The 72089-nt window shown below is 43.6% G+C and overlaps 2 protein-coding genes and 2 long non-coding RNA genes across 4 annotated transcripts in view; 2 read left to right on the top strand and 2 right to left on the bottom strand.

Annotated features, from left to right (window-relative positions):
• Positions 1 to 710: 710 nt before the first annotated feature.
• LOC125634513 (uncharacterized) lies at positions 711 to 5306 on the bottom strand. Its single transcript, XM_048845366.2, has 2 exons — positions 3263 to 5306; positions 711 to 1830 (listed from the first exon to the last, which is right to left on the bottom strand). Exon 1 carries the CDS (start codon positions 5273 to 5275, stop codon positions 3785 to 3787), a length of 1491 nt encoding a protein of 496 aa, XP_048701323.2. The 5' UTR covers positions 5276 to 5306; the 3' UTR covers positions 711 to 1830; positions 3263 to 3784.
• On the bottom strand, positions 711 to 5390 carry LOC125634514 (uncharacterized). The gene is made up of 2 exons (XR_007355948.2): positions 5301 to 5390; positions 711 to 3311 (listed from the first exon to the last, which is right to left on the bottom strand). It is a non-coding gene; the product is annotated as an uncharacterized LOC125634514 (long non-coding RNA).
• Positions 5391 to 24323: 18933 nt separating this feature from the next.
• Positions 24324 to 50760, top strand: FAM110C (family with sequence similarity 110 member C). Its single transcript, XM_075126448.1, has 4 exons — positions 24324 to 25715; positions 32309 to 32591; positions 48037 to 48694; positions 50209 to 50760. Exon 1 carries the CDS (start codon positions 24584 to 24586, stop codon positions 25670 to 25672), a length of 1089 nt encoding a protein of 362 aa, XP_074982549.1. The 5' UTR covers positions 24324 to 24583; the 3' UTR covers positions 25673 to 25715; positions 32309 to 32591; positions 48037 to 48694; positions 50209 to 50760.
• Positions 50761 to 69906: 19146 nt separating this feature from the next.
• The window catches only part of LOC125634512 (uncharacterized), a 12649-nt gene continuing 10466 nt past the window's right edge, over positions 69907 to 72089 (top strand). The window contains exons 1-2 of the long non-coding RNA XR_007355947.2: positions 69907 to 69984; positions 71176 to 71363. This is a non-coding gene — a long non-coding RNA (uncharacterized LOC125634512). The remainder of the gene's footprint in view (positions 69985 to 71175; positions 71364 to 72089) is intronic.

Here is a 72089-nt window from a genome sequence, read left to right on the forward strand (position 1 = left end):
CAGGGGCCATGTACTGCCGTTTGCACAGCTAACTGCAGTAACGGGTGTGCAGAGCGGTAATGGAGTATTCCCTGAGCGGGTGCATAGGCAAGACACAATCTGGCACTAATTACAGCTGGATATATCTCTTTAGATTTCATAAGCTTTATGATAAAGACAAGGTACATCAAGTCAGTGTGTATAAATAAATAAATAACAACTGATCACTTAAAATACATTTATCAAAGGGGTTCAAACCATGCTACTTTAAAGCTCTTCAGTGCACATTACAGACTTTGATACAATTAATTTGATACAATTAACTTAGGCTTGAATAGAGACTGGGAGTGGCTAAGTCATTATGCAAGGTAACCTATTTCCCCTTGTTTTTTCCTACCCCTCCCACCTCCTCAGACATTCTTGTTAAACCCTGGATTTGTGCTGGAAATGGCCCACCTTGATCATCATACACATTGTAAGGAGAGTGATCACTTTAGATAAGCTATTACAAGCAGGAGAGTGGGTTTGTGTGTGTGTGGGGGGGTGAGAAAACCTGGATTTGTGCTGGAAATGGCCCAACTTGATTATCATACACATTGTAATGAGAGTGATCACTTTAGATAAGCTATTAGCAGCAGGAGAGTGGGGTGGGAGGAGGTATTTTTTCATGCTTTGTGTGTATATAAAAAGATCTTCTACTGTGGCGGTTCAATGACAAGACAGAACAGAGCTTTAAGCAAGCAAGCGAGCTGGTCTGCTAACGGGCTTCTGCCTGTCAGCTTTCCACCTTCCCCCTTTATTCTTTCTCTCCCCCCGCGCATTACATTCTCCAACAGATAAAAGGAATACACTGGCTTTGTTTAACATTCTTATTTACCAGTTTCTATCTACCACATTCCTTGCTCTCGGGCCTTGAGCCCAGTCCTGGGAGGCTTCCCACGGTTCATGTCATCTGGGCGAGATTCCAAGGTTGATGCCCTTGAAAGGAGCTGTGTGTGCACAGGTCCAGCACAACACTCCGGGTGTGCCCTGAATGTTGCCAAGCGCATAAACCTTGTATGAATCCTACATCCCCTCCTTTTTTGTTTATTTGTGCTCGGCCATCTCATGGTAGCCACCAATTTGCTTTTGCAAGCCAATTAACTCCCGGACAGACAAGGTCATAACTCGTGGAGCCTGCCAGGGCGGTTCTCGACAAAGCCTTAACAAAAAGGAAATACATTGCACACAGCAACAGCAAAAAATAAGCTCAAGAAGGTAAAGTGTAATTGGCCAGGCCCCAATTAGCCATGCTAGAGTTCTGGGAAGAGAGGTTCGCGTAAGCAGCGAGCATCATCTCATTTCCGATTTCCTCAGGGTGATGACATACTGGAATAAGGCACGTACCTAACAATTCTTCAGCTGTTACAAAATCAAATAAACAAAAGTGGGTAACATTTGCTATTGAAGCCAATCTTTCCCATAGGTTATATGTCATTCGGGCTCGTAACGGAGAAAGCGCTCCTGAGACAACCCCTACGGGAAATAGCAGGCACAAAAGGCATACAATCAATACAGAATTAGCAGTAATTTGGGCAAGAATTGCCACAAAGTCTCAGAAGTCTCTGGCGGTTGGTTTGCTGCCAGTCTTCGTTGAGCCGCGGCGACCAATGCTTTTACTGCTCCCCATGTCACGGGCTGGCTTGGGACGCTACACCTCCTCCGTTTCCATCCTGCCGTTGTCGACCCGGGAGGCACCGCGTTCTCCTCCAAGGTCAGCTGAAACTCCGGTATGGGGTTTGACAGCCCCTGGTGCCACGCCATGCTGTTTCAGTGCCGGTCGCACACACCGGGCCAGAACCCACAACGGTCCTGCAGGGAGAGACACAGCAGCATATCCCCGACCCCAAGTAATTAGAGGCACTGGGCCCAACCATTGCGGATCGGGCAGCTGATGGTAATAGACACATGGTCTTTCCAGTACCTCGGATTCGTGAAAATGCCGATCCGTGGGGGTCTGCTGATCTGCGTTCAGCGTTAAATTATTTAAAGTGAACAAAAGGATATGCAATTGTTGCTGAATGTCTCCTAAGGTTCGGAGACGCAGCTCCCCTTGTTTTAATTGTTTGTCGAGCAAGGTTTTTAGCGTGCGATTTGCACGTTCAACAATGGCTTGGCCCATGGAATTATAAGGGATCCTGTGTGTGAGACGGACGTTGGACGCAAAAGGTGGAAAGGTCTGTGGAGCAGTAGGCTGGGGCATTATCTATTTTTATCTGGCTCGGGCGACCCATAACAGCAAAACAGGCTAGCAAATGGTGAACAACTTTGGGAGTGGCTTCCCCACGCTGTGGGGTTGCCCAGAGGAATCCTGAATAGGTATCAATGGAAACATGTAAAAACGAATAGGGGCAGAATTGTGGCACGTGGGTGATATCCATTTGCCACAGCTGATTCGCTGCGGTACCTCTGGGGTTAACGGCATAAAAAAAGGTAGGGGCAGCAGCGGCACGGTGGGGGCAAGAACGAACAATAGAACGTGCATGATCAGCAGGAATATGAAACTGTCGGGCCAAAACAGAGGCAGACTGATGAAAAAAGGAATGGCTTTCAATGGGGTCAGAAAAAAGGGAATTTACTTGACCACGTAACGCGCGATCGGCGCGCGCATTGCCTTCAGTAAGTAGCCCAGGCAGAGGGGTATGACTGCGAATATGAGCAACAAAATAAGGGAAATTACGAGTGGTGAGGAGATACTGTAAGGACAAAAACAGGCAAAGAAGGTCCGCATCGACCTGAGGGGTAATAAGGGCAAGGGGTAAATGATCAATTACCTGATAAACATAATGCGTGTCCACGATCACATTAAAGGGACAATCAGCAAAAAGTTGAAAGGCCAAAATAACAGCAGCTAATTCCAAGGACAAGTAAAGCTCTCCAAGCACTGTGCATGCAAATATTATTGTACAAGTGAATGAAGCGCTTTCAGCTTTTCTAGGGGGAGGGGCCACTGGTCAATCCATACGGGCTCTAAGGATTGCCATACTAATGGTAATGCGGATGGCAAGGTGGGTGAGGGAGGATTTCGGGCCATTATATATTAATATCGAGGGTGGTGTCCAGCTTTGTAAGTAAGTCACGGCCCCAAATATTGAGCTGGACAGGGAGTACAAAAAGGCGGATTGTAGCAAGGGCACGGCCTCCTGGTTTGGAGACCGTGACCCAAGACAAACTTTGGCGCCCGGGTTTGCTACCCCCGATCCCCCACAACTCTTTAGAAGGAACTGTTGGCCAACCGACCCACCACTCCAAATCACGAATCACCGTAACGTCAGCTCCAGTGTCCACCAGCCCTGTAAAAGGAACATTATTTAAGAGAAGTGTTAACTGAGGTTTCGAGGGGCGGACCGACATTGTTAGAGCAACAAGTGGAGAGGACGTGTTGTGAGATGGCGACTGAGCCAGAGTCGATCAAAACCGCCTCCGCCCCGGGCTCGATCCTCTGCGGCTGGCACCTGATAGGGGACTAAAATCAATTGTGCAATTGACCGTCCACGCGGGAGCAACCGTGGAAGATGGGTCCATACCTGAACCTTAATTATGCCGTTGTAATCGGCGTCAATGACCCCTGGGATGACAAAAAAGCCCTGTTTCCCAGCATGTGAGCAAGGGAGAACCAGACCCACAAATCCGGCAGGGAGAGGTCCCGTCACCTGGGTAGGTATGGCGCAAACCTCCCCCGGCAACTGAAAATCAGCGTCCTCCTGCATAATCAAATCAAGCCCTGCACTTCCGGCAGTCGCCGCCTTCATGGAGTCTATGGGTTTTAAAGCAGAGGAACAGTTGTCTGAGTGGGAAACACCCCTGTTTGGCCCTGGGTTCGGCGGGGACCCGTCGTGCGGTTTCCCGACCCGCTACGACACTGATTAGCCCAGTGATAGCCCTTCCGACACTTGGGGCACTTCTTTGAGGGGCGGGCGGGCGCCGTCGATGAGTGGCACTCCCGCTGAAAGTGACCCTCCTTACCACAGTGGTAACAACGCTTCCCCTCCTTCCCGCTTTTCCGCAGGGCGGCAGCCAGAACTCCAGCTTTATGTGCTTGAGTTCCGATGTTTTGGCACGCCCGCAGCATGTCCGACAGCTCTAGAACTCCAGCAGTTTGTGCCGCCTGGAGAGCACGGCGGCAATCCTCGTTCGCATTTTCAACCGCCATTTTTAACAGGATCTCCTGAGCTGCTGCAGGGCTATCCACCTGTCGGAGGATAGCCTCCTGCAATCTGTTGGTAAAATCCATAAAGGACTCTGATGCACCCTGACGGATACTGGCAAAGCTTTTGGTAGGCTTGCCTGAATCCGGAACCTTCCGGAAAGCATGCTGGGCGCAGGTGGAAATAATGGAGAAGACGGCCTGAGGGAGTTGAGACTGCATCTGAACAGTAGCAAACAGGCCCTCCCCTGCCAAATGCTCATAAATGACACCTTGCTCTCTATACACCTGGGCTTGACGTTCCGCCATCTGCCGATACTCACTAAGCCAAATAACATACTGACTGGGCGTCAGCATCATGCGCAACAGCGCCTTCCAATCTTCAGGGATTAGGGTGTACCCAGTACCTAGCCCTTCAATGAGACCACGTACATACGTGCTAGTGAGGCCGAACTCACGAATCGCTTTCTTTACGTCTCTGATCACCGAGTAGGGCAAACTGACCCAGTTTGCAACCTGGTTGCCCTGGCCAGCATCCTGCCAGGTCACCGGACAAACTGAGACCAGATCAGCAAGCTCCTCTGCTGTAAGATCTGAGCGAGTCTTCGCTGCGTGAACCATTTGTTGCACCAGCGAAAGCCGCTGAGCAGACGCGGACGACCCTCCGGGGGGCCCCGGAACATGGGGCACCACGGGGGGAGGGTGATCACACACCGGCTCCGGTGGGGAAGGCCAGGGAGGCGGTGGTAATAGAGGCACTGGGGGCAAAGCAGGGGGAGGGATGGCTGCAGGAGAGGACGGGCGTGGCGAGATCACCAGCCTCGCGAGGGAGGGCCTGTCCGAGGCGACACGCTGTATCGCGTCGCGGCAGAGGTGCCAGGCATGTAGAGCCTGCACGGGCGCCTGAGGCTCTTTGTGCAATGTCTGGCCCAACCGCTCCCAGTCCGCTAGCTTAAGGGTTCCAGCTTCAGGATACCACGGGCACTGGGCACGCACCTCCTGTAGCAGGAGAGTGAGTTCTCGAGTGGGGCAGTCATGCTGAGCCTTACGCAGCAAATACTGTAGCTCACTGCGGTGTTGCACTTGCAAAGCAGAGAGGGAGCTTCCCATACTTACCACAATGAAAAATACTCACCGGGATCCATGAAGCGGATGAGTGACGCATCTGAAACCCTTGCCGGGCGAGGTGAGTGCTGAGGGCCCCACGTTTGGGCGCCAGTTGTGGCGGTTCAATGACAAGACAGAACAGAGCTTTAAGCAAGCAAGCGAGCTGGTCTGCTAACGGGCTTCTGCCTGTCAGCTTTCCACCTTCCCCCTTTATTCTTTCTCTCCCCCCGCGCATTACATTCTCCAACAGATAAAAGGAATACACTGGCTTTGTTTAACATTCTTATTTACCAGTTTCTATCTACCACATTCCTTGCTCTCGGGCCTTGAGCCCAGTCCTGGGAGGCTTCCCACGGTTCATGTCATCTGGGCGAGATTCCAAGGTTGATGCCCTTGAAAGGAGCTGTGTGTGCACAGGTCCAGCACAACACTCCGGGTGTGCCCTGAATGTTGCCAAGCGCATAAACCTTGTATGAATCCTACACTTCTACACTTTCCACAGTATGCATCCGATGAAGTGAGCTGTAGCTCACGAAAGCTTATGCTCAAATAAATTGGTTAGTCTCTAAGGTGCCACAAATACTCCTTTTCTCATTACAGACTTGTGACTGAGGCACAAAGCTAACATTTTCCCCTTTCTGTTTAAATGCCAGGTTTGGGAGACTTAAGATTAAGTGCACAGCCCTTATTAAGAAAGATCTAGTTTAGGGTTCGTGCTTGACATCATAATATCCTTAAGTGGTCATTGTACAAGGCCATGAGATATTATGTCTACTGGTTGTGTTCCAGTGAGTGCTGCAGGATTAACTCAAAGCAAGCATCGTTCAAAAGTTGTGGTCAGAATGTTCTGCTAAAATGTGTTGCTTTAATATAGTTAAGCAATTAACCAATTAAACCTGGGTGATATATTTGACATTTAAAACTGAACTACATCAGGGTTTTCTCCCTTTCACCCTGATCTCCTTCCAAACTGCATCCATGGAATGCCTAATTTTTCTTGACAGAAGTGTGTCACTTCTTTAGATTTGGTGGGAAGTTGTGATGAGGACACTATTAACCCCAAGGGTTGTTACAGAGCCTGACATACTTGTGTTTATTGATCACAGATCCTATGGCCACAGTCTGCTTGATAAGCAGGAGACAGGCTGAAGATGCTGGATTTTAAATCTCACACAATTGCAAGGAAATATTTGAGCCTTCCTACAGTTAAAATTAGTTTTCCAAAATCATAAGTATTTAAACTAGATCTGTCCTCAAGAGTGGATAATCGAAGGACGTTACAAAATAGTGCTAAAAATATACAAACAAATGGGTATACGGATAAAGGATTTTGCAGCTGTATAGCCCCAGCAGAAGCTCCTGGAGGCATGGTCCTTCTAGGAACAGAGATATAGCACACCTGCTACACTACCCTTCAGATACATGCAGCTGCACACATCAGACTGGTTGAACTCCTGGGTCATGAAGTCCAGTCCCCTGCCATTGCAGACAGCCCTGTCATATAATCCCATTCATAAACTCATCAAGATTCATCTTAAATCCAGTTAGGTTGTCCCCCCTTCCCACTCCACCCCCTTCCCCACACACCCCCACACACTGGAAGTCTGTTCCAGGGCCTCCATTGTTTTACACACACACACACACACACACACAGTGTGTGTGTGGAGCCAGCTCTGCTGGGCAGCATGGAATTTGAGATTGGAGCCCTGGTCCTGTCCCTCCAGTTCCTCTCTGCCATCTCTAGGAAGTTTGAGCCAACAGCAGTGCTGATCAGAAGTAGTTCTCTTGGTCCTTGCAGTGCGAAGATTGCCATTGTAAGAGGCCTCTCTTTAGGGAGTACGAAGGGAAGGGGATGTTTTCCATGCTTGTCTTCCCCAGTCACAATCTCGGCCGTATGGTATATACACATTTTTCTTCAGAATCCATACTATTGGTTGTGCTTATAACAAAATGAAAAAAAGTCAGTTTTAGCCCAAATATTGGCTCTCTATAATGTGGCAGGTTGATCTTCAGCAGCACAATTATTAGAAATTATATTTAGAGTGCCTTCTTTTAACTGTCATTAACGACTGAAATCTCACTGGAGGTAAACCTGGACATTCTAGCTTCAGCAGAAAATCATATTTTTTACTAGAGCGCAAGATTCTCCCAGGAGAAAGGGAACTGCCCACAGCCCTGGAGTTGAGACTCAGAGGTGGCACAGAACACAAGTGACTGCTCTATATTGCAGTGGCAGCTGCCAGCTGTTCTCAGTGGGTGAGCAGAAGTGACATCTGTTGCCCTGCTGAAAACAACTGGGAGGCACAAAAAGCACCGGCTGAATCCCAGCTGGGAGGCCCTGGGTGGCAGGAGAGTGGAAAGGGGCTGACAAATGGCTCTCATCAGGCCACAATTAGCACAGGTGGGATAGGGGAGGGTGCGTCTTTTCATTCCATTAAGGTCCTGGCAAAAGAAACAAGGAAGAGACAGCTGCGTAAGAGGGGAAAGAATAGTTGTGTGTGAGAGGGAGGAGGCAGAAAAAGGAAGGGAATGGAAAAGAAGGACAATGGAGGAATGTGATCTGACTGGGAAAAAATCACTGGGTGCTGACGAAATCATCACAGCATCCTACAATCTCAGGGCTTGTCTACATGAGAAAACTGGCCAGCATAGCTATAGCGGAATAAGCTAATCTCCAGAATTAAACTCACCTTCATTCCAGAATAGAGTTTCCACATAGGGAGTTATTCTGATATAGCTACTGCAGAACTGATTTCCCCCCTGTATATTCCTCTGTAACTATACTGGTCAATTTCCCCATGTAGACAAGCCCTCATTGTCTCCCCCTGGGTGCTGTCGCATGGTTTCATCAGCGTAGTTTCATTGGCAATAAGCCAATTTCCACATCTGAATCAAAACTACAGGTGTCCTGGAGATTATTACCTCAACACATGCAAGTATGAAAATAGGATTAATATACATGTCTTGCAGTGTGGCAAGAAAGTGGTGTCAGCCACAACGCTAGCGGGCCCATTCTCCCTTCTCACTTGGTTTAATTTGTCTCCTTTTTCCATGCTGAATCCCAAAGAAATAACTATGATAAATAGTGGTCATGGGGCAGGTTCCGAAAACATACTGTACATGCCAGATTAGGAATCAGCTTCTAGCACATGTTTCAATTAGATAATCAACACCAGCCGTCAAGAGAGAAATTTGGTTTGATTATAAAGATAAAAACGGAGCCTGGTTTAAGAGAAAATGAGAAGCAGATTCACCCCTGTGCAAAGGCTTTCACAGGCTTAGGTACCACTTTTCCCCATTTGGAAAGATAAATCAGATTTATGTGATTCATAGACCTTGTCCTTGCCATAGGGGTGAATTTCACCTACACAGTGAAATCCGTTGCTACCAGAAAAAGGAGGACAAAAACTGATCACAAAGCTTAGCAGCTGCCACTATACCATATGGGCCATGGGAGAAGAGGAGACCATTTTACCCATTTCAGGGGAAATTAAATATAAGATGATATATATGTTAATAAAAAAAATGTTATCTGCTCCCTGCTGTGTTTCATCTCGGGAAGAGGAGATAAAATTCTTGTTTGCCATATGCTACTGTGTGAAAAATTAAAAGTTGATTTTAACAATCGTTCAATAGCATTGATAGCCCTAATTCAATCACACAATACATTAAAAAGATATTAGAGCAACATATTACAGCTCATGCAATCTCAACCTGTCAAAGGAACACTATAGAAGTAACACGGCTGACATTAGTTAGTCAGAAATGGAACACGCCTCTTTGGTTTAATGTAGCTGTTTGCAAAGTCAAAAATAGAAATGTTTAAATAATACAGTATTTTCCAGACAAAAAGGACTCCCAGGCAATCCCATGACAGACCGGTTTGTACACACTGTGGGGACAGACAGTTTTAAGTATGTAAGGGGTTATTTAAAAGAAAAGTTAATTAGAAATATATTTAAATTATTAAATACCTGCTGCGTGTCCCTATAAAAGGCACCATAATGCACCCATGTATTTGATTGCTTGGCTGCTTGCATATTCCCACCCACAGCATAGCTAGATCACTGATGGGTTTTCTTTGTTTTTTGTTTTGGACTGGATATATCTATTAAGTGACCAGACTTGTGTGGTGCTGAGTGCCCTCATCTCCCATTGAAGCCAGTGCTATGGAAGGTACTTACCACCTTCCAGCATTGAGCCATAGATCACACAGCAGAGTTCAATTCTCAGATGAAAAGCTAGGAAAAGAACACACTGCAATTTCACCCACTAGCCCCTCTCTTCTCACCCCTGGCATGCTCATATAGATTAACGCAGTGACCCAGAAGGGCTAGGATGGGAAAAAAAGCTGTAGATCATTTTGGTCTTTCAGGTTACTCTGGCGTTTAACAAGTCTGTGCAAGTGTCAGATGAGTCACGAATGGCTCAGCAAATGCCGGCATTGCCGAACCAGATGAGAGAGCAGCCTCAAGCACTTGAAGGGAAACATTTGTGATGATTTACAGTGCGCTCCTTGAGCCTTCCAGGGCCTTAGCCTTCAGGATTAGCATGGTGAAGAATTAGAGAGGGACTGGTTTTAAAAACAATAGCTACCTGCATCTCTCCACCACTAACAACAAAGGACCTGACCGTGCAAGGGGCTGACTGCCTTTAACTCCCACTGACAGCAAGAAAGATGGAGGATTCTCAGCATATTGACATATCAGGCTCATTGTGTTCATTTATCCACTGCCTTTCCAGCTTCCTTCAGCAGAGTGTCATATTTCCATCTGGAAACCATGGCACCAGCCTGCTGATAGTGAAGCTATCGAAATTGCTCCTTAAAGTCTGGGTCATCAGGAAAAAACACTTGCTAAAGGTGCACAAAGCATAGGCACTAGAATAACCAGTCCAGAATCTTGTGGTGTTTCATGGCAATGTTGACTGGTGCCTTCTCATACTGGAGGGGCACCAGCTAAAGGGGAGGGCACATGATCACCCTTGTGTCTCCTCCCCACCCCACCTCCAGCTTGGGGCTCCCTCACTATTCCCACCCCCTCCCTGCCCCACATTACCTGCAGGGAGGGGCTCCGTCCTCCCACTGCACCGGCTCTCCCCTTCCCTTGGCACATTCGGCTGCTCTCCCTGACAGCCAGGCCCTGGCGGGGAGCAGGATGGAGCCGCTCTGTGCAGCATAGCCAGCTTCCTGGGAGAGAGCCCAGCTGGGGCGGGGAGGCAACCTGCTCCCTGCCTGGGCTCAGCTTCACTTCCGGAGACAGGGGCCAAACATGTCGGGAGCGGGGGGAAAAGAGGGGCTCCAGCTCACTCGGCCCGATGTCCCTGGAAGCCAAGCCTGGGCGGGGTGGGCAGCCTGACGCCTCAGTCAGGAGCTCTCTGCAGCGGGCAGCATCCCAGGCCAGAAGAGGCTTTGGTCCCAACCCATCCACTCCAGCTCTGGTCCAGGCCCTTCCACTCCCCACCCGATCTGGCTGCTGGGGGATAACTTCATCCCATGTGCCCCCCCGACACGTCGCTTCTCATAATGTGAAATGCAAATAATTAAAACATCCTCATCAATCACTTTTCTTCATACTACCCTTCAACCAACTCAAAGATTACAGCTGATCATCCAGTGTAAAATTACATATTCTCTCATGTGTGTTTGTGTGTTAATGATGGAAGTTTGAAATTCTCTGATTGTACAAAAAGTCACAGACACTGTTCCTAAAGAAGAGAATTAAATAAATTAAAGATTTGTTTATGAAATTATAGGGAAAAATGCAATATAACCATGCAAATGTGGTGAGGTTGCTTTGTTGGTGTTAGTAGTTGCACAGGGCTGGCCTTACCATGAGGCGACCTGAGTGTAGACCCAGAGTGTAGACAATTGTGTCTGCTGCTGGTGCATATATATTCTCTCTGCTCTAGATGCACAGAGATGGTGGAGTGCTGTGCTGGAGGAAGGAGGGCACAAGAGACATAACAGGCAGGCAGGAGAAAAGGTGAGAGGGAATAACAGAAAGCAGCAGGAGCTGCAGGGAGAGAGAGGAGGAGGAGCCTCTTATGTACCTCTCTAGTACCCAGGAGCCTGATTAATTGGACTGATTAACACCAGCTTCTCAGAGAACTTCCTGTTTCCTGCTGCTTCCCTGAACCCACTTGAGGAGAACAGGCAGTCAAATGAAGTAGTAGGAGCCAGTTAGGCCATTAAGATGCTGATATCTTCCCTCACTCAGGCCCTGCTACCAGCCAGCTTATTTGTCCCTTTCAGCTGAGTGTTGAGAGCCACTATAGCTGGCACAGAACAGCAGTCATGAGTGAAAGAATAAAATGCCCCTCTGGGGTAGCATTCAAAAAAAGAAAGAAAGCAAAGGAAGCTTTTCTATCTAAGCAGGAAGGAGCTCTCCTGAGATACATAGACACAAATGTGCACAGTGAGCGTTCTGGCCCCTGTGAGGATGTGAGTGGTAAGGAGATGCCTGATCTTCCAATTAGTCAGAGTGCAGGTGACCTGGCAGCTACTTCAGCATCCATATCTCCATCTCAAATGGATGTAACCATGCACATTCCTGAAGAAACGTGTAGATCAGAGAAAAGTGTGGTGGAGGCGAAAGAAACAGCTGCTGCTGAGTTTAGTTCCTTAAGTCTAGATGATCCAGGACTGTGGACCCACTTGAGCCTGAGGGACTTCCTTGTACTACATGGGCCACAGCAAGTGAAAAACTTCATGTTCCCAAAGACAATGAAAATAGATGTTTCCATCCAACACATTATTGACGTGAAATCCCCAATGGTGACAAAGTGGAGAGGCCATGGCTTATGTACTCAAAAACACAGAATGCTGCATACTGTTTTTGCTGCAAACTCCTCCAGTCTAATGTTCCAGCCACATTAGATTCTACAGGAACAAGGGGACTGGAAAAATCTGGCTAGAAATCTGGCATGCCATGAGAAGGCAGCAAATCACCAGAGAGCATTCTATAGGTGGAAAGAGCTTGAGATGAGACTAATGTTAAAGGCCACCACACTTGATCAGCATCAAGAGAAAATCGCATCAGAGTCTCTTTACTGGCAAAATGTTCTGAAAAGGCTCATTGCCATTGTGAGAATGCTTGCTACCCAAAACATAGCACTGCATGGCACTTCAGATCAGCTGTATGTGCCAAACAATGGAAACTTCTTTAAAATTGTGGAGCTGATGGCTGAGTTTGATGCTGTACTCCAGGAGCATCTAAGAAGAGTCACCACCCAAGAAATGTACACACACTACTACCTTGGAAAAAACAATTCAAAATGAAATCATACAGTTACTGGCAACAAAAGTCAAACAGAAGATTGTGGCAGATCTGAAGTCAGCAAGATATTACTGTTATTCTGGACTGCACACCTGACATCAGCCATATGGAAAAAATGACTTTAATGGTGTATTTTGTAACAACAACAGAACCTAGTGAAAATGTCCCTGCAATGGTGACTGTCAGAGAGCATTTTCTAGAATTTATTGACATTGATGATACTACAGGAGCTGATATGACAAATGTGCTTCTTAAAAAGCTGGAAGGTACGGAATTGCGATAGCTGACATGAGAGGTCAGGGCTACGATAATGGTGCCAACATGAGAGGAAAGAACAGAGGAGTGCAGACACAGATCCAAGAGTTAAACCCTCGAGCTTTTTTTGTCCCATGCAGTTCTCATTCGTTGAACTTGGTGGTCAGTGATGCAGCATCAGCTTCTAGTGAGGCTGCTGAATTTTTTAATATAATTCAAAGCACCTATGTATTTTTCTCTGCATCAACTCATCAATGGCAAATTTTGAAGCAACATCTGGGAACATCCTCTCTGACACTGAAACCACTGAGTGCCACACTATGGGAAAGTCGAGTGGAGGCGATAAAGCCTATCAAACACCAAATTGGGAAGATAGATGATGCCATAGTTGCCATTATGGAGGATAATGCTATGGCAGGAACTGTTCATGGGAGAACAGTGACAAAGGGAAATGGAATCACCAGAAACATACATAACTTCAAATTTCTGTGTGGCTTAGTGTTGTGGCATGACATACTTTTTGAAATAAATGTTGTAAACAAGAGACTCCAAAGTGTTGACCTTGATATATCTGGAGCAATGGAACAACTGGACAAAGCAAAGTCATACCTACAGTCTTACCGGTCAGATGAGGGATTTCAAAACGTTCTGAAGAGTGCACAGAAGTTGGCAGAGGAACTTCACACTGAAGCTATTTCCCCATCCATTCAAGAATACAAGAGTCACCGAAGAAGACATTTTGATTACGAGGCATGGGATAATCCCACAAGAAACCCCAAACATCAATTTAAAGTTGAATTCTTTAACCAGGTGCTAGATTGTGCAATAGAGTCAGTTGAAGAACGTTTCATGCAGCTCAAGGAACACAGCAATATATTCAGGATATTGTATGATATTCCAAAACTTCTCACTATACCTGAAGAAGACCTACACCAGCAATGCAGGGTACTAGAGACAGTGTTGACACATGATGATATTGATCGCAATATTGATGCGAGTGATTTAGGTCATGAACTGAAAGTCCTTTCAAGATACATTTCAGCAGGATCAACTCCTAATGCTGTTCTGGAATATATGTGCACAAATAAGATGACCACCCTCTTTACAAATGCTTTTGTTGCTCTGTGCATATTTCTAACACTTCCTGTAACAGCTGCCAGTGGAGAATGCAGCTTCTCCAAGCTGAAGTTAATAAAAACACATCTGTGCTCCACAATGACACATGAGAGACTGGTTGGCCTTGCAACCATCTCAATAGAGCATGAGTTGGCCCAGACTATGGACCTTCAGGAAGCAGTTCAAATCTTTGCAACCAAGAAAGTACAGAAAGCATCACTTTGATTATTCAAACAGATAAAAATGCCAGTGTTTACTATGCAGACAAGAAAAGTTACATTTGCTGTTCAGGCGTTTGAAAGTTAAGTGTTACTTAAAATTTTGAACAAGGCATTTTAAGTTGTTAGTTCTCCTTTATTGGGGTAGGTAGCAGAGCATTACCATGAGAGGAGTAGAACAGGGAAGATGGCAGAACTGAGACCTTTCAAGGTTTTGGACCAAGTGAGGGGGTATGGGGGCATCATTTGAGCTCCCCGCCTCAGGTGCCAAAATGTTGTGGGCCGGCCCTGTCATTGCATGTGTGTGTGAGATCCCTTTGCTAACTATAAAGCATGTTATTGGAGAAGGAAAAATATGAGACAATCTAAACTTGACATAACATAACCAGCCATGGTCATAAACAGATGAAAAAGGGGGTCATGGAGAGCAGAGACAAAGTTTACAATAATAAGATCACAAGGAGGGTTACAATAATAAGATTGCACGGATAGTCAGCAAGATATATGTGTCCATACATTAACTAGGTTACTTTTTAAGGGTTTTCTGTAGTTATTGTTTGTTGGATATCGTTTAATTATTGTTTATGATAAATGAGTTTTATTATGCCCATGTAAAACTCCCCCTGTAGATTCAATTGGAAACTAAAAAAGCTAGCGAAGGACTTTTTGTCCAAAATCTGTGCACACTGCTAGAATACATGGATGTTACGTTTCACCCCAGAGAAGACTGCAGTTCAGTAGTTGATGAAGTGATCATTATATATTAGCTATCACATTTAAGTTTGTATATCACTTGGCAATTATTATTAATATTATTACTTATTATGTATTCTGTGTCCAAAAATGTTGTAGGAGCTCTGCAGACAAATAAAATAGACTCACTAGCCCAAAGAGCCTGCGATCTAAATAAAAAATGACACCAAGTGATAGTACAAACAATGAGGGTGAAATAAGGAAATGGGAAGAGGAGGATACAAAAATCAGGCAACACAGTTACTTGTTAGGTTCATGTCGTGTTCTGCAAAATCTATACAGTTTTTTATATTCCCTTTCCTGTTTGTATCTAAAATGTTCCCACATTTTCTAAACTTGAAATGATTTTCTGTTTCATTACTAAACAGATAGACTCTTTACAAACAATCCACACACAGTTGCCTGTTGTTTTAAACTATTTCATGTGTTAAAACCTACTAAGCTCCCACTTCTTAGCTTAAGTGCTCGTTTATACATATCCCCTATCTGACTTCACCACCAAGCACCCTTAGCCCAGACCCCCAACCCAGGGCATCTGTAAGCGTCTCATCCTATGATGAATGCATCCAATGAAGTGAGCTGTAGCTCACGAAAGCTTATGCTCAAATAAATTGGTTAGTCTCTAAGGTGCCACAAGTACTCCTTTTCTTTTTGTGAATACAGACTAACACGGCTGCTACTCTGAAACCTGTCATCCTATGATGTCTCTGTATCTCTTCCATCCCCAGCAATCATGTCCTTATTTCAGTACATTGCTCCAGCCCCAGAAATGAGAAGTTTACAAAAGTTACTCTTGTTATCAGAGGCCTGATCCACCTTGAAGTCAGTGGAAAAAATCCCACTGATTTCAATGGGTTTTAGATCAGGCCCAGAGGCTCCAAGAGCCACTTCTTCCTCTTTCTCCCCAGAAGCCCTTCAACATCATATTGCCTCCAGTTCCAGCATTCAGCTCAGTCTCTCTGTTAAATAATAGAGAACTTTGGGGCTATTACCTCAGAAAAGCAGAAAGTTTGTTACGCCTGTTTTATTGTCCCACTTGAAATAATTCTTTAAAATGTATGTTTCTCTTGTGTAAGGTAACAAGTGACTCAGGATCACCATCTAGCCACAACATGCACGATGCTGAGAAATAAGTAGGTGCGGTGATTGTTTGCTGAAAGGGAAAGCCCTGATTTGATATTGAATACTGGAACAGACATGAACTATTAACATCTCAAGAGCTCCCAGGCCTCTCCCACCGATGGCCTCCTCTTTCGCAATCAAGCAAATGGGATTTGCATGTGAATTCTTACAATGTAACATTCAGGAATAAGCTGGGCAGCTCGGAGCTCCTTGGAGTTGTACTTTCTGTGAACTTTAATCTTTTGTCATTCTTTCTATCAGAGCAGCACAATAGTGGGATCCTAGGTTGTACTAACCAGATGTTTACTTTACTAACTTGGAAGGTTACTGTCCTATCATTTTGTCAGATGCTTGAATTGCACCTATCTCAAGTGTTGTAAAGTTGAACAAGGCAGAACATCTTAACGGATACCTCCTGCATACATGATTGCAGGATGGGGGTTTATTTCTTTAAAACAAATTTGGACCACAGTGCCTCTGAGAAACTTGACAATCCCTAATATGGAACAACTTTTTGGTCCTGTCCAGAGCAGTTGCTGATACAACACCAGTAGGATAAGATCTGCCTACATCTGTGCTTTTGTTTAGTGTAACAGTTGCAACATAAACCTAACGAGGCTTGAATACTCAGGCTTAAGCTTATTTGGTTTGTATTGCTTTGGAATTGATATCATTATATAATAGAAGAGCTGAACCATTTTACACTTGTTATCCAAAACATTATTTAATCTTCCGAGTCAATCTGATTAGGGGAAGTCTGTTATCATTTGCCGGATGAATTCTTATAATGGAGGAAGAAAAATAGACTATCCTTCTGGAGGCAATAGAAAACAGGTCTTTTCAAGTCATTTCTTCTCCAGCTCTGCAAAATTGAGCGGATGTTGGGGTCCATTTTCAAAGCACTCAGAAATTGGGAGGGAAGGGCTTTAACTAGTTTTGTTAAATGGGGTCTGTTTATACTACATAGCAAACCATGTCAAGGCATCCAGGTATAACACAGTTGTGCCCTGACGTGGTTAAAGCATGCTCCACTTTGTAGTATAAACAGGTTCCTAAGTGTATTCCCAAACTGAGCTAAAGCCTGGACTTCACTGGGCTTTGAGTCAGACCCAGAGTTATTATTAGCATAAGATCATTGCCTGCCCCACTAGGTATCTTGAGGAGAGTTCAGGATGTGAGGAAGAGCTCTGTGAATGCTTCTCTCTTTCACCAACAGAACAGAAATTGGTCTGATTAAAGATATTACCATGCCTACTTTGTCCTATATTAATTTCAGACCATTTATGTCTGTCGCTGAGTCCCCCTTTCAATTTCTGGGTTAAACATCACCTTTTCTTATTTAAAAAAATATTTTCTCTCAGCTGTTGCTGTGTGAATGACCCCAACACACAGCAAGGGAAACTGACAAAGGGACTGACTATACAGAGACAACTGTACAAAATGCAGTTAGAGGAACAAAATAAACACTGGAAAAATATATACTCCCTTTTCTGTAAACTCTCTCACTTCTGGTAATGTTAGGTGTTACTTGTGACAACAGTAGGTAAAAATGTTCAGCAAGAAGGTATTTAAAGTGATAATACAGTGCTGTAAGCTATTTTGCAAAGCCAGCTTAATTTACAAGAAAAACATAAGAAGGTTAGTGTCAGTTCAATCTTTATCGATTAGACAAAGAAATAACTATATGCTAGCCATGAAATGAAAACACTGTAAAGATAGTGAGAGGTGTTACACATTTCTAACATATACTAGGAATGGCTTCAAAATAAATCTGAATTAAGCATTAGTCAATCCCTACAGATCTTTACAAAGACTAACTAATTAGTGTTTTGTGATTTCATCTAAATTGTTATTGTTACAGGAAGCTCTGGAAATCTTAGTCATGAGTGAAAGGGCTTCACACATTTTAACTTTATTAAGCATTGTGCTCTATATTTGATATTTGTAAACATTGTTGTTACAAAATAGCTGCTGGATATGGAGCTGATGGAATGTAGCTCCACATTCCCCTCTGGTTTAGCCTGAGGTCCATGCTGGGTGGAGCTGGGTGAGCTTATTCACTAATCATTATGTATTCAATTAATTTTATTTAGCCCTTCTTTTACATGCATGAGTTATTCATAAGCCAATCACAATTTCCCCAAGATTTGTTTTTGATTTGTACCTGGCCAAACAGTTTTGAAATTTTGAATGCTTTTTTTTTTTTTTTTTTTGGTGGGGGAGGGGATTTATTTTCAAAACTTCTTCCAGAAAAATTGTCCCCATTTTTTGACCACCTCCCTTTGTAACTGTCGGTCAAATACTATGATGGAACAAAGGAGAGCTTCTGGGTTACCTATGAATCGAGCACTATGACCAGACGTTACTTGTTGTGTGTTGTGCCATCTCCCACACAGCCAGCCAGGTCCCCCTAACAAAACAAAAAATCTAAATGGATATAGTTAATGTAGGTGACATCACTGGGACTTAGGAGACACTGAAAGGGTCACCCCCTACTGCTGTATAGTTCCTTTCTACTGTCCAGCTTCTTTCTACTCTCCTACGGATCTGTGGGGCCTTTTCTAGGCCACTCCCAGGAAAGCAGAGGACTCAGTCACACATGATCAGTTGGCGGGGAGGGTGCTTGGGTCCCTCAGTCCCCATGGTCTCACTCCAAGGGTACAGATGTGGTTAAATGTTTTGTTTAAAATATAAAGTTCTGGTCATCATTGCAAAATGGGAGTGAAATAAAGATCAAAGCTCTGGCCATAAATCATACACACAAATGACCATTAGCCTCACTGACTCTGCAAAGAAATGAGGACTCCCATTCCCATTCATTGGCTGCAGGCATTATTTAAACAAGAAAAAAGATAGGACTAATTGTCTGAATATGTGATCATTCCCCACATCTTGATTTCCTGACTATGCCAATATCACTTTGTGTGGTGATCCTGTAAGATCTCAAAGGCTCTGTCTACACTTGTTACGAATTACACCTGAGAGGACACGCACACAACTGCTGCGAATTACACCTGGTAGGACACGCACACAAATGCCACACTGCAGCCTATGTCGGCAAAACTTATGTCGCTCAGAGGTGTGACTATTTCACCTCCCTGCGCAACATAAATTACACGGACATAAGCGTTCATGCACACAGCGCTATGTCAGTGGGAGAACTTCTAATGAAGATTTCTAACAAACTCTGAAATCAGCTGTAATGTATATGATTCACTTTACATTTAATAATTCTTTTCTTTATATATATATAAAATCTTTAGTTTTAGTTACAAAAGGATTGGTTACCTGTTTGGTTTTGGGGTGAGATCCAGAAGTACATATTGATCTGTGAGGCGTGTCTGGTTCTTTGAAACTGGAAGAACCTAATATATGTGATTTCTGGTTTTAATAATAATTTATCACAGAAGACTGGTTCGTCTGGGTGGTGCATTAGGGGCTAGAGGGCCTGACAGGGGCTGTCTGTGGCCCCATAATAATTAGTACGGTATTTTGGGAGCACACATTTGTTACTGGTTTGGTGAGATCTTATCAGTGGTGGATTAGTCACTGGGCCAACGGGGCCCATGCCCAGGGCTTTGGCCAATTGGGAGGCCCCTGGAAAAATGGGTGCCCCGGGACTCCAACCCACTCCAGCCCCCGCCCGCACACACACGGCACTCCTGTCAGGGAGAGGGGGAAGCTCCCACGCCTCGACACCGCTTCCCAGCAGGAGCACCAGGTGGGTACGGAAAACCCCCGTGCCTCAACCCAGCTCCCTGGAAGAAGCGTTGGGTGGGGTGGGGCAAGTCCCCACGCACTGACCCCATTTCCCCTGCAGGAGCGCAGGCAGGGCGGGGAGTACTGCAGTCAGAAGGGATTGGGAGGGGTCCCCACTTGCTCTGGCTCAGGGCCCCACAAACTCCTAATCCACCTCTGAGTCATGATAGAGCAGGGATTGGCAACCTTTGGCATGCGGCCCATCAGGGAAATCTGCTGGCGGGCTGGGCTGGTTTGTTTACCTGAAGAGTCCCCAGGTTCGGCCAATCATGGCTCCCACTGGCCGCGGTTCGCTGCTCCAGGCCAATGGGGACTGCGGAAAGTGGCAGCCAGCACATCCCTCAGCCTATGCCGCTTCCCACAGCCCCCATTGGCCTGGAACGGTGAACTGCAGCCAGTGGGAGCTGCGATCGGCCGAACCTGCAGGTAAACAAACTGTCCTGGTCTGCCAGCGGATCTCCCTGATGCACCGCATGCCAAAGGTTGCCAATCCCCGTGACAGAATATACCACCAGTCTGGGGTATATGCGCTGTATTCTGGTAGTCTGACCTGAGATCGGCACTCTTAGCTGTGTCCCTTTTCAGACAGCGTGACAATTGGCTCATGTGATGCCATCCATTTTCGTCACCAGTGTTTACAGCAGTGTAATTAGGAGCAGAATCTGACACATCAGCAGAGCTGGTTGAAAAATTACAATTGATTTTTAAGGGACATTTTCCAGGACAAATTTTCAGTTTCTCAGTGAAAAATAGAAACATGAGAAGTTTTTGGATTTTGAAAAAAATGTTTTTGGTTAAAAGTTTAACTGAAAAAATGTTCCATTTTCAGTAAAAATATCTGAGGCTTGTTTTCAGGTTTTTTATCAAAACTCAGAAAATATCAGCCATCTTTTTCCCTAAAAAAGTTTTAACAATCTTTTTTATTAACTCTATAGATTTAGGTATATTCTCTAATGATACAAAGGTATTTGAAATCCCCGGGAGCAAGGCACCCGAGGATCTGTGACATAATGGTTATTCCTACTAGTAGTTCTTGCATAAAGCAAGGGGAGAATGGACTTTATAATTGCTCTATCAGGAATTGCTTAATCACCTCGCTCATCTTAACATCAGGATATACAGCTTTTGTCTTTGTTGTTAAAATGTGTCTGTTTCACAGTGTCCTAGAGCCTGAAACTATCAAGGAAATAAAAATCTAAGTCAATGTAGGGGCCAGAATGAAACCTGGATCTCATCAGTATTAATTCAGCAGATCTAAGTGGTTTATTGTCAAGCTTAATTGTGAGAAGAAATTAACCTTCTCTATAAACCTAACCTTCCATGGCACAGTTGAATAATCGTTGTAACTGGACAGTGATACATCTGTAGGTAAAGAGCTTTAATAATCAGATGCTACATGGTCATTAATGGTGTTTATATTTTTATGGCCATGTTTTTTTATTTGCAAGGGCATTCTTTTTTTAGCCTAGCAGTTACAGGAGTCAGCTATATCTATATGTTTCTAGAAAAGAATGTCTTTGTAAAAAAAATATGACTTACATATTGGCAAAGACTTTGGTGCAAAGAATCTCAAAGCACTTTATAATCCATGGCCCCTGTTCAGAAAAGCATCCTATTCAGAAAAGAACTTCAGCATGTGCTTATAGTTAAGTTGCTTAAATGCTTTGCTGAATAGAGATGGATTTAAGCATGTGTTTAAGTGCTTTCTTGAGTCAGGACCTATATGTGTAGCCACCTCTAGCCTGAGCCCAAACGACTACACTGCAATTACATAACTGTGTCAGGAGAACATGTCTGCTTGATGTTACTACATTTGGGTCTTTTGCTGTTAAGAATATGTCTTCACTGCAGAGATAGCCTGAAACTGTTACGCTCAGTGCCCTCCCCAACCTGGGCTAGCTGGCTTGTCTGAGGTCATAAGCTAAAAACCAAGTCAGGCTTTCACTCCGGCTGGTAACCCACCCACTTTGCAGTGAAGATGAAGGCTAAACCACTTCGGTGCCAATAATCCTCCAGTGCTTTCCCACAATTTCCCCCTGTGCTTGGAAGGACAGACAAGTTCTCCCACAATTCACTGGGAAAAACACAGAGTGGCTCATCAGCTCAGCTTACTGCAGCACTAAGAACCATGGGATATGACCCTAGAGGCATGTCTGCACTGCAATAAAACACCTGTGGGTAGCAGTGGCAGCTGACTCGGGCCCTTAGGGCTCAGGCTGCTGAGTTATAAAATTGCAGTGCAGAAGTTTGGGCTCAGGCTGGAGCCTGGGCTTTGGGAGCCTCTCCCTTTATAGGGTCTCAGAGCCCAGGCTCCAGCCCAAGCCCAAACAACTACACCTCAATTACATAGCCCTGCAGCCCAAGCCCTACGAGCCTGAGTCAGCTGACATGGCCAGCCACAGGTGTTTTATTGCACTGTAGACGTACCCTAGGAGTCCTAGTGACACACACAGGGGAACACAGCATCAGTGTGGACAGAGTAACTCAGATCTGGCTTTGCAGTGTGGCTGCTCACACCTGGGATAGGCTAATCCAGGCACTGATCAGCTGGGCTAACTCTGTGGAGAAGACGTACCCTAAGAGGAAAATCCTCAGGCCATTGTTCACACTGAGTAGCTTGGGTGAGTGCTGAGATGAAGGGAGAGAAAGAATCCTCGCCTTCAATCCATGGAGCAGCTTGCAGGGCTGCTCATGCAGTTCTAACACATCCTTTCTGGGGAAGGACAGAGGATTCCTGTAGCAGTGGACAGAGCCTGTGGCCCCAGCCTGCCCAATTCATGCAAGGAGACTCCACAGAACTCATCTTCATGCTGCACAGAACGCACCATATCCTGACCCCCAACAAATATTCCTTGTGTAGCAAACTGCACTGGCACCAGTGCCTGGGGATCCTTTACACCATTGGTTCTCAAAGCCGGTCTGCCGCTTGTTCAGGGAAAGCCCCTGGTGGGCCAGACCGGTTTGTTTACCTGCCGCATCTGCAGGTTCGGCCGATCGCAGATCCCACTGGCCGCGGTTCGCCGCTCCAGGCCAATGGGGGCTATGGAAAGCAGCGCGGGCCAAAGGACTTGCTGGCCACCCTTCCTGCAGCCCCCATTGGCCTGGAGCGGCGAACCGCAGCCAGTGGGAGCCGCGATCGGCCGAATCTGCGGACATGGCAGGTAAACAAACTGGTCCAGCCCGCCAGGGGCTTTCCCTGAACGAGCAGCGGACTGGCTTTGAGAACCACTGCTCTATACCACACAGGCTAGGACAGGATTTCCCCTAAAAGTAAAGTTGCAATATCTAAAGGTTGGGACAGAGAGCATCCATCTACCTTCTCCCTTTTTTGTAACTGATGGTATATCCACCACACTTCTAGTGATGGCAAAAATGATAATCTGAGTCAGTCTTTACAAAAACATTTCTGCACTCTAATCCCCAATGAAATGATACACAGAAAGAACCTTGTTAGAAACAGGTATATGCACTTTTTGTAGGCACTATTCGATTTTAGACAACAGGCAGATCTGTCGGTGCAAATGGCTTGTGCTCCCAAATTAGGGAGCTACTTCTCTAAAATGCCTGGACTAGTACTTCTGGCCCCACTTTAGGGTTCAGCTCCTTTTAAAATCTGGCCCACATTTAATAGCAGAAAAATGATGGAAGATGAAATTAGAGCTGGTGTAATTCCATAGTATCTTAGACCATTCCACCACCCACCCTCCGCTCTGCTGGTGCCATCCACAAACAAGCATCTTATTGATATCATTGGAATGTTAGGTTGTTCCTGGTACATTCAGCAATGCAGCAGGTGCATTTACCTGCATGTGCCTGCAGAGTTTAGCACGTGACTTTCACAAGCCTTTTGGTTGAAATCTCAAACAGCAAGGTGCTGAATTAAATCTCTGCATTTTTGAAGCCTGAATGTGCTCTTTACTTAAAAAAAAGAAAGAAAATCCCCCCCAATCTTTAATATGGGACCCAGAAAGTCCAGGTTTAAAGGCTTGATTGTGCAAGGCACCAAGTATCCCATCTGAGGTGCTGGGTGTGGCACTGAGGGTCCTCAGTTCTTCTCAGGGGCATGCTACACTTTGCAGGATCAGGCCCTATATCGTCTTGCTTATCTCAAGGGGCAGGCATTGAAGAAAATGCCTTAGGTAGCTAGGGGAAATGTTTTGATTAACAATGCTTTGGAGCTTATAGTTCTAGGTGCATGTACAGTACAGGATCCACATAGTCCTAGAGATGCCTTCCTGGAAGAAACACATCTCTGAAGTTTTGTTCCCATAAAATCCAAATGTCTGTAGTGGTCCCATTAATCTTAGGAAGACTCCTCTACTGTTTTGACTCAGTCAGATTGCTGGAGGAGGAGACTACTGAAAGCATATGCTCATAAACAATATTTTAATTAGTGCTTGTCCTTGCTGGAGGCAATGGAGTGTTGATGATCTGAGCCACTCCTCTAACGTCAATGAACCAGCTCACTGGTGATGTCAGCTGGGCCTTCTGCACACAGACCTGATTGGCTATGTTTGGATTGCAGGGGCCGGCTTAGCTATAAGGTGAATATGCAAGGAAGCAGCTGTGTGGAGGTGTGTAGTCAGAGAGTGTTAGCAGCAGACACAGTCAGACAGTGGGGCTTTACTGAGGCTGAAGAGCCTTTTGTATTTCGCATAGGTAAATAAACAAACCAGCAGCAGACTTTGGAATTTGGAAAGACTCACTGGGCACTTATACAGGAAGAGTGCAAGCTGCAGATTCCACAGAGTGGCTTTTTTTCTTTTTTTTCCCCCAGAACCATAAGTGGAATAAGTGTACCTGAAACTGATATGCCAACTGAAATCTCTCATGCCGTAAGAATGCACGCCATCTCGGACTTCCCTTTGACAGTGCGACTCCTCAGCAAGGGGCCAGAATACCTTCGCAGACAGATGGAGGCAGGCACCCCAGGCAGGAAAAGTGCTGTGGAAAGACTGGCAGCTGATAAGGCCAAGTATGTAAAAAGTCAGCATGTAATCAGCACTAAGCAGGAACCCGTCATCGGGCTGAGCTCAGCCTCAGAGAGCAGCAGTGAGAGCTGTTCAGTGGAAAACAAAAAAATCAGCAGGGACGTTGGTGGAGGGAAAGGCACAAAAAACTCGGAGCCAACTAAAGCAATGTATTCCTGCAGTGCTCCCCAGGAACCTGATCCACCCATAGCAAGGCGCAGCAGCTCCAAGAAGCAGGTACGGCCAGACTCCCTAGTGATCTATCGCCAGAAATGTGAGCTTGTGAAAGGTCAAAGCAATGAGAGGTCACGAGGGGGCCTGGTGAGGTGGCTGTTCCAGGGGTCCATGAAGGAGAAGCTGCTGACTTCCCCTGAGATGCCCAACATAACTGGGGAGGGCCTCACACCAGAAAGTGAGGAGACAGTATCCACCAAACACGCCGCCAATGAGCCAAACAGCCGTGTAGCTGAGCACGCTGCTCCTGCAAACACAGACGCACGAGCTGTTCCTGAGCGTGAGTGTGAGGACTCCTCACAGCTGACTGTTGTACCTGATGAGGTCAAGGACATGAGGAGGAAAGGGCTGCATCGTTCCCAGTCTGATATCAGCTCTCGCTATTCCAAGTCTTTCTCTGAGTTTGACACGTTTTTTAAGTACTGCGGCCTCGAACCCGAGGTAGTCGAGGATCTGGGCAGAGAGAACTTCTCTGTGATTTCTGACATCTCCTTCAGGATCCGCAGCATCAGCCTGGCAACATCCGAGAGCGACTTCACAAGGCACAGTGGGGATGATGGGCTGTTGGAGGAAGAACTGACTGAGCAGGTCCCTAGCACCACGTCAGTGATTGAGCGCAACGCTCGGATAATCAAATGGCTGTATACTTGTAAGAAAGCCAAGGAGACTAACAACATGCTACAAGAGCTTGCGTGAAGGCTTCTCCTTTCAGCATGCGTTACAGCCTGGTAAACTCAAGGTGTGTGCAAAGCCCAGCCATGCCCATTTATATTTATCTTTTTATTAAAACACTGTTGATTTATCTGAGTTTGTCTGTTCTATGAATGGCAGGAACAAGCTGCTTTCTGCACATAACGTTGCTATTATTATTATTTATAGAATTACAGTAGCACCTAGGAGCCTAGTTTGGGGGAATGGAGTTCTTGTAAAACAGGAGTCCGGGGTATTACAACAACAACAAAAAAAAGAGAAACCAACTGTAATTTGCAAGCTTGGATCAGATCCCCAAATGAAAGTAAACAGTCAGGGTTTACAAGGAATGTCTGCCCTTTGCAGTCTCCTGCTTTGTAAATGACTTGTTTTCACCAGTTTCTGCTATGTTAAACTCAAGACAAACCCCAGAAAAATTATTCAGCCCTTAATTGTAGCAGGTAAGATCAAACAAACTGAACTGAACCACTCAACGTTTAGGGGTAGTCTATATTTACCGTGTAGTAGTACAATTTCCCCCTCCCTCCCCTTCTGTCTCGCTCTCTTTCTATCCCTCCCACTTTGCCTGCACTTATTATATCCATGCTTTTTCTAGAGATCCCATTCTCACAGAGCTTTCTGCTTTGGCAGTAGGAATTGCCAGCTGATGCCTGGCATTTCACAAGCTCTGCGGGGAAGTGGGACTGCTCTTTCTGCTCAAGTCGATTGTAATCAGTTTGGCTCTTTTGACATTGGAGAACGTTCGTGGCTTTGCCCACATGGTTGTGCTACTGCAATTCAAGCAGCAGATTTTGGGAGTCAGTGATGTGGTTTGTTTGGTGGGCCGGGCCGATATTTAAAAACTACAACAATGAATAAAAATGTGAGAGTCTTGGAAAGCTATTACTTCACGTAGAGAAATGGTCCAAATGCACTCCAGGTGTAAGTGGGCATACTTCCTATTGACTTTTAATAAGAGCTGTACCTATGCCTGGGGTGAGTCTTGTCTATTGGCAAGAACCATTTTCCTAGGAACTTTAGTAGCTATTCATTAATGCAAATTGCCCAAAGTATCCATTATATGAAAATCTTACTGACCCAAGCACATACATCCCTTAGGCCTTGGACCTCTTACACAGTATTATTTTAAATTGTGCTAACTGATCCTTGACACAATGAGCTACATGTGCCCTTTGTGAATTTATCATGTTCATAATCTGTATATTAAGATACTAATTAGCCCTTGGCACAGTTGTTTGAAATGAGTCCATGGCTTATCCAAAAGAACATGGATATTATAATGCCTGAGCCAATTTCCTAGTGGATCAAGAACTGTTACCCAGATTTCTCCTGGTACACCGATTTTATAGTGATATGAATCCACTGTCTTCAAAGAAATTAATCCCACATTACATTATTGTAGGTAGGAAGTGAGTAAGGGCCTGTGACTCCATCCCACGCAGTTGCCTGGGGGCTCAGGGTTATGAAAATGTTGGGATATGCATTAAGCATACTCACTGTATCTCCTGACATGCTAACATGGTGGTGGATTCTAGCTTGGTTGTCTGACAACGTAGGGCAGAAAAGAGTCTGAAAGATGCAGCATACAGTACCTACTAACTTCTGAGCATTCCTAATGAGTAATATACCTTTTAACACCATTGAAATATATTAGGCTAAGAGAGCTTTCTAGAAGGCACAAGATGGAAACTTGATACAGATTCTGTTTAAAAAACAGGACATTTTTTAGAGGTGGATAAAAAAAGTATTCTGGTTCTGCATTTGTTTGAGAAAAACAAAAAATACATTTTCATTTACATTTTTCATAGAAAGAAAAGGAGTACTTGTGGCACCTTAGAGACTAACCAATTTATTTGAGCATAAGCTTTCATGAGCTACAGCTCACTTCATCAGATGCTCATGAAAGCTCATGCTCAAATAAATTGGTTAGTCTCTAAGGTGCCACAAGTACTCCTTTTCTTTCTGCGAATACAGACTAACACGGCTGCTACTCTGAAACCCATTTTTCATAGAATTACTTTTGTCATTGAAATGTTGAAAACTCAAAAATTTTGATTTTTGTCAAAATCATTTCCACAAAATATTTTTCACCAGCTCTAGAGTGTGCCTCCAGAATAGGGACAGTTGTCATGTGTGATGCTGTCAACCCACAGATATGTCACTGGGTGAAAGCTCCATGCCTGAATTCAGTTGCAGAGAAGAGAAGGTTTCTCTGAGCTGAAGAGTTCCCCTCCCTCACTCTCTAGAGCTGATGGGAGAGGGAGCCACATAAAACAGATGGTGGATGTGGGGGTTTGCAAAAGTTTCTGCAGCTGTGAACTTTTCACAATTATGAAGGTGGGGCCTTTGACCACCTCGTGCTACTGGGTGCAGGAGCCTGGAACTGGCTTTATATAAAGCAACTGGCTTTGTATAAAGGGAAACAAGAGACGTCTGGCTGTAGGATCTCTTTGCCACTGCTCTTGGGGCCAGCTGTGAGGTTATTCTCCTACTAGAACTGTGGTAATTCTACAGTTACAGTGTGGGCCATGTGGGCCTTGTCAAATGGAAGAAGGCTGTTGGGCCTCTTATTATTTATTTGTGAAATGCTATCAGTGTGTTCAGCATTGCAGATGACACAGGAGACAGATGATCCCTACCCTAAAGAGCCTACAAACCAGCTAGGCACACATCATAAAAAGATGTCAGGCAAAGGGTGCTGTAATGTATGGAAAGCCGGAAGTACATTCACATGTGCTCCCCACCTTCACAGAAGCTCTGCAACTCCCTGGTGCAGAATCAAGTGTTGCCTTTCTCTCTTTCTGCCCTTTGACCAACCCATCACACAGTCAGCATCTGAGGCCGTAGGTACTTTTGCAGCCAAAGAGACTTTCTTCTTGATTGGACCCTTAATATTTGTCATGTTAATAATCCACAGAGCAGGACTTTAGATAAATTATACTTCTGTTGCATTTTAGAGGGGTATGCAAAGGAAAGACAGAAGCAGGGCCAAAGCTGTGACAGGTTTTTCAAAGACATAGAATTTTTTATGTAAATGAAAGTACTGGGTTCTAAAATGTAGCATAGCAGATTTTAAATGGATTTAAAAAAATAATATTCTGATTTTACAATGGCATACTAATTTATTTTCAAGCTATCCAGGGTCAGCTCTTTAAAGAACCCTGCCCAAACATGTGAGCGCATTTCTGTGCCTACGTTTGTTAACATAATTATCTCAATTGCTTGTGCAGATGGGGTTTTTGCATGCCCAAGTGGACTTTTACGGCCTGATTCTTTTCTCATTTACACCAGTGTAAATCAGTGCTAATTTTATTAAGTTAATAGCATTAAACATGCATAGACCTGATTTGTATAAAAGGAGAATTGGGCAAGTAGCTACCTAAATAGCCATTTGCACATGCAATGGCCCAATTTGCACATATAGGTAGGGTAACGTCACATAAATATAGACCCATACATATGTGCAAATGTTTTCATGCTTCTGTCTTTAAAAATTGTAGCCACAATTTTTCTTATGTTATGATGGGAAATTTACTTTTAAACTTTGTTTCCTTAATATCGTTTGATAGTGGTTTGGGGAAGAGGGAATACATAGGAAGCATACACCAGAAATTTTTAAGTAATATCATTAATAGTAAGGACAAAGAAATTCAGAGTATTGACTGACACCCCATTGTGCCTTTGAATTACAGGTAGTTTTATAACCTATTTCTTCTTATCCATATAGGCACAGGGTTGTGTTTTGTTTTGTTTTTTGAGGACATGGTGGCAAACACATTTAAAATTCCTTAACTGCTTTTTCTATGAGTTTGTGTCACAGTTTTAATGTTGCTTAAACATAGTCGTACATGTCTTTTTGTGTGTTTTCAAAACAGATACATGTATTGGGACAGGACAGGAATTTAGGAGATAGGGCTTTTGTTATTGGCTCTGTCACTGACCTATTGTCTGATCTTGGGCAAGTGGTTTAACCTCTTTGAGCCTGGCTTATGCCCCGGAGAAATAATACTTCCCTACCTCCCCAGGGCATTGTGAGATTTTAATCATGTTTTTAGAGTGGATGGAAGACACACTTGAAATGTTTATTGGTATTGCTTTCTGTTCCAACTAGCAGTTCAGAGGATGCTGAAATATGTGGGTACCACGTGAAAATTCATGGTAACAAATGTCATCTACAGTGTCAAGCCTTTCCATGATTGACCTGAAATAAGATTGGTTGACTGGTCCTCAAGAATACATATAAACCCTTAACACTTTCATTAATATTTAAGAACTTACTCTTTTTTTGGTACTAATGTTTCTGTACAAAAGAAACGCTTAGCAGAATGATCTTCTGTATTAATCTAAACCACAAAATCTCCACTTATAACTCATCACGTGTTTACATAATTGGTTAATCAGAAGACGAGCCAGCAGGGAGACAAATTAACCACTCACATGCTAAGCCTTCAGCCTAGGCCCTTTGAAGCAATGCAGGGAACTTCCTGAAGTGAAGCAATGCATTCTGGCTTTCTGCAAATATTGGATGTGATCCACAAAGCATACAGAGACATTCATTACTAGCATTACTGATCCCTTGAATTTTACAAAGGCAAAACTAATCCGCATGGGAATGAGTATGACTGGGACACGAGTACTCTAACTCTCTTGGCAATAATATGCAGAGAAGTATAGTACAAACCTAGAATTGGTAACAAATTACTTGAGTAGAAGAGTGTGTGAGTGAATATACAACTCAGGTCATATAATTTGCTTATTTTTAGACAGGGGGTAGAAAGAGATTTTAACTGCTGAGCCTGAGATCTGCTCAGTCACATGTCACTTAATTGTATTTAATTACCCAATGAATGTGTCAAATAAACAGTTCAAAACTGATGCTATTTACAGCCCCTGGTTTAACAGAGTAGGAGAAGGACCTGCATGAACTTGGGTATCTATTGGTTAAAAACTAAATTCATAGGCTAGATATGGCTGTTCTAACTCTAACAACCTAGGGACTGTGTGGCTGAAAGTAGCTTTTCCCTCAGCTGCTTTCGCAGAAAGGATGCCATCTTGAGTTTAATTTGGAATGATATTCAGAGGGGCACACTACATTATGTTGTCCATCCCAGGCAAATATTTTGGTACACTCTGTTTTTGCAGTTTGTACCGTAAACCTGACTTTAAATATATAGGGACAGATTCTCAGCTGGTGTAAATCAGTAATGGAGCTATGCTGATTTCCACCAGCGGAGGAGCTGGTCCACAATTAATGAAAAATCAAGGAAAATCCAACAATGCTGATTTTAGGCCATTACTTTTAACAGACCCAGTAACCGTTATAAAACTCACCTACAAATATCAATGTACAGTGCCCAGCACAAAGAGGATTTGGGCCTTTTGGAGCTACCTTCATATAAATATTTAATAATAAATAAGGCTGAATTAAAGTAGTTATCACCAGACAATTGGTGGTGTTGACTCTGGGTCTGAGACTTGTGTTTCCTACAAACCCACAAGCTAGCTTCTTGTCAATGCTAGAGTTTATCCTGACCACAGGCCATCATGTTTGTTGCAAAAAATGCAGTGCTCACAGGGTATTTTTACACTGCAGTTAAACACCCGCAGCTGACTTGGACTCATGGTGTCAGGCTGCGGGGCTGTAAAATTGTGGGAGGAGACATTCGGGCTTCAAGTGCACCCCAGATTCTGGGAACCTGAGTGGGGAGCATCACACCACACAGAGATCAGACAGATAAGCTGAAAATAGAAGCTAGCCCTTCAGCTCCCTTTGGCCTTTGTGTAGACAAAGTGCTCAGCATTTATCAGCTGTGGGAACAGGGAGGCTAATGGACTAGACCCAGGAAACCTGCCCCAGGGAAACTAGGTGCTTTCTTTGCCTTTCAACAGACATATTCCTTAAAGCCCCTGGCATGGCCTGGTGTATTGAAATTGTTGCACCATATTTTAAAAAAGAGAAAAACCAACAAAACCCTCTGTGCATGTTTCCTAGACTCTAATGTTCATTCTGAGTAGAACAGCTTTTTTAAACTGCAGGTTTTTACTGAGTCAGACGCTCCTATTAATATTTTATGTTCCTAGCTTAATTTTTCATGAATTCTGTTATGATTGGTAAAACACTGCATAAATAAAACTGCTGCTGGAGACATGAAGTGAACTAACACATTTGTTTGAGCAAGATGATAATTAAGAAGCCATGTTATCTATAGTTAGCCTCAAAATAACCCAAAGGTAATTGACTAGATTTTGCCTAGATAAGCAGCATTATAAAGTTACAAAGTCTTAAAGGCCAAATTCACCAATGACATTAGGAGGAGCACAACTCTATGGGCTTTCAGGGAGTTTTGCTCCTCATTGCTTTAATGATGGTTATGGCTTTAAAAAAAGGGTGAACTGAACATCCTCCTCTCTGATTGTAATCAAGATTACACAGTTCATATCAGTCCTCAGCTTCAAAAGCATTTTTTAAAAAAAAGAATGCTCCTTTTTAGGGTGGGTTTCTCAGGAAAGGAATTGATTATGTTGGTAGTAGTTGTAAGCAGTTGGAATGAAGTGTTAAAGCTTACCTTGTACCAGTATGATGCATTAAGTGTTTTAAATAGCACTTTTTTCTTTCCTTAGACTGAAAACATTCCCTGAGATGGCGGCTGACTAAACAGGACACAGACAGATAGACCCACAGCAAACTCTTCTATCATCTGGCTTATGATAAATCTGTGCAAGTTTATCAACTTCCTGTTGCCCTCCCACCCGTCTGCAGGCTCACTCTTTGTCACAGGCATATGTGTGTACAGAAGTACAACAGCAAGAGGGAAGTTACAAACTGAGACGGAGGGAAATTAAAGCTTCTGGAAGAGCAGGGGCAGGTTTACGTGCTAAAATATCTGGTAATATCCAGAAAGAGGTCAGTGCACCAGGATGTCATCCTAAATGTGAAGGAAGGTTGGTGTGGCATGTCTGGCTCTGACTGATGGCAAATCCATCAGCAAGACCCGGGGAGGAGAAAGCGGGAGCAAAGTGGCAATGACCTCTGGGTCAGGTATTTCTTTGCAGGGAGGCTCCACCTACACTTTCAAAGAAAGTGTGTTAACAGGACTTTAAACATGGCTCACGCTGACATGAATTCAGCACACTCTGCCTGGCTGGTGACAGTGGACCAAACATGACAGTTTTATAAACAGTATTTAAAGCCAGCTGTACACTAGCTTCCTTCTGAGGCCTTGTCTAGATTGAGATTTAAGGCAAACTAGAGAACATGTTCTCCAACTAGACCAGGCTGATCAGCGAGTGGGAATGGATGGCTAAAATCATGTTTCACATATGGTCTTGGGCATACTCCCAAAGCCTAGCTATGACACAGGGAAACTCAACGCACGTTCCATATTAGACAGGACTCTTCTTTGTTATAACAGTGCTCCAGCATGATAACATGTGCAGTCTAGGTAGGCCCTTAGGCTCTTCTTATACTACATCTCAGACCCTGCCAGCACATGGTTGTCTATAGTCTAACACATTTATTTTTGTACTGAGGATGGGCAACATGTTTATTGACTCATGTTAGGGAATAGTGTCACAGCATATGTAATGTTACGGCTGATTAGCATGAATCTATAATAGCATTGTCCTATCTGCATTGTAAACAAGAAGGCATGTTAGGACACAACCGCAACATACCAGACAAACGTGCTGAGATTATTCGACTTGTAGTATAGACAGCACCATGTCAACATAATTGTTATAACGACTACACCTACTTTGCACTGACCAACAAACTTTATTTGAACTGTGTTTAAACACTGTTTAAAAATAATTTGTGTCACTCAGTTTGATTGTAGATGTAGATGTGAGTTTATGGCCCTTGGCTATGCCTCAGATCCTTAGCTCAGTCAGTCATTAGTTATCAGAAAATGCCCTTCCCTGAGTTATTTATTCCTGATACCATAAATCACAAAGCAGGGTGGGGGGAAAATGAAGTAGGGACCAGATTCTGATTTTAGTTATAGCAGTGTCAATCTGGAATAATTGAACTGATAAAAAAGAGATCAGAATCTGGCCCTATATTTCAGTGTGCTGAAAGGTTAAAAGTTGAACCACAGGTTACCATGGCTATAGTATTCTGTTTACAGCACTGGACTGTCAGACCTGTACTGTAACAAGTACAGGAAAATGAGATTCCATTCTCAACATTCCATTAGGGTTATACGCGGTAAGCAGTCAATCAGCCCCTTTCAACGATTAGCTGCCATGCCCGCACCGAACAAAGTGAACCAGACGCAGGCATAGAGGAGAAGATGGAATGAACACCTAATCAGCACTTTTAACATCTTATAAAAGACTTAGTCTTGTAACATAACTATGAGAGAGGGAGGAGAAGGACTGAGTGATGGCATTTTTATAGAGCATTCATTCTAACCATAAGAATCAAATATTTCCGATTTTAATTTATTCAACCATTGTGAGCCAAAATACTGCACTTTAAGTGCTATTTAATAGTTTTTAGTTGACTTTAAGTTAACAATAGACTTATGAGTCAGGCTAACCTTATTTAATTAAGAAAAACGTATTTGTCACTATTTCTCACCCCCAGGTTGAGAATGCAGGGCATTTGTCTATATTGGTTTAGTGTTAATTCACATACACATATCTTAAATTGTCTATATATATAAAAATAACATTTCCAAATAAAGTATTTATTGAATCTGCTCTACACAGGGGAAACTGAAATGATTGTATTAGTGAGACACAGAGTTTAAGGTCAGAAGAGACCACCAGATCATCAGCTCTGACCACTTTTTTATCACAAGCCACCAACACCACCCAGCACCCACACACCAAACCCAACAACCAAAATTTGACCAAAATATTACAGGTCACAGGAGAATAGACTATTATGTGCCACAGGCAGAGAATAGGAAGGACCAAGTAGCACCAGTGAGCTACTGTATACTTAGAGATTAGCACCTTCAAAACAAATAATCTAAGTTTCGGTTTTGATTCACGATAGACTACACCGTCAATGCTAATATGGTTAGAGTTATCCACTGATGTGCAGTTGTTTAAAGGGAGATTGTAAAGATTGATAAGTCAGCAATGTGACCCACTGTATTCTTATGCTCACTTTGCAAATTACTGTACATGGAATTATGTATATGTTTTATCAAAAGCTATTGAATGCTTTTTCTTGGAAATACGAATGAACCACTGTAGACGGCTCAGAGCTCATGAGAAATCCCGCAGCTACAAACCAGTGCACCAACACAATGGAAGGGGGGCCGGGTTTTTAGAAAGGTTTCTGGTTTCCCTTTCAAGTTTCCATTGGGTCTGTATCAGAGATGGTAGTGAGATAAATTGGCCATGGACTTTAAATAACAGGAAGAGATATGTAAAGGACTTAGATGGGATTCTCAAAAGCATAGAGAATCAGTTGATTCTGTCCCGATTGAAGTCAGTGGGAGTTTTACCATAGATGTCAGTGGGATCAGTTATGCCAGGATTGTGCATTTTTGAAAATCCCACCTTTGGCCTTTATGAGCTGCTTAATGGAGCTGTGCTGACCTTTCACACCAACACTAGAGCAAATGCACCTGGCTTTGTTCAACTTTGGATGTGTTGAACCTCAGAGAAGATTTGCCCAAGACCTTTCCTTACACCTAATAAGCTATGAATTCCCCTTACCTATAAGTGTCCTCTGAGTAGATCTACCCTTTTCCACCTTACCAGGAAAGAGGACAGCTGACAGTCCCTTTATCCCTACATCTCTTGGGAGAGGACATCTTACCACGCTCATCCTGAACAGTGGGAATTAGCACATTCTGCTCAGGTTCCATTGCTGCTGTTACTTATAAAGCCTTTTACCTCATTCTGATGCTGACCTGCCCCATGATGATAGGGAACCCAATGGCTACTCTTGGCCATTGACTCTCCTTATCCTTTGACTCTCCTTATCCTTCAACAAAAACCCTTAAAATAAGGAAGGGATGCACTGGGAAACTCATCTATTTCATTACGAAACTGGTGTGTTTTGTAAGGGGTTGCTCAAGTTTTGTTTAGCGCTTTTGGGTAAAATCCCAGCCCCACTGAAGTCAATTGGAGTTTTGCCATTGTCATCAGTGGGGCCAGGACTTACCCTTTATTTTCATGCAAACATAAAACTAGGATTGCTGGGAGAAGATCACAAATTAACCCACTTGTTTTTGTTTGACTGGAACCATGCAAACAAAGAAAGCCACATTGGATGCAACCCTATTGCACAGCTTAATTTTAACGGTCCAGTGCTCTTCATAACCAGTTTTTTAAAGCTAATATTATCACTGTGAAAAGGGACAGTGTCCATAGTTTTAATTTAACAGGAAAAAAGGTACAAAGTCTGCTTTTATGGCGAGAGCCTGGTGTTTACAATTAAGACATCAGGTGTAAACTATGATCCCTTCAGTATATTGTACATAGCCATGTACAGGAATCTGTGTAACAAGAAGAAAAGGAGTACTTGTGGCACCTGAGAGACTAACAAATTTATTTAAGCATAAGCTTTCGTGAGCTACAGCTCACTTCTTGTTAGTCCCTAAGGTGCCACAAGTACTCCTTTTCTTTTTGCGAATACAGACTAACACGGCTGCTACTCTGAAACTTGTGTAACAAGAGTGCAGATTGTTGTATATATATACACATTTTTAAAATGGATATAAATCTTCATGCTTCAGGGCATAAATCAACCACTAATTGATGGGGACTAAGAAGAAACTGCCTCCTATAAGCATGTTATTCCATCATTGTCTGTTATGGGGTTTCTTGCACCTTCATCTGGTCCCGGTCTGACCTAGTATGGAATTTCCTAGGTTCCTACGTTTATATTCTTATAAAAAAAAAATCTGTATTTTATTTCATTGCATACAAATTAAAAAAAAAACCACAACTGAAAGTTTGTAATTTGTTCTTGGTAGCTTGTAGTTTTATTTTGTTTGTTGTTTACATTACTGTTACTATAGTTTTTTTAAAACTCAGACTCCTTGTCACATGTTTAATTGCTCTGGGACAGCAGCTTCTTGTGGTGGTGAGCAAAGCTTTGGTTTGAAGAAACATTCAAAGGTGCAGATGATTCTCTGAAACATATCCCAATCTCTGCGTAAAGAACCAGGCAGGCAATCTCTTAAGAAGATCTCTCTCATAAAATGGATAGTGGGTTCTGGTATCAGTAAATTTGATATCTACAAAGCTAATCTTTCTCATAATAATTTTGTATTCCCATTTTAGGTCATGGTTCAAGTGGCGTAACATTTATTTTTAAAAGCAAACAAAACTTTTTCAAACTAATTAGGGTTGCCAACTTTCTGACCGAACAAAACCAAACACCCTTGCCCCACCCCTTCTCTGAGGCCCCGCTCCACTCACTCCATCTTACCCCCTCCCTCTGTTGTGTGCTCTCCCCCACCCTCACTCACTCAGTCATTTTCATAGAGCTGGGGAGGGTCCTTTTTCGACCGGGTGTTCAGTTGAAAACTGGACATCTGGCAACCCTAATTTTCGGTATTACCTACATTTGGTTTTGTTCAATCTCAAAAACTAGGATGTGCCTCAGGCAATATTGTACAGCCATTACCCTCACACCCAACTGGCCAGAACAGCTGGGTATTTGGGTCCATCAGGAAAAGCTCTATCTGAGGAACCTTACTGAGATAATTTTGTTTAATGGATTGAAAGAGACAAACTAGATTAATAAATGTGTGTTTTGTGGGAAGAAGTGAAATAATGGTTTTTAAAGTGAGTTTTTGCTGAAACTAATACATACTCATCCTAGGGTCTCAACATCATTTGCCCTTCAAACTACTAGACAAACACCTGTCAGGGGTGACCTCTCAAGGTCCCTTCCAGTCCTACAAGTCTATGATTCTATAATCTAATCTTCTTAGACCGGGCCTACCCTTGTGACAGGGTGTAGTGTATGTGTGGCTACATGCAACAGTGGAAGGCTCCTGCAAGGGGAGGAGCAGGAAGTTGCCTGGGCCTTTCCCTGCCTTCCCTGCTACCTGAGCCTTTCTCTGCAGCTGGAGTCTTTCACCGAGGCAGGGAAAGACTCCAGCAGCAGGGAAGCAGCAGTAGTTTCTACACTAGCAACAGCAGTGTAGACATGGGAGGCACTGTTTGGGCATATACAGAGCCGTGTAAGATATGTACTCTAGGGTTCAGACATTTAGGGCACTCTGTTCAACTCACCAAAGCAGTGCCTCAGTCTGCACTGCTACTTATACCCCTGCTAGCTCAGTCTACACACCACCACAAGTGTAGACCTACTTATGTAAAAGTAGTCTCACTGACAAGAGCTTGAACACAAGTCAGAGTTCACTGCTATGCAGCCAGTAGGATTAAGGTCTTTAGCACAAAACGGAAAGCAATTTTGAGATCATTGAAATGCAACCCCTCTCACAAATCCTAATTAATTGGTGTTTGTGCAAGGTACTAAGCAAAGGCTGGGCAGAGGAAGGAATTCATGCTTTTAACTTACGGGTGGGACAAGCCGCCTTAGCAGTCTGCAGCTGGTATTCTAGTCTCAGGGCTGAAACAGCAGTCGCTGTACTTCCTGAGGTCCCAGTCCAGCAAAGCAGTTAAGTACATCTTTATTATATTAGAACTCAGCCCTGCAGTCCTTTTCCTCCTAAGTAGGCCTTCCTCATGCAAGCCTGTGAACTCAGCTGGACCACTCTCACAAATAAGGATTTGCAGGCTCAGGTTCACAGATTGCCCAGTGTGGATAAACAGTCCTTTTAAATTTCACAAATTACTCATCAAGATGCTCTTCTTTCTGCTCATCTGTGAACAGCTTACAAAGCACAGCTGTTGAAAAGAGAGCCTGTGGTGATTTTACAGCTGAGAACAAGACCCTTTGCTGCAGCTTTACACAGACAGGTGTCTACTGAACATTAGAGTGTATAAGATCTTGAAGGGCTTTTCACAAAGCATTCTCTGAAGCTCTGTGCAGTTGCCACTGACAGACGCCCTAGCACATAAGTGACTTACACAACCTGCAAAGACAAGCCTCCTAACACAGTTTCTCTCTTTTTAAAAAAATGGTGCAATAAGATACATTATGTCCCCCTCCTTACTTTAGTATCTGAGCACATTCTTTAATACAGTTATCCTCACAACCACCGCTCCCTGCCCATAAGGTAGGGAATTGCTATTGTTCCCATTTTACAGATGGGAACTGAGGCACAGAGATTAAGTGGCTTGCTCAAGGTCATACAGGAAGTCTGTGGCACAGCATGGATTTGGATGCAGGGCCCCCAAGTCCTAGACGAGTGCTGCAACCACTGGACCATCCTTCTTCTTAGTTTCATTAAAGCTTATCCTTGAAAGAAAATGAAGATATTTTTAAATTACAGGGTTAAAAAGCCTGACTACTTCAAACTAATTTTCCAACCCCCAAAAAGTAGATTTGAAAAAGCTCACCCTCCTGGAGGTTCACCTACCCTTGGTTCAGGGATCTCAAACTCAAATCACCATGAGGGCCACATGAGGACTAGTACATTGGCCTGAGGGCCCCATCACTGACACCTTTTCATACAAAGATACAACCCCCCCCAGCCCCACCCCCACTCCACCCCTTCCACGAGGCCCTGCCCCCGCCCCAGCTCTTCCCACCCCTTCCCTGCCCTCATTCCAATCCCTTCCCCAAAGTCCCCGCCTCAACTCCGCCCCCTCCCTGCCCCCTATTCCAACCCCTTCCCCAAATCCCAGCCCCGCCCCACCACTTCTCCGCCTCCTCCCCTGAGCGCACCACATCCCTGCTCCTCCCCCCTCCCTCCTGGAAAGTCCTAAGTGCTGGGAGATAAGCGGAGGAGTGGGGATGCAGCATGCTTGGGGGACAGAGGCGGGGGGTCAGGGGAGCTTGGCTGCCGGTGGAGTCGGCGGGCCGCAGCAGATAACGCACATAAATGGCCTCGTGTTTGAGACCCCTGCCTTAGTTCATACCATCTCCTACACACTACACACAATTAGGCAGTGGTGCTTTTCAGGCAGCTCTGGCAGATGAGCAAAGTCACAACTTCTGTTTCTCTTTGGTCACTCTATTGTGCTTTTCCCCACTGTTGCATGCAGAGGAAATATTATTCAATTGTTACCAATTTTTTTTATTAAAGATCTCAGTTAGGAAACAAGACTTCTTTTCAATCACATACAACAAACTGGGTCATGAACACTGTGTATGCATTACATGCATGGGCCCAAATGGTTACAAGTTGGGTTACAAGTCTGCACCCAAAGTTAAGGCCACACATTTGCATGTGCAAGATTTTACATGCAAAACACTATTGGCCAGAGCCTCAACTGGTATAAATTAACAGAACTCTACTGAAGTTAATGGAACTTCTCTGTCATACACCAACTGAGGATCAGATACTCAGTACATATGTGAAACTGGGGATTGTTATGTGTAAATAACTTTGTTCACACATAGCAATGATTTATGTGCATGCATTAGGACTTTTGTGTGTGCCACTCATAGATACTGTCTTTTATACATTTGGGTGATGTTTAAGTTAAGCATATAATCACACCATTGATTAGCTCTGATATTGGACTCTGCTGCACGTGCTTTCATTTGCTATTTACTACCTAACATATTGTGGGCCAAGTTAATTGACTTCATTGGGGTTTTGCCCATTTACACCTGCCAAAATTTTGCCACATATAGCTTAAAAATAAACAAGAAAAAAGACAAAAGGCAACAGCATCACCAACACCAAAATGAGTTTCAGTGATTGTCCCCTAGGGATGTCCCTATCCCCATCCAGTAGTTCAGCAAGAAAGGACATGAAAACTTGTAAAACTAGCTTGGATAATTTGAGAAGTATTAGGTTGTTTTAGCGAGGAGTGTGATTAAGAGAGCTAAGAGTCCTGTGTGGATTAAGGAAAATGCTTCAAAAATCAACCACCTTTCAGGAGCATCACCTGTAGCGAAAAGATGGGCATAGTAATTACTGACACTAAACCACTAAAACATCTGATTGTTTGTCACATAACTGTGATGACTGTAAATCAGTGCTGAACAGATCTTCCTCCATTAACGAGCTAAACTGTAGAAACAAATGCAAGGATATTGATAGGGCTTACCTGGTATTGCTAATTTCTTCCTGTTAACGTATCCTCTTTGATTACTTTTTCACTGAAAATCTAGGTCATTGAAAGTCTAACCAGTTCCCCTTCACTGTTCCAGAGTTATCTGTGAGCTTTAATTGCTCAGCTTATGCTGGCCTTGACAGTCCCATTTTGTGTTTACATTTCAAGCTAATTCATCCAGACAATGAATACACAACCTGAGGTACTATCATAAGGTAAATGTTGCATGTTATTTTCTTATGAATGACATTTTCCAGAGAGACAAAAAATCCTCCTTCCCTGCCTTAACTCTAGACCAGTGGTGGGCAACCTGCGGCCCACAGGCCGCATGCAGCATGTCAGGGCGGGCCGTCAGACAGTTTGTTGACATTTGCACGGCTGCCCTCAGCTCCCAGTGGCTGCAGTTCACCGTTAACGGCCAATGAGAGCTGCGGGAAGCAGCGTGGGATGCAGGGACATGCTGGCCGCCGCTTACCGCAGCTTCCATTGACCAGGAACTGCAAACCGCTGCCACTGGGAGCTGTGAGCAGCTGTGAAAATGTGAACAAACTGTCTGGCGGCCCGCCAGCAGATTACCCTGACAGGCTGCATGCGGCCCATGGGCCGCAGGTTGCCCACCACTGCTGTAGACACTGCCATAACTATATGAAAACAAAACAAGCAAAGAGCCCAGGATCTGCAAGTTGCATAGTTAATCAGAATGGTATTGCATGAACGTTTACTATTTTAGCCCTTTTCCTGCCACATCCCCTCCCTTTGTTTAATGTCATCCCTTGTTAGGTTATAGCTAGCCTAGATAGTAAGTTCCCTGTGGCTGGGGTTGTCACTTTACATATCTGGAAAGGCCATGGGCACCTTGGGAGCTAAATAAATAATAAATCATAAAAATCTTTTAAAGATGAAATATATTCCAAAGCATTTAAGAAGGTTGCAGCACAGAAGTGTAAGAGTGAATGACTGGCCAGTGAAAATAATAACGTGTCACCTGGGTACTAAAATACAAGCCTTGCACAAGTGTTAGCATGGACGGGGGAAAAGGTCCTGGGGTATTGCGGATCAGGTCCAATGTATCATAGTTTTTCATAAATTTGTTGGAAGTGAATAGCCTGCCCCTCTTATTCCTTGGTGACTGACCCCTGCTCAGCAACCAGCTTCTTCAGCAAAGTAAGGCCTCTTGTGCTCAGAGTCATATTCAAAGTCAGCACTTCTCACTGCCAGAGTATAAACATGAAGGAAACAATAATGCAGCCCAGTGTGTCCCACTGCAAATGCAAAATAAGGTAATTTTCTCCATCCAATAGTTCTCAGAAAGGTGGGGTTGTCAGTCAACAGCTCTCCCATGAAGCAGTAATGCTTCTTAGCCAACGAGGGGTCAACTCCACCTGACTTTTTAAGTCTTCCTATTCTTCTCCATTTGTATCCAGGGAACATTTGTTCTCTCTCCTTTCAAGCTCTCAGAACAAGCATATGCCCCGAACACTCTGCTTATAATCCAGTTAGGATCAGAGTGGGGAAATCATCCCTGTCACACCCCTTCCCATTCCCTCATGGCAAGGTTCCACTGTAGTCTCTGCAGTGGGAGCAGGCACCGATTCTCTCTTCCCTGCTTTGGGAGAGGGTTTCCACCTGACCCCTGCCAAACGCTGCTGGGGTCTCATAATTACAAAGAGTTGCAATTTTCACTGAAGTCAATAGGAATTTCACCCACTGATGCCAGCGCTGGATTTGGCTTTCTCACACCAGAAAGATACTTGTGATTTCTGAGATTTTATATATAATTTCCAAAGAAGAAAAGTGATTTGGGGGATTAAAATTCTTGTCTTTTCCATAATAAGTTGCTAAAATCAGCCTGTCAAAATTCAGGCTGCCCTGTAGCATGACACACTCATCTGTTATCTTGTGCTGCTTTCAGAATATTGTGGAAGCCAGCAGATGGATGGGCTGGTCAGAATGTTCCTTGTTTTCGACTTGATGCCAAGTTCCACAAGCACGTCATATGCAACAGGCGGGTTTTTTTTCATAATCGCTTTGTTTAAAGCTTTACAATCATGCTTCTATTTGTTACACAAAAGACAATATCGGGTCCTCAATCTGCATTTGTAACCCACTTTAATCCCAAATGTTTACAATACAAATCAAAGTGTATCATCATGTGGCGAGACTCTTGGATTACTTGGGAGTGGCCAGAGTTGCTCATGCCTAAGCCAATTCAAAGAACTGCCATTATTATAGCCCCAAAATTAATTGGGATAGTGCACGAGTGCATGATGTATAGGAAAACCTGGCTACGAAGCTGGCAGATTGCCTTATAGAAAAGTCCAATAGAGTTTAATAGGGAATTGTATTTCTCCTATGGAATTCACAGAAACATAAAGGAACAGGATCATCTCTATTGAATTCTATAGGTTTTTACACTAATTGCCATAGAACTCTAATTAATTTCCATAGAATTTTAACCTTTCTTTCTTTCTTTCTTTCTTTCTTTCTTTCTTTCTTTCTTTCTTTCTTTCTTAGAATCATAGAAGATTAGGGTTGTAAGAGACCTCAGGAGGTCATCCAGTCCAACACCCTTCTCAAAGCAGGACCAACACCAACTAAATCATCCCAGCCAGGGCTTTGTCAAGGCGGGCCTTAAAAACCTATAAGAATGGAGATTCCACCACCTCCCTAGTGAAATAGTGTTTCCTAATATCCAACCTAGACCTCCCACACTGCAACTTGAGACCATTGCTATTTGTTCTGTCATCTGCCACCACTGAGAACAGCCTCACTCCATCCTCTTTGGAACCCGCCTTTAGGTAGTTGAAGGCTGCTATCAAATCCCCCCTCACTCTTCTCTTCTGTAGACTAAACAAGACCAGTTCCCTCAGCCTCTCCTCATGTGCCCCAAGTCATGTCCCCCAGCTCCCTAATCATTTTTTCCCCTCTGCTAGACTCTCTCCAATTTGTCCACATCCTTTCTGTAGTGGGGGGCCCAAAACTGGATGCAATATTCCAGATGTGGCCTCACCAGTGCCGAATAGAGGGGAATAATCACTTCTCTCGATCTGCTGGCAATGCTCCTACTAATGCAGCCCAGTATGCCATTAGCCTTCTTGGCAACAAGGGCACACTCCTGATTCATATCCAGCTTCTCATCCCCTATAATCCCCAGGTCCTTTTCTGTAGAACTGCTGCTTAGCCAGTTGGTCCCCAGGCTGTAGCAGTGCATGGGATTCTTTCATCCTAAGTGCAGGACTCTGCACTTGTCCTTGTTGAACCTCATCAGATTTCTTTTGGCCCAATCCTCCAATTTGTCTAGGTCACTCTGGACCCTATCCCTACCCTCCAGTGTATCTACCTCTCCCCCAGCTTAGTGTCATCTGCGAACTTGCTGAGGGTGCAATCCATCCCGTCATCCATACCATTAATAAAGATGTTGAACAAAACCGGCCCCAGGACTGACCCCTGGGATACTCCACTTGATACTGGCTGCCAGCTAGACATCGAGCCCTTGATTATTACCCATTGAGCCCAACAATCTAGCCAGTCTTTCTTTCTTTCTTTCTTCATATAAAATATAAAACATAAATCCTGTGCTCTAAACACCTATTCCATAGATTTAAATAGAACAAATAGTGCAACCCAGCTGCCTGTGAACAGAGCTATCCCTTGGGTAGGACGAATCAGGGTGACTGCTCCAGGACCCGCACTGTGGGGGGCCCCGCAGGCCAGTGCAATTGGCCGGCGTGGTCGATCCTGGAAGAGACGAACCCATTACTTCCACCCCAGACCTCACACCTCCCTAGGGATGGCTCTGCCTGTGAATATAATCTTCCCAACCCTGAGCCTACTTCCTCCTTAATAGGCTATAAAAAGAAAGGCGTAGTAGCCTACCCAGAATCAATCTGGCAGGATCTGGGGGAGCAAGTTGCAAAAGTATGGTCACCTCCCACAGCATAAAGAAAGCCCCACTTAGGGTTTGTATGCACACAGTTATACCGGTTTAACTAAGGGTCTGAATTTAAACCAGTTTAGTTAAACCAGTGCAAACCCCCATGTGTATGCTCTGACTGCAGCTGAAGAGTGGGTTATTTTGGTTTTGCTCAGTCAGTTGGCAGGGTTAAGCTGAAGAAAAATAAAGCACTTTTAAACTGAAATAAGAGTGTCTACTCAAGGGTTTGCACCTGTTTAACTCAAATGGCACAAGCTTGTTTGTAGATAAGGACTTAGAGCTACGCTTCTTTCCTTTCACCATGCCCCCTACCCTAACAGAAAGAAAGGGTGGTTTGTAGGAGCTGCTGTGACAGAACCACTTGCTCATCCCCTTACGCTGGCATTATTCTCCTACAGCAGCTTTAGGGTCAGTTTGTGCCTTGCCCTATTCTTTAATAAAAAACACATGTGCCACTAAGTAAGTTAAAAGGAGAAAACAGTGGTGGAGCTACAACTGGGATTCCTTTTTGTGCAAGTGAACACTCTGTTGTTTCAAATAGCCCTGTGTTTACCCTTGTGTACAGACTGAAAAAAAATATATCTAACTAGGTGGGCAACTTAAATTTGCTTATTTAACCCTCCCCCTCACTTAAAGTCACACTTGGATCCCTGTGTGTGTGTCCCTCACTGCTTTGACTGAGAGCCCCACCTATGCATCTGTTGACAAAATCTCACCTTTGATCTTTCCAAGAGTTTTTCTGGATATTGGCTAATGTATGGAGGAGCTCTAGCTGCAAATTTCTGATCCAGATCTAAACCATCCAAACTCAGGAAAGTGCAGATCTCAGATTTTGGCACCACAGAGGAAGAGCCTGTCATAAAGGTTGGATTTTGATTCAAGTCAAGACTTCACACAAGTTCAGGGTCTTCCCATACAGAGCTTTAGGATAGGCCATGTCCAGTTTTTGAGGGTTTTGTTGTCAGAAAATGAGTCTTGTGTAGATAGTGAGTTCTTTGGGGGCAGGGACTGCCTTTTTGTTCTATGTTTGTGCAGCAGCTAGCACAACGGGGTCCTGGTCTATTACTGGGGTTCCTAGGTGCTACCAAACTACAAATTTAATATTTTATTTATTTAGTTATAAAGACTGAGATAGGTTCCCAAATTGTTTACTTTTGGAAGCAAGTTCAACAGCCATTCCAAAATTCCAGGGTTTGTTCTGAATAACATAGAGGACACAGTTGAAGACAGAGAATTTCTGAACAATAATGACCATGTTTAAATTAGTTATCCTTGAGCTATGACTAACAGTGACAGCATCTAGGGGACAAATAAAGACACTGAATTTCAAGAGGATGTAAACCAGACAGTTTTGAATGAAATCAAATGAGACAATGCAATGGAAAGAAAGATGACAGAGTGGAAATAGAAAGTGTTCAAAGATAAATGAGTGTATCCCATGGGTAAGGTGTGCCAAAAGGAGAGAAAACAAAGCCAATGTAGATTAACAAGGAAGTCACAAATGTAATCAAAAGTTCAAGAAGGATGCATTAGAACCCAAAACAGGGGACAGAGATGAAATAGAGAGCTTGCAGACTGTGAAAAAAACTATGTGTGTAAACATGATGATAAGATTTTCAACTGTGTGGAAGATATAAGAAAAATTCATCAGGGATAAACTGAGAGGTCACCTGGACTGCTAGGGCCTCATTAGAGACAGTCAGCATGGATTTACTATGCTTTACAAATTTGACAAGTTTTTGAAATAAAACAGAGTTTTTGGGGAAATTAGGAATGTAATCACAGAGACTGGAAATTGAGTTTATATTATGTAATGCTTTTCATGTGCAAGCTCTCTCAAAGTGCTCTACCGAGTAATGATAAAGGAAATACTTTTGGAGTATAAGACTGGGACTTTTCAGCTTGAAAAAGAGATGACTAAGGGGATATATGATAGGTGTATATAAAATCCTGACTGGTGTGGAGAAAATAAATAAGGAAGTGTTATTTATCCTTCTCTTAACACAAGAACTACGGGTCACCAAATGAAATTAACAGTCAGCAGGTTTAAAACAAACAAAAGGAAGTATTTCTTTGCACAAGGCATAGTAAACCTGTGGAACTCTTTGCCAGAGGATGTTGTGAAAGCAAAGACTATAACAGGGTTCAAAAAAGAGCTAGATAAGTTCATGGAGGATAGGTCCATCAATGGCTATTAGCCGGGATGGGCAGGGATGCAAAACCATGCTCTGAAGTGTCCCTAGCCTCTTTGCCAGAAGCTGGAAATGGGCAACAGGGAATGGATCACTTGATGATCACTTGTTCTGTTCTTTTCCTCTGGGGCACCTGGCATTGGCCACTGTCAGAAGACAGGATACTGGGGTAGACAGACTATTGGTCTGACCTAGTATGGCCTTTGTTATGTTCTTATATTAAGGGAGCTGTGTGTGAAGACAAAAGGAGCGGTACTAAGACATTTCCCAATGTCTCATACATAGCTTTGGGGTAAAATTTTCAAAAGTGCCTATGTGACTTAGGAGCCTGAACTCCATTTTCAAAAACAAGTTAGGGCCAGGTTTACAAAGGCATTTAGACACCTAAAGATGCAGATAGGTACCTAGTGGGATTTTCAAAAGCACCTACATGAGTTAGGCACTTAACTCCCAATGACTTTCAATGTGCCTTTGCTCAGGCCCTTATTGAGGTGAAGTATTTTGGCCAGGATATCTACTGTTTCTGAACGGTCTCAGCTAAAGAGCTAGCTGAGATGAGTAGAAGAAGCTTCAGCTGGGTGTGAAATATGGCAGCTCTGTATGAAGTATGACAGCTCTAAAGTGCACATACACCTGAAAGAGCACTGTAATATCAGCATTGTCGAGGGTTTGAGGACAGGTGGGATTAGGGTGACCAGACAGCAAGTGTGAAAAATCGGGACATGGGGTAGCGGGTAATAGGATCCTATATAAGAAAAAGACCCAAAAATTGGGACTGTCCCTATAAAATCGGAACATCTGGTCACCCTAGGTGGGATTGGAACCCTCAGACATGTGGGGCAGACGGGGCTTAAAAAATGTGCAGTGACAGTGATACACAAATGTGCAGTGACAGTTATAAAATGTGCATTGACTTTTAGGAATACACATGTTGGTAAAAATAAACAGACCTATGGAATATTAATCTAACTCTGGAGATTCCAGCTGCCCAGAAAAGCTCTTCATTGTCTGATATGTGCATTGACTTTTTTGAGGTTATGTTAAACTCTGGACCCATTGTTCAGTGCAGTATTAACTGAGACATACTGACACTTATTATATCTCTTTGACAGCAAGAGAGAAGATTATGGTGCATCACAGAGGACACAATCTGGCCAGAAAACCCTGCCCATAGATGACAATGAGGACATGAGGCAATTGAATTACAGCTCCCATGAAACGCTTCCAAATCTTTTGTTTGTTTGTTTGTTTTGTTTTGTTTTGTTTGTTTTCACCTGACAGTTTCCATTGAACATTTTTTGGTTTAATATTTTGGTGAAAAAATAAAATTTTTGTTAAAAAAGTTTCAACAAAAATAAATTTGTTTGTATCAAAATTTGCAGCAGAAAACCCCCTTAGTTTTCATATTAACTTAAAAGTCAGATGGTGACTGCATATGTGAATGTACAACTACTGTGGCTGTTAATATATAACTAAACGGAAAACACTTTGGAACACGAATCTGGGTTTGTTTGAGGCTGATCCGTCTCTCCTGCGGTTGGCAACAGCAAAGCAAGGTCTTGATGTTTGTACGTGCAGTGGTAACTCATGTTAAATACACAGTTATCAGCAAACAGTGAGGTAGAGGGAAGGTGAATTAGCTGTAGTTATTTCTGTTCCCAACAGATTTAATGTATAGCAATTGCTGCACTTATATAGTAATTTGCCATTCAAGGATCTCAAAACACCTTGCAAATATTAATGGATTAAACCTCACCACAGCCTTCTGAGGTAAGTAAACATTACTATCCTTATTTTCCAGAAGGGGAAACTCAGGCAAAGAGAGATTTGTTTTAATTATTTTTCATATAGCCAGTTTAAAAAGAAGATATCACATATTAATACATCAGGGGAAAACAAACTATTAGCTGAGATACCTCAGCGATTGGGATAGATAGATAGATAGATAGATAGATAGATAGATAGATAGATAGATAGATAGATAGATAGATAGATAGATATTCATTCAGAATTTTGTTAAATAAAGAAAGGCTGGATTGAAGAACAAATGCCACTATAAATAATGGAACCAAGTGCATAAAAACAGTTTAAAAAGGGAAGTATGAGTATGACCCCTAGGTAGCTTAAATTATGCTATATATCAGGTCATAAGGATAAGCCTTGATGGTAAAAGATGTCTTTTGCTGACATTTCCGAAATTCCTCCCCATATTACAATTACAAAAAGGATTAATAATCCATTCATTCTTTGCTCTTAAATTGCAGAGTTAATTCTCTCTCTCTGACGCACACACACAGACCCAACAATTCTAGACACTCACTGTGCAGTGCAACATTACCAACATTATGTAGCACTCTGTGAAATATGCTGGGGACTCCTGGAAATCATACACTGTACTCGCGTCCTCCCATAAAGGGGCACAGATCACAACTGTTTGCAGACGGAATCTGTATTGTTGATTCCCAGTCCTCAAGGTACAAGCAGATCCTGTCTGCTGTAGTTCCAAAAGTAAAGTATTAATAGAATCATAGAATCACAGGACTGGAAGGGACCTCGAGAGGTCATCTAGTCCAGTCCCTGCACTCATGGCAGGACTAAGTATTTTCTAGCCCATCCCTGACACTGTCTAACTTGCTCTTAAAAATCTCCAGTAATGGCGATTCCACAACCTGCCTGAGCAATTTATTCCGGTGCTTAGCAGCACCAAAGAGACACATGCCAATTTCCTCAGCCATTCAGTTATTTGTTTAGCCCAGATGTGAGCAATTTCCCCTCAGAGCTCCTTGGTGACATTCATGAGTGGATTTCACGAGCAAGGTAAACTGCCATAGTTGCACAGGCCTGTCACACTATCATGGGTTTTCCCCGCATTAACATTTTCTAACTAGCAATTAAAATGAATATTGCAAATACAGCCAGTTTTGGAGCTCTTAGGTATCTAATGAGTTCATTAATCACTGGGATCTGTGTAGTCACTTCGATGTAGGTGTTTACATAACAGCAATACCAAAACGTACTGATGTGGATGACATTCAGAAATACATGTTCCTAATTAGGCAGCAAGCCAAGAGAAAGGGTGGCTTGATACACTCTTTAATGGTGGATGTATTCATCTTAATTAAAAATGATCACAGGGCCAATAAATAAGCCATTCATCTTGGCTCCATTCTGCGTGGCCTCTTTTCCTGTTCCAATGTTACTCTCGCTGGTGAATGCAGTGTTTTGGTAGCCATGTTTGTCCCCGCTGCACAAGTCACCATCTGATGAAAACTTGTGTTTTTCAGAGAAGTATGACTGGCCTTGCCTTTCTAATATCCTCTGGTCTACACGGCTACAACACTGCAAACAACTATGGAAGATATTGAATGTTGCCATCTGAAATGGAAACTCCACAACATGAAAGAAAAGGAAGCAAAACTTAACAGCAGCTTCTACTTCCTGAGGAAATACAAGAAACAAAACATACATCACCCCCGAGGACTCACCATCTCAGAAGTTGGTCCAGTAAAAAATATTACCTCACCCACCTTGTCTGTCTTGCTGGTGGACATAGGAAGCAGACACCACAGGGCCATCCAACTATGACTGTCCGCATGTGCATTGTCCATTCTTAGCTTATTTTCACTGTTCATGAATATCATGCAAAAATTAACAGGAAGGTTTCTCAACTACTCAGACTTTCTGTCACTCTAACTTGTTGGTGAGCCACCCTAGTCTGTGATGGTGAATAGCATGGAGACATCCTGCCACAGGTAGACAGCAATTTTGTACTGATAATTCTTTAAATTTCACAAATTAATATAATATTATTAATAAATAATATATTGGGCCTCTTTCTCCACTGCTTTGCACACTGTGCAGTCATGTAAATCGGGGTCAAGCAAGGGCTGAGTGGGTGTAAATTGCTGCCATTCTGATTCAGTAGGATTTTGCTGGAAAGCTGGCCAGAAAATTTTCAAATATGCTGAGGATTCTGGAGAGCCTAAATCCTATTGACATTCAGTGGGACTGAGGCACCTAACTCTCTTAGGCACTTTTGAAAATCCCACCCAGAGAACATACCAAACATAATGAGCAGTACAACATTCTGCCTGGATATACCAAGTGTGGGTAGTAGCAGCTACTATGAAGTCTTTAATATGCAGCTAGGTTGAGAAAACTTCCCATGGCAGAGTCCAAACTCAGACTCAACTAATGAGTGTTCTCACCTGCCTGAGTGTGAGGAAGTTGCCCAATCCATTTATTATTTCAAACTCAGCTCAGATGAAGGCAGGGTCGTTTATTACTCTCCTGTGGGAAACTGAAAATGCACAGACTCGCCATACCCCAAAGCAAAGTTAGATTCTGTATGAATTGGCAAGACTCAGCTTTAACTCACTTCTACCCAAAAGAAAAGGTGATTTAGAAATGCTAATATTTAGTTAATTATTCCCAGCAGCCACCACTCACAAGGCAATTTGGGTCACCTGTCTACCTCTACTTCAAACTTTCTACATGAACAAATAGCATTTAAGAAGAACTTACCCTTAATCATGAGCTATAATACTCAGGCATTTGCCGATTCCTTTGCAAACAGTTCTATAGCATGTACAGACTAGATTCATCTAATTAATGGGTGGCATGTAAAATAATTAAGCAATCAAACCCCATTGGCAAGGCATTACAAGGGAATTACTGAATGTCTTGGGTGCATTGCACAGTAAGGGACCAAAGACTGAATGCCTCAAGCCACCTGTGAAGTGCAATAATACCCGGGAAATGCACGGCCAAGCAGCTCTTATTTCTGATGTAAAATAGACATAAAGGTATAAAAATGATACCATATATCTACTAGGGATTCCTGACACAAAGCTATAGCTGCTGAAAACCAATCCAAAACCTGTCTTCAAAATGCCATTTCAGCACTATAGTTAAGGTAGAAATGAAGAATAAACCAACATTAAAACACCAAAGTACAGAGGGTGAGTGAGATCCTCACCCCCCACTTAGGGTTGCCAACTTTCTAATCACAGAAAACTGAACACCCTTGCTCCACCCCCTTCCCTGAGGCCCCGTCCATGCCCACCCCTTCTCCGAGGCCCTGCCCCCAATCACTCCCTCCGTCGCTCGCTCTCCCCTGCCCTCATTTACTCATTTTCACCTGGCTGGGGCAGGGGGTTGGGGTACGGGAGGGGGTGAGGGCTCTGACTGGGTGTGCGGGCTCTGGGATAGGGCCAGAAATGAGGGGTTCAGGGTGTGGGAGGGGTGCCGGGCTGGTGCAGGGGGTTGTGGTGTGGACGAGCAGGTGGACTCCGGCTGGGGATGTGGGCTCTGGGGTGGGGCCGGGGATGAGGGCTTTGGGGTGCAGAAGGGGGCTCTGGGCTGGGGGATGGGGCTGAGGGGTTTGGTGTATGGGAGGGGGCTCCAGGCTGGGGCAGTGGGCTGGGGTGCAGGACGGGGTGAGGGCTCTGGCTGGGGATGAGGGGTTTGGGGTACAGGAGGGGCCTCTGGGCTGGGACAGGAGGTTGGGGTGCAGGGAGGTTCCAGCTCCAGCTGGGGGTGCAGGATCTGGGGTGGGGCCGGGGACACTGTGCACACTGCCATTAGGCTGCCTCCTAAGGATCCTCTCAGAAGTCTTTGCATTGGCAATATACCAAAGGCGGGGTTGGGGAAGGGGTATGTCAGGGGCAAGGCTACAGTACACACTGCTACAGAGATTCTTGGCAGTGCTGCAGCTCATGGGGCAGTTCACAGAATCATAGAATATCAAGGTTGGAAGGGACCTCAGGATGTCATCCAGTCCAACCCCCTGCTCAAAGCAGGACCAATCCCCAACTAAATCATCCCAGCCAAGGCTTTCTCAAGCTGGGCCTTAAAAACCTCTAAGGATGGAGATTCCACCACCTCCCTAGGTAACCCATTCAAGTGCTTCACCACCTCCCTCATGAAATAGTGTTTCCTAATATCCAACCTAGACCTCCCCCACTGCAACTTGAGACCATTGCACCTTGTTCTGTCATCTGCCACCACTAAGAACAGCCTAGCTCCATCCTCTTTGGAACCCCCCTTCAGGTAGTTGAAGCCTGCAATCAAATCCCCCCTCACTCTTCTCTTCTGCAGACTAAATAATCCCTATTCCCTCAGCCTCTCCTCATAAGTCATGTGCCCCAGCCTCCTAATCATTTTCATTGCCCTCCGCTGGACTCTTTCCAATTTTTCCACATTCTTCCTGTAGTGTGGGGCGCAAAACTGGACACAGTACTCCAGATGAGGCCACACCAATGCCGAATAGAGGGGAATGGTCACATCCTTCGATCTACTGGCAATGCTCCTACTTATACAGCCCAAAATGCCGTTAGCCTTCTTGGCAACAAGGACACACTGTTGACTCATATCTAGCTTCTCATCCACCATAACCCCTAGGTCCTTTTCTGCAGAACTGCTGCCTAGCCACTCGGTCCCTAGTCTGAAGCAGTGCATGGGATTTTTTCGTCCTAAGTGCAGGACTCTGCACTTGTCCTTGTTGAACCTCATCAGATTTCTTTTGGCCCAATCCTCTGATTTGTCTAGGTCCCTCAGTATCCTATCCCTACCCTCCAGCATATCTACCACTCCTCCCAATTTAGTGTCATCTGCAAACCTGCTGAGGGTGCAATCCACACCATCCTCCAGAACATTAATGAAGATACTGAACAAAACCAGCCCCAGGATGACCCTTGGGGCACTCTGCTTGATACTGGCTTCCAACTAGACATGGATCCATTGATCACTACCCATTGAGCCTGATGATCTAGACAGCTTTCTCTCCACCTTATAGTCCATTCATCCAGTCCATACTTCTTTAATTTGCTGGCAACAATACTGTGGGAGACAGTATCAAAAGCTTTGCTAAAGTCAATGAATAACTCGTCCACTACTTTCCCCTCATCCACAGAGTCAGTTATCTTAGTTCTGGGAGGCTACCAAAATTTAACCAAGTTCCCAAGGCTAAGTTACCCTGGGTGTGCTATTGCAGCCCCAAATATGGAGGGTGCAAAAATGTCTTAAAACCACCTTAGCATCTCCTCCCCCTGGGCTAGAAGTTCTATGCTGTGCCCTTTGAAGAAAAACTAGAAAATATGGAGCAAAATTGTAGCTTAAAGGGAAGTGACAAACAAAAATGGTGAGTTACAGAAGGGGAAAGAAGTTGCTCTTTAAAGTAATTGTAAATATTTTTGCTATTTATAACAGTATCCATTCCAAATGCGTCCTTTTCTAAAAATGAGCTATCATGCATCTGGCTGCTGGTAGTAACTGTGTTATCAGTGGGTTTTTCCCTGAGTCAGCAACCTCCTTTGAACTGTAATCTAATAGAACCAATATTTTCTCTGAGTAGCCTGTCTTTAGTATCTTGAAAATTCTGTTTGCTGTTTTCCTCCAAAATACAATTATCTTAGGGCAGCCCCACCATCCATTTCAGAATATATAACTTCCTTTTTATATATTTTTCTTTCTTTAGTCGGAGCAAGGTACATTGATACAGGGTTTTGCAATAATTTTCCTTACTGATTACACAAATAGATAGGGTTTTGATCTTCCTCCAGATATTTTCCTGTTGTTCCAAAGTGACTTTTCCTTTTAGAGCCTTTTCTCTTTTTGCATAAAAGTAGTCTTATCTTCTAGATTCATCAGTAACCATTGGTATACCATGAGGAGATCAGGCCTTTCCCATAAACAATGTTCCTAGACTCATTTTCTGTATCAAATTCCATATCTGAAGTGTCATTCTGATATTTTTATGTTGATCTAAATCAGTGGTTCTCAGACTTTTGTACCGGTGACCCCTTTCACAGAGCAAGCCTCTGAATGCAACCCACCTTATAAATTAAAAACAGTTTTTAAATATATTTAACACCACTATAAATGCTGGAAGGAAAGCAGGGTTTGGGGTGGAGGCTGACAGCTCGTAATCCTCCATGTAATAACCTTGTGACCCCCTGAGGGGTCCCAACCCCCAGTTTGAGAACCCCTGATCTAAATCTTTTAGTTAAAAAAAATTCAGTGCACTAAATTTATATTTAAAATCCTGTTGTTCAATTTCCACTCACTGTTTCTATTTAACTATAATCTTCTATTATTATAACTCTAAAAAATATAATGCCCCAACCACACTCTAATCATGTTCTTCTGTTTCTGGATCACTATTTCTCCTCTAAACTTTATCCTCTTGTCTTGGTGGTTCATCTCTTTGGTGCATTTTCAAAGGGTAGACATTGCCAGTTCTTGGAAGATTTTTATTACTTGGTTGAAAATCATCAGTGTTTTTCCTTCATTGCTCTCAGTATTTTTCCCTATCGTGGTAGTAATGTCGATGAACAATCACTTCTCTTCCTCTGGAAACTGTTGGGGTCTTGGGAATAAGGGATCTATGGGCCATCATCACAATACAAATATATACCTTGCTGCCCAATTGTATTTCTTCACATAACGCACAGTCAACCTGTGGAACTGTTTGTCAGAGGATGTTGTGAAGGCCAAGACTATAACAGTGTTCAAAAAGGAACTAGATAAGTTCCTGGAGGACAGGTCCATCAATGGCTATTAGCCAGGATGGGCAGGGATACAAAACCATTCTCTCAAGTGTCCCTAGCCTCTGTTTGCCAGAAGCTAGGAATGGGCAACAGGGGATGGATCACTTGATGATTACCTGTTCTGTTCATTTCCTCTGGGGCACCTGGCATCAGCAGACAGGATACTGGGTTAGATGAACCTTTGGTCTGACCCAGTATTGCCGTTCTTATGTTTTTATGATCCTACAAACAGTTCTTAATGGACAGATCCCTGCATCCTGGTAGAGTTTGAATGAATTCAATTGCTTTCAAGATAAACGTGCTAGCTGAGTGCTCGCAGTATTGGATACAGCTAGCAGATGCTTGATCTATTCCAGTACATGTGGGCACAATGCATAGTTACAAAGAAATTATTTATCTCACGATCTAGCTAGGTTCTTATATGGCCACTATCACCTAGCCCAGTTCCTTAATGTTATTTAGGCAGACAACTCCCATTGAAATCAATGAGAGCTAGAAACCTAATTACCCTATAAGGAGCTGGGCCTAATTGCCTCACAAGTAGCTAAAAAACAGAAATAATACTGTTCTCTCTTTCTTCCTTCCCTTTCAGCCAATAGGAAGAATAGCTTGATTTATTCATGGGAGTTTGTTGTTTGTTTAGGGGGCTATTTTGTGTGTGTACATATGAAAGAAAAAGCTTAAGAGGGAAAGTCACAAAGGTGAATTTTGTGTTTAGGGTATTCTGACTTCATTGGGCTTTGGATCCCTTAGTTCTCAGTGCAATGACAACAGTGGACATCCACTTAAAGTCAATCATTAGTCCCTCTGACCCATCCCTTATAAACAATGCTACCAACAATTTCATCACTGCACAGGATGACTGATTGCTCTGGGTGCCCTTATTTGTTTAAAATAAGGACGGATCTCTCAGTCCTTTGCCAAAGCCCCTTCTGCAAAAGCTGGATCAACCATTTATGAAATTTGCATTTTGCTTGTGAAATATTTTTTTCTTCCAAAAGTCAGAGGGATATGAAATTCATCAGTTTTTAATGTGGTATTTTAAATAGGCTATTGCCTTACCTGAGGCATCTGACTGAGGCTCTTGGAACCAAGAAATTGATAAGGCAGCTGCATCTTCCAGTAGGAATATCCACAGTTCCATTTCAGCTTGCACAGAAGCCAGTGCATTTTGTCAGACTGCACCACGGTCAGGTGCTTTGTATAATATGATGACTTTTACATACAGATCCATATTTCCCCCCTTAGCTGTGCAGTGCAGAGGGGGGGAAACTGGATGAGAAAACCATGGTAAGGCCCTGACGAGGGGAAATATGTGACGTTGCCCATTCACAAAGCCACTTCTGTCCCTTCACTAAATATCCAGGCAGTCCAGGGACTACATGGAAGGAACAGACAGAGCAACGAGTACGGAAACAGCCACTGTAATGGGCATATGCCGCCTCCAATATGCAGTCTATCTATCTTAGCTTTAAGGTACTTGGCACCATGGGGTCTCTGTGTTAGGCAATTAAGGATAATATTGAGCATGTATCCAAAAGAACAGAGTTCTGACAGCCTCCCCAGTGCAGCGTGTGTGTGTTTTTCTTCCTTCCGTGTGTGTGTACGTGTGTGTGTGTGTTTTCTTTCCTTCTCCTCCTACCTCCCTTTTCACAGTGTTTCTTCTTTCCTTCCCCTCCCAGGATGGTCTGGGGGTGGTGGGAGTTAATGAGTAATCTGACTCCTTTCCACAGAACAGCTCAGCACTGGGCAATGAGGAAGTTACAACTTCAGGGCATCCTGGCTACCAGCCATACCTTGCTACTACGGTGTAGGCTGGAGGCTGCAACACAGTGTGGCTACGTGAGGAAGTCCCTCTGGGCAGCTGAGCATCCTGGCTCTCTCTCCTTTCTCTGGCTCTGTCCCTGCTAGCCCCCATCCAGCAGTGTCACTCGAATAGGGCAGATCTACACTGCAGCCTAAGTCAATATAATTTACGTCGCTGAGGGGTGTGAAAAAGCCACCCTCCCACCCCGAGTGACACAAGTTTTGCGCTGTCCACACCAGCGCGATGTCAGCTGGAGACGCTCTCCCGCTGACATAGCTTTAGCTTCTCACCAAGCTGGAGTAATTATGCCGATGGGAGAGTGCTCTCCTGTCGGCATAGCGCATCTTCACCAGATGCTCTACAACCATGCAGCTGCATCAGTGCGGCTGCACCCGTGTAGTACTGTAATGTAGATTTGCCCTGAGCAGAGGGGAGAGCTGTGGACTGCAGGATCCGACAGAGGTTGGAGTTCTTCCATTAGCTGGGTCTTGTCTGCACATTTGTGCCCAGGAGAGATCATACAAGCCCATATTAACACTGAATAGCTAGTGCAGACATGATATTTCTTACACAAGGTGCCAGTACCTCATGTTTAGTTACTGGGCAGTAACTTCCAATATAAACCCTTGCCATTGATAACACAGGGCAGCAGGCTGCACAGAGATTAGAGCAAACAGCCTGCTTGGTTCGGTACAGCTCACTGATAATGTGAAATGTAAGGAGGTGTGCTGGACTAGCTGGAAAGTTAAAAATGCATGTTTGCAGGAAGCTCAAGTTACAGCCTTTATTTTTGTGTAGTGGTTAGCTCAAGCGTCAGTGGCTGCTGTTCACTGGTGCATGTGGAATTAAACTAGTGACAGGCAGAGAGAAGATGAGAGAACACATGGAACACAGCAAGGAGCAAGGGCCCCGTTGATGTTATCACTCTACTCAGAAAGGGCGGGTGGAAGCGGGGAGGAGCTGCATGTCTCACTAATGCAATGTGCTGTGACCTCAAAGAGCTTCTGCTTTCCTTTCAACTCCAACTCCCAGAACGGCGAGACAAGAGAGAAAAAACAAATGGGAAAGCCCTGAAGGTAGGTAAGACGCATACAAAACAGTAGCATGAAATGTCCCAAAGTGAGTGAGGAAAACAAAACGGGGAAACGTGCTTTTACTGAAAACAGAGGATAATTTTCTATCTTCAACAGTAATTACCTGTTGCCCCCAACCAAGTTAAGTAGCAGTCATGTTAGGGGTGGAAGGCTGAATGGGCTTCCCTTTTCTTAATGCCTACTGGCTTTATAATAGATAAAAACTATTAATTATTATCTTACATTCAGGCACTGATCCAGCAAAGCACTTACCCTCAAACTTAACTTTCAGCACATGAGTTTTCCCACCAAAGTCACTGGGGCTATTCACTTGCTTAAAATTAAGCATGCACTGAAAATAAGCATGCACTTAAGTGCTTTGCCAGATTGAAACTGTGAGTACCTTTCACCTGCAAGTTCCCTAAAGTGCCATACAACTTATCGGGCATATCCTACTCTCAGCTCATTCACAGCACCCCTGCTGACATCAATAAGAATCCTATGAGTAGGGCCCTACCAAATTCACAGCCATGAAAAACACATCACGGACTGTGAAATCTGGTCTCCTTCTGTGAAATTTGGTCTTTTTGTGCTTTTACCCTATACTATACAGATTTCACAGGCGAGAACAGGGGGATGCAATGGTAGTGCCACTTCCCCTGGGGTAAAATTCCCCTGACAATCAGATATCAGGCTGGTGCAGAGGAGGGTAGCTTCCAAATAACTGACCACCTAAATTCAGCCATGGAGCAACAAGTGAGGGTCTCACACAATTAGGGTGATCAGATAGCAAGTGTCAAAAATCGGGACGGGGTAGAGGGTAATAGGTGCCTATATAAGAAAAAGTCCCCAAAATCGGGATGGTCCCTATAAAATCAGGACATCTGGTCACCCTACACACAGCACAAAAAAGAGGAAGAACAAGCCTTACAATAACACCCAGATGTCAGTAAGGTCCCGGTCCTACAAAGGCTTATGTATGTGATTAATTCACCATACGGCAGCCACAGTTTAGCAAAGCATTTATGCTCATGCTTAATTCCATCCCTATTCAGGTTTCAGTGGGACTTAAGCAAGTACTTAAGTGTTGTCAGGAACAGGGATGCTTTCCTGCAAGTTCCACACATAGGTCTTTGTGGGAGTCTTACATATACACACACATCTTCTTCATGGCTTCATCTGATTCATTTTTTCCAGAAGGGAGTGGGAGGGGGCAGAAGGGGACAAAGTTTTTAACTCCCTTCTGGTAGCTGACAGCACTGTACGTGCCAAATTTCTATTGCTGTGCCAAATTTTTAATTGTTTTCCCTTTTTCCTTTGTGCTCTTTTCCTTTGTGCTCTCTTCCCATCCCTGTTATACTCAGCTGTGGAAAAGGAGCTGAAAATAATACATTTAGCTTTAAAATAATTAGCCAGAAATTAATAAAAAAGCACTATTCCCACAAATTGCTGGTGTTTGTAGGTATAAATAACTGACACATTCCCGCTGTTTTACTGAAAATCTCTGACATTCAGCAGAAGTGTTCTTTAATGTAGCAACTCTTTTCTGGACTTTGTTTATAATAATGGATTACATTTGATTGTCTTCATTGAATGCTCAGTTTGTCAAAATGGAGACATTCCTAGCATTAATAATACCACCTAGTTCTTATATAGCACTTACCAGTGGATCTCAAAGCATTTTACAAAAGAGCTTGGTATCATCATTCCCATTTTACGATGGGGAAAATGAGGCACAGAGGAGTGATGTGACTTGTCCAAGTTCATGCAGCAGACCAGTGACTGAGCCAGATTCCCTGAGTTCCATTCTAGTGCTCTGTTCACTAGGCCATACTGTCTCTCTTTAGAGCCAGCCAGAAAATGAAAAGCTATTCTTATGAAGCTGTTTGCGTTTTAGAAAGTTTTTCCATCCTGAATTGGGACAAAGTCAAAAATACAAATTGTTTTGTGGGAAGGGCGGGGAGGCAGAAAAATTCTGCTTTGGAAGAAGTGTAAGAAGGGCAGCTTGGCTGCCAGTGGGTGCAGAGCACCCACTAATTCTCCCCCATGGGTGCTCCAGCCCTGGAGCACCCACGAAGTCAGCACCTATGCCCCAACCCCACCCCAGAGACCACACCCCCAGCTAGAGCCTGCACCCTCTCCCACACCCCAAGCCCCTGCCCCAGCCCAGTGAATGTGAGGGTGGGGGACAGTGAGCGACGGAGGGATGGGGGGCTGGAGTGAGCAAGGCAGGGCCTCAGAAAAGGGGCAGGGCAGGGGTGTTTGGTTTTGTGCAATTAGAAAGTTGGCAACCCTGAATATACTGTGGCTCCAATATCTCATCAGAAGGATGGAACTGAAATGTCACACTCCTTCAGATGGATGTAGGGTCAAATCTTGGCCCCACTGAAGTTAATGGCAAAACACTCATTGATTTCAGTGGGACCAGGATTTGATGTGATCAGAATAAACTATGGATAATTTGGGAGCTATCAATCAGTGGTTGGATTACAGCAGGGACATTCCTGTTTGCTATATCGCTCATTCAGAATTCAGACACAGAGCTTAAACAATAACTTTCATTTTGTTCTCTCTGATCCTGAATGCCACAAACCTTCCTTCTCTTTCAGGACCTTCCTCAGAACACACTTAGTTGGACGCTCTCTTTATGCTGCTCTACATGCCCATGTCAGTGAAATAAAATCTAAATTCATCAAAAAAAGAGCGGTGTTAGCACGCGGTGCACATTTTGAAAACAAGCAACTTCATAAATGGCTTGTGCAGGTCTCCTTCCCTGCCGCTTTGTAAATGGCACATCTCAGCCTGTGTCATTTGGGATCATATTCAAGATAGACTGCAAGCGAATGCCTTGAGTCTGGGGACCAGGTCCCTTATTTCGTCTATAAACTGCCATACAGGTCTCTGGCATGATATACAAACAACAAATATCATACTTAAAGACTACACATGGTGTAAATGTTCACTAAGATGGGAGAACCCTGTTAAAATTAATGGAAGTTGTATAGCAAAATCCCCACCCAGAATACTGAAAGTGTACCCATCAATAACCCAAAGTCAATGGCGCATCCGTTCTTTATGCAGAATAGCACATCAGAAATAACTGCTGCAACACTTTGGAAAGTGGCTAAATATTAAACAAGGATTCTATTCTTTGCTAAAGCTCTGGAAAGGTGAAATTCACCCCTGTGCAGTAGCACTGCAAGAGGCACACCTCCATCTTACTTAAATCCCCAAAACAGCGCTCACGGAGAACTTAAATGGTGCTTAGACTTTTTGATGGCCCTCTGCACAGGAGGAAATTTCACTCCAGATGAAAGGCATGCACTCATTCTTTTCATGAATCCAGACCACAGGTTTAGCTACAGATAAGACATTATTCCTCTGCAGGAGTAGTCTAATGTAGTCACTGTTAAGGTGAAAAGTGACATTTATTCATTAATTTCTATTACGTACTGTTCTATAGAATAGTCTATCATATGCTTTGTCCTGCCAGCCCCTAGAAACTGATCAGTCAAAGTCTGTGACATATCACTGTCCCCTTTGAGTCATCTCATCTGGGATTTGTTGATTGTGATCTTTAAAGAATTGAATGGTCCAGGACTCAATGGCAATTAAGATTTATTTTCCTGCTCTTGCTATTGGTTCTTGTAGTTTAATTGTCCAGGGCAATGGCCGAATATTCTCAGTGGAGATTCCCCCACTACACAACTTACTTTCTGGCAGTCCTCCAGACAGAACCTAAGTTTTGTTAGCTGTATGGTAACTTCCAACTTATCTGTATGTATATATATCTTACTATATGTTCCAGTCTATGCATCCGATGAAGTGGGCTGTAGCCCACGAAAGCTTATGCTCTAATAAATTTGTTAGTCTCTAAGGTGCCACAAGTACTCCTTCTTTTTATAGTGGTTTATATTAACCTTGACTTTATCATCACAAAGCTAGTTTATTCATTCAATCCAGTCACCTCAGACAGACTATATTAGCATGTATTGTGTTTTAACTGCCACATTTAATATATTCACCTAATGTCCAAAAGCACTTTCACATCTGAGTAAAGCATTGTGTATGGTCCAATAACAACGATGTGGTGCTTCTGGTTATAAGAACTGGTCATTTAACACAAAGACACAGACACACAATAACATTCCTTGCCCTCCACAGTGTGTTCAACCTATACAGTACACTTCAATTTTTATACTTATGACAACTGATCCTCTTGAAGGTTATTACTGTTTAATCATAATCCTCCATATGGTTGACTTTCTTAAATGTAAAAGCAGATGTTCTCCCTTTCCTCAGTTGCCAACCAGCTGAAGTTCTGCGTTTTATTGATTAGAATAGCCACTTGATAATATTTTATATTAAACATTTATTCACTTATTATTCTAACTTTTGTAGTAAGTTTGTGCCATTTTTTACCCTTCTCTTCATGACCATTTGAAGAAGAAGTGATTCTTTCACTGCTTGGAGATGAGCACCTGGGTTCAGATCAACGGAGAGGAGGAAACAGCTCAAGTGTGGAGTTAAAAATCATGATATTCACCGTTATGATACCCCACAAATAATGTTATGTAATGTAATGTCATGGCAATGTAAAACTGTGCCCCTGTCCATCACACGGAGAGGAATGGTGACATCTGCAGTACACCAGGTCAGAAGGTTAATCAGACTCCACTAAGCACAATGTTTTTTTAACTAATCCATTTTTGTTTGTCTGCACTGTAAACGAAATACCTCGTGTAAGCTGCATTAATTCTTCTATTAGTAAAGGCAGGATTTATCAAGTGGTAACTGGGATCTGGCAGATAGTAGGTGCCATGCTGGGCCCCTCATGGAATTGTTCCCCCAGTTCTTTAGGAATTTCCAGACAGGAGGTTGGTTCTGTTTTCTCTCACAGGAGTGTTGGACTGATAGGAAGTGAACAAAAAACAGCTTATTATCTAAATCACTTAGCTGTTGCACCAGCATAAGAGGGGAATTGTATTTTCTGAAGCCAAACAAACAGGCCAATTAATTTGGCAGATTTTCCTGTTTGGAAAAAGCTATTACCATAACTCTCTCTTCAAGTCTAAAGGGCCTTTCTAAATGAGATAAGACCAGCCAGTCAATGGGTTTATCTTTCCTGTTACGATACCGATATGCTTTGGACAGGACACCCTGGGAAAAGGAGAATTGCTTTACAAGTCCTTTTTTAAAACCAATTTCCTGCTTTTCTAGTTAAGCACCTTAGTTCAGAGGTCACTGAGCTTCCCAGCTACAGCATACACTAGTAGCCATAAGTTACTGCTGGCTGTCAGGCCTCATAAGTAGTCTAAGCAGGATTCAGTTTAAATCATTAGTCACCTGGAAACGTCTATTTCATCCGACCCAAAAATCAACAAAAAACAATCCATCAATAACAGTCAGGAACCGCAGCCTCCCCCAAACCTAGTGCCCACAGGGATCTGATGTTATCGGCCCCATGGCCAGGTAGGGAGCCCTCTGCAGCCGTGCTGTCACAGCCCTGCTTGCTAATGGCCAAGAGTATGGGGGTCATCCCCGGGCAGGACCCGTTCAGCAGCCAGGGTGCCTCCTCCTCCTTGCAGCCCTGACTGAGTGTCTTTGCTCTGCCCTGTCAGGACTGCTACCTTCCCCACACTGGCCCCACAGCTGTGAAGGGAGCCCTCTGCAGCCCCCCTGTTACAGTCCCACTGACTCACCAGCCAGGAGTACAGAATATGGATGTCCCAGAACTGTTCAGCAGGGAGGCCTCACCCACAGCTGGGGACTCTGCCGCCTCCTCCTCATGGCCCTGGCCTGGCATCTTCACTGCATCAGCCAAAACCTCAGCCTCCCCCTCATCTTGTGCCTGGGAGTCTTGGACCCCTCAGCTGCACAGAAATCCCCCTGCAGTCCCGTTGTCAGCATTGCCATAATCCTAACCCCAATTCTAACCTTCCTTTATTTCCCACAACTGTGAAAATTAACATAGTTACAAATAAAAATGCTTAAAAATAAAAATCAATATTAATTGCAGAAATTACAAAAAATAAAATTGAATTCTGCCAAAGGATCTGGTGTTGCCAGCTATCATGATTTTAATGATGATATCTGGTGCTTTTCTTAAGCCCCAGATTCTGGAGTCAAGTGATTATGTAGAAGACTTAGCTGAAAGAAATCATATATATTCCAGGCACGCATACACATGCCCTCACAATGGTGGAGAAAAGCTTAAAAAAAGAGAACCCTAAAGGCTCACCAAGCAGAAAACAAAAAAGAACCCAGACTAGATGATTTTATGGTCCCTTCTGGCCAGAAACCAAACCAAACAAAAAACCTATTAATCTACGAACCTCAGATTTCTCTAGTTCTTTTTTAAACTCATAACTAAATTTTTAATTTAGTTTTTAACTCAAACTGTTGAAGTGTTTGATAAAAAAATTGAATGTTTTAAATTAAGAATTTAAGTTAGTAAAAATTTAGTAAGAATTTCAAAATTTTATGAAATTGTTACTGTATTTAACAACGAGCTGCAGAGCTGATCCATTTTTTAAAAATTTTGGGGAAAATTTTTTACATTTTCAAAATTCTCAAAGTTGCTTACTGTATATTGATTTTTTCTACCTTTATTTTAAAATGAAAAGGAGTACTTGTGGCACCTTAGAGACTAACCAATTTATTTGAGCATGAGCTTTCGTGAGCTACAGCTCACTTCATGCTCAAATAAATTGGTTAGTCTCTAAGGTGCCACAAGTACTCCTTTTCTTTTTGCGAATACAGACTAACACGGCTGTTACTCTGAAACCTATTTTAAAATGCTGCATGATTCCTGGTTTTGCCACCTGTTTTTAATTGTTTTTAACACTGCCTTTGTCTCTTAAAAAAAAATCAAACCTGTCCCTGTTTCAACTTTTTAAAAGCCTTCCCTGTTGCTCTGTGTGGCTCTCACATATTTCAATAACACAACACTGTGTGTATGAAATGTTTTCATTAAACTGTTCATAATTGCAGAAAGTAAGAAAGTAGTAAGTCAATCGGGATCTTACATGTTTATTTTTTTACAACTACTGAATATGCTTGTAAGGCATCTATCAATAGGCACTGAAGTGTCATACAATAATATGCACTGACTTGAAATCAAAATAAAGGGCCAGACCCTCAGCTAGTGCAAGTCACTGTAGATACACTGTCTTCAGCTACAGGTTCTGGCCCAAAATCTCAACCAGTCTAATCCAACACAATTAACTTGAACTAACCGGTCTGGCACAGGGGCAAACCATTTGACTTTGATTGTCACTTGTTTGATCTGAGCATTTATCTAGCTCACCCATTTCCGATATGGCGGCTCTGTCGCATCCTGCCAATGGCTGAAGCATTTTTTCTAACTGCTGAAGTGAGAACTACAAAAACAAACAAGCTGATGCAGATGCTGGAATATTCAATTCTTATGGCCAGTGTTGTGCTACACCTCAAATTTGCCCGTTGTATACAGTAGCGATTCAGCTACTGCTTCTGCTTCAAACCTTCTTTACATGTAGAGCAGTTCTACATGTACATCTAGGCCACAGAAACCATTTACAATTTATGCCATAAGTTGTGACATACCGTCTCCTCTGTACCATTTCTTTCCTGGAATGTTGGAGTCCTCACCTGACTTGACTCCCTGCAAACTTAAACATGTTTTTCCTTGTTTTCTTCCTGTTCCATCGCACAGCACTTACCACACGTTTTAATAACTCCTAGCAGCAGCTGTCATCACAGTTCAATGGACCTATTATAAGGCCTTTATTTACTATAGCTAAACTGGCTTCCACATGACTCACTTCAGAGCCTCAGGAGCTCTGCTTGTCAAGTGCCTGGAAAATAAAGGAAAGGAGGCTGAAATGTTTTACTCAGTGTAACAATTCTAATGGTAACTTTACAGGTTATGTGTGTTTAACAAGGACACAGTATGCATTGACTGTTGTGTTACTGTCTTCCCTGCCTGGGACCTCTGGTAAAAAGTATCTCAATATCTCTGCTCCCAGAATCAAATCTGTATAGTAGACTAACACCACTCCAAATAAGTCTGTTACACTCATTATGGCTATGTCTACATTACAGACTTTACAGCAGCACAGCTGTATTGGTGCAGCTGTGCCCCTGTAAGATCTCCTGTGTGGCCGCTCTATGCTGGTGGGAGAGAGCTATGGTAGCTATGCTGGCAGGAGAGTGTCTTCCACCAACATTGTACTGTCCACACCGGTGCTTTTGTCAGTGAAACTTTTGTCAGTCAGTGTTTTTTCACACCCCTGACCAACAAAAGTTTTACCAACAAAAGTGATGGTGTAGACATAGCCTATGCCACTGCACAGCACCTAGAGTTTCCTTTGACCATGGGGATGTGTTTATGGTAATAATGGATCACTGCAGAAGATTATCAAGATCCATATCATGCTGCACAAAATATTATGAAAGAAGATATGCAGCTGTCCAAGTTGAGCTTGTCTAGTCCACCCTCACAAGAACAACAGCTACTTTTAGATACACATAAACATCAGGTGACCTACTGTGACACAGGGTCATCACTAGAGGACCATGACTCTCTACTACACCTTCAGATAACAGTCTGCTTTTAGGATTTTGTGATTACTTTGTTTGTAATTCCTTCTTGTTACTTAGCTCTTCCATAGTCTCTCGGGATCTCATGGCCTTCAGAACAACAAGGCAGGGGCATGCACAGGAATTTAAATTTTATCACTTGGGGTCTGGGGCACATTAAACACACACATATTATACACATTAAATCATATCAACACATGCACATACATCATATGCAAAGAAATAAACAGCAGGATATTCACCATTTCCACAAACTGTACCTTTACTCCACCTCGAATACAGGTTCCTTAACGTTATGGGGGGAACATGTGCAAACCACGTAGATACACGTGCATCCATAACCTCACATTATGGGGATACATGTATGACCCCCCCTTTTTTCTACTATGGTATTTCCTCCTAATATACAGTGTGCAAACTCAGTGAGGTCAGAAACAACTGGCAACCCCTCCAGCTCTCTTTTCATTCTCTCCTGCCTTCACCAAAGAAGCTGCTTATATCCTGTCCTTCTTCCCAGCATGCTTTGTTGTGGAAGTCTGCAAATCCCTGTAGCGCCTGGGACTACATTTCCCAAAAGTCCTTTTGGCTAAGAAAGAGAGGACCCTTCCCCCAACACACTTCAAGGTTCTCATTCCAAGCCCTAGACGGAGTCAGAAGCCTATGTTCTCTTCCAACCCGTAAATTGTCACCCCAGGACCACTTCTTCTTTCTCAGCGATTATTTTCTTTGGCCCAGATCCTCAAAGGTATTTAGGCTCCTAACTCCTATTTAAACCACTGGAAGTTAGGAGTGTAAATACCTCTGAGAGACAACTCCTGGATCAGAGTAGCATGGCCATGGAGTCTTCCTTGCTCAACCTTGAAGGGTCAGTATACTGTTACACACCCCAAATACCCATCTTACCTGTGGCCATGTTGCCAAGCACCAGAAACAAATTATTTTAACACCACTCCTCCAGGATATATAATATTTCTCAAATGTATTATCAGAAATGATATAATTTACAATGGCAGCAACCACATATTTACTGAAGGATAGTCTTCCAAACATCTCTAATTTACTAAGTATCCAAAAATATTTCAACCAGTTGGGCCAATCACCTATTTTGCTGTTGTCAAAGCCCATCACACTGTTTAAGGAATACAAAGGCATCTGGCAGGCTCAGGGCTCAATCCTGGCTTTGGCACAAGTCCAATGTATGGGGACAGTGCATTGGTTGCACTGCCCCAGGGGCAGCCCCAACCAGAAAATCAGAGTTCTGTCTTCTGGTTCCCCCCTACATAGAAGGGGGTGGAGGGAACTTACCCTCTGCCCTACACCTGCCACAGTGTACATCTCCCAGCACTCTAGTACACATTATGGAGACAGAGCCCAGGCACCGCCCATTCCCTGTCCTTTTGCATAGAAGGGTCAGAAGCGGCTCTGTGGAGGTTGCTTCATACTAACCTAATGCAGGTAGGTGGTACAGGGACATAAGGAGGTACTTTATGCCCCCTTACTATCCTGTATAGGTTGTAAGAGGCCACAATCTTGTTCTAAGATAGTAAATCATGCCTAGTTAACCACAACCCAGTGGCTACAAAAATTAAAAGCTGTCAAATTCCATGTGTTCTGGAGAAGTAATGAAATCATATGCCCTGTAAGCTATTACTGTGGTAATCAAGTTTGATATTGCATTATTAAACGTTTACTTAGCTTTCATCCCTACCCTCAGTCTGTTATTTGCGGTTGAAGAGCAACTGAAGTTTATTCCTGGCTAAAAAATGGCTTTGTTCCAAACCAGATGTCTCACCCACTGCACATATGTAAGCCCTGCAAGTGCTGTGGAAGATTCAAGAAATAGCAAGTTTTGCAGCAATTTTCAGAGAACAAAGTGATATTAAGCTATTACTTAGACAAAATAATAGAACGCTCCCTACCTTTTATCTCAGCAATTATTTTTCCACACATTGGATGCTGCTATTACACTGGTATAAACACAGCGTAACTCCATTGACTTCAGTGGAGTTAATTCGTTTGTACAGCAGCATAACTGAGAGTGTAATTTTGAACCAGTGTATAGACTGGCCGAGGAAATGTTTGAGTAAGACTTTAATACTTCAGTGGCTCAGATTCCAACTGTGCTCTCATTGAATGCAGTGAAAGCAATATCAAGTCCACAAAGAGCATTTCAACAGGATGGTAAAATTTTACTCTGCTTTCACATGCACATTATACCATATCAGGGTAAACAGTAGAATCTGTCTTTCCATGCAGGGCCGTCCTTAGGATTTATGGTGCCCTATGCAATATTATTGAACTGGTGCCCCTATGCCCGACTTGCTCTTAGCAACACAAAAATAATCAGTTATAAAAAATAAAAAACAATTAAAAATAGCTCTGATCTGATAATAATGTTCTATTGCTAACAACATGTTCATGCTCAAAGCTGATCAATGGCAACACAGTACCGCTTTCATCATGGCTCACCCTGGCCTACTGGTCCAACAGCTGCAGTAGAAGGGATAGGTGGAAAGCCGTGGGACCCCAAAATCTACCTCTTGGGGTGCAGAGTGGCAATAACAGCAGCAAACCCTCAGGTCAGGTCACGTCACCGGACACCGCCGTTGGCACCACGGTGAAGTGCAGCATCTCGGGGCTGGGGAACCTGGGGGGCAGCGGCAGCTCCTCCTACCCTGCATGGCTCCTCCCGGATCGGATGGATCCCTGCAAGGGTGCAGCACCTACCGGGCGAGAGACGCGCTCCCCAGCCCAGCCAGCTGTGCGCATTCCAGCCAGTGTGGTCACTTGGAGTGAGGCATTCGGGCTGGCTGCCAAGAAAGTGAGTCACTTCCTCAGCACGCAGCCAGACAGCCCACACATCTGCACCCCACCCAGCCTTGCCGGAAGGGGGCGGGGGTGCTGGCCGCTCCACGGGGAGGCAGGGGCTGTGCTCAGCACAGGGGAGAGGAAAAGAAGAATGTGTTACCCAGGCAGCAAAGGATACCACTGGACCCAGCGCCACCCGGCCCACCTCACCTCAATGGCAGTGGGTAGAGAGTCACACAGGTGAGTTCCACCGCCCCTTCCCAGAGACCCCAGCAGTACCCTCCCTCAGAATGCGCACGCCGGCGCATTCGTGTCTACAGCCCAACCCCACTCTTACCCGTCCCGGCGGGACCCCAAATGTAGTGGTGCCCTACGCAGCCACATATGCTGCGTATGCCTGAGGACGGCCCTGTTTCCATGTTTAACACAGTTTTTGTGCCCAGAAAGCTACCATAGAGCATATCATAGCTATACTCACTTTACAAAAACTAAACGAAATGTAAAGAAAGCTACTCACTCCTAGTTTCTAATTTGAGAGAGAAAGTTTTGAAAAGTGAAAAACCTGTGATATCCCATATCACTTTTGCAATGTTTCTGGATGATTTAGTGGTTCTCAAACTTCATTGCACTGTGAGCCCCTTCTGACAACAAAAATTACTACAGGGACTGAAGCCTGATCCTGCCCAACTGCCCTAAGAGGAGGAGGGGGCGGAAGCCAAAGCCTAAGTCCCACCACTCCGTGCTGGTGGGCCAAAGCTGAAGCCCAAGGGCTTCAGCCCCAGGTGGGGGGTTTATAACCTGAGGCCCACCACCAAGGGCTGAAGCCCTGGGAGGTGGGGCTTGGGCTTGGGCTTGGGCCATGACGATCCCATTAAAACAGAGTCATGACCCACATTGGGGTCCTAACCCACAGTTTGAGAACTGCTAATTTAGTGTCTTTTGTTAAATAACTTTCTTAAGCAGCAAAACTTAAAATCTAGATAAAAAGATGCTCTAAGATATTAAGGGGCTGTAATCATTTTGATAGCAAAAAGAACCACTCCCTATCCTGTCTGAAACCTTTTCTCATTTTTTTTAGAACAAAAATGGACAAAGAGAACTTTAAGAAACCTTTGATCCCCAGATCCTTCAATTGCAGGTCTAGCTGTGATAGCTGAGTGCCAGACTGGTCTCTCAACACATCTTAGAGCAGTTCAGAGGTGGCTCTAAACTGCACCAGCTGCTTAAGGAACTGAGATCAATGGGATGTACCGTAGCCAAATCTCCTCTTCCCTGTTTACAATCCTGAGTCAGGGAGCAGAAGTGGGGCTGGCATAAGAGCATCAAGGGGAAACCTTGCCAGTGTTGACTGGAGAATCTGACCCTGGATCTTTTTGAAGGTTCTGAAATGCTCAGTTTATATTTTCCAACCTATTATTTTAATTTTCATAGATGCAGCTGCAACTGTGGTGCTGGCAAAATACAGAAACAGATGTGGCAGAATGCTAAGGGACAGCTGATCACCTTTCAGTGTCTGTTTTCAATGAAAGCTGGAATTACCAGAAGTCTCCTGAGATAGCCTCTTCTCACAAGATTTCCAGCCAAATTCCAGACTAAAACAGTTCAGTTCAATAGTTCAGGTAAACCTGGGAATTTCTGGGTGCGTTTCCAGACTGAATGTCTTTTGGGAAGATTTGCAACAGACTTTTCAGAAGCTCGGGTTTTTGAGTATCAGAAAAGCACATATCAAATGCAGGCATGAGTTGACTCTAAAAAGACAGCATGCATCAGGTCATTTACAAAATTAGTATTCACAAGGATTTTCTTAAACATGCCGTTTATACAGTAAGTGACGCTGTTCTACCAGAACATAGGCATGAACAGAATTTGAGCAAATAAATCTCTGAAAAAGATTTGGCAGTTGTGGTGGAAAATCAGCTGACCATGAGCTCCCAATCTGACGCTGTGGCCAAAATTGCTAATGCAATCCTGGGATGCATAAACAGGGGAATCTTGAGTAGGAGTAGAGAGGTTATTTTACCCCTATATTTGGCACTGGTGTGACTGCTGCTAGAATGCTATGTTCAGTTCTGGTGCCCACAATTCAGAAGGATATTGATAAATTGGAGAGGGTTCAGAGAAGAGCTACGAGAATGATTAAAGGATCATGCCTTACAGTGATAGACCCAAAGAGCTCTATCAATGATCTTAACAAAGAGAAGGTCAGGGGTAACTTAATTACAGTCTACAAGTATCTACGCAGGCAACAAACATTTAATAATGGGCTCTTCTATCTAGCATAGAAAGGTATAACATGATCCAATGGCTAGAGATTGAAGCTAGACAAATTCAGTCTGGAAATAAGG

Source organism: Caretta caretta, chromosome 3 (genome assembly GCF_965140235.1).
Source record: "Caretta caretta isolate rCarCar2 chromosome 3, rCarCar1.hap1, whole genome shotgun sequence".
Classification (NCBI taxonomy): domain Eukaryota; kingdom Metazoa; phylum Chordata; order Testudines; family Cheloniidae; genus Caretta; species Caretta caretta.

What these genes read in the sequence shown, in the direction of transcription:
- LOC125634513 (XM_048845366.2), bottom strand. Translation starts at nt 5,275, where the DNA reads ATGGGAAGCTCCCTCTCTGCTTTGCAAGTGCAACACCGCAGTGAGCTA.
- FAM110C (XM_075126448.1), top strand. Translation starts at nt 24,584, where the DNA reads ATGCCAACTGAAATCTCTCATGCCGTAAGAATGCACGCCATCTCGGAC.